Consider the following 72,089-nt stretch of genomic DNA (forward strand, 5'->3'; position numbering starts at 1 on the left):
ACATCGTTCTTTTAATAAGTCCGATATACTGTACGGTATGTACAAAAGTCCCTACTTGAGAGAGATATATATGCATATGTATATAGGTATGTGGAATGCATTCACTTTTCTGTGTTCACAAATATTTTAATGGTGAAATGGCGAAGTCTTTAATCTTTCTGGCACCAAAACGTCTTTGTTCCTCATCCACTTTCGTCACTCAAAATTTATCTGTGAAGAGCTAGCAGGGGAAAAAAGAAGAAGGTTTTTGCTTTCTTGTTGAATGGTTCCCTACTGGGATTCTCAGCCAGCAATACAAAGTTGCTAATGTGTTGGGCACAACTTTAAATCCTCGTTATAATCATGTGTTCCTCGGAGTAGGTAAGTCAATAACTATAGGTGGATTAAGTGGCTGGTAATTCACAGTGCACACAGATGCATTCACGTAGGTAGTAGTTCCATCAGCCATGACACCATAACCTACAAAGAAAGAAAAACCTGGTAACTCTCATTATTCATTATTATCTTTTTTTGGGTTTAATTATTCACCTTCATCACACAGCCATAAGTGCCCCATTTATTACTCAAGAGGAATGTAAAAACTCTCTTCATGTGAAACATAAAGGTCTCCTGAATTAATACCGCCCTTGTCCTGCAGCAGAACTTTTTGCCATCTTCTAAATCGTGTAAGAAAAGCAAAATGGACCCTCACCAGACAGTGAGGCAGTGGCAGCCAGCAAGCCAAACCTCCTCAGAAAGGCAGGTATTTTTCCCCGCAAAGCATTTTTTTAAAACCTTCCCAGTCTTGGAAGGGATGAGAAGATAGAGCTTAGCCAATTACAGCATCGAAGAAAACATACTTCACATCATTTAGGTTTGCAACCATCAGTGCAGCAAGCTTTGGGCAACTTTTGTCTTTTCACCTCTTTTTCTGTCCTGTGTTGTACATCTTTTAAGCAACTGCTGAAGAAAAAGCATGCCTGACTAAGGGGGGGTGTGTGTGTGTGCATGTACAACTGGGTGGGATTTGTCTAGTAGGAGCCTCTTCTTCCCACATGTTTGAATCTGTTGACCAATTTCAACTGATTTTGCTGGAAAGACACCAAAATCCCTGCCCAGGTAGAGAAAAAAGATGGCTTTACAAACACACCCTCTGACAGACAAAGTGAATTTGCACCCTAAGCCACCGTAACATTTCCACAGGGGAAACCACCCCCTTTATGTCTCATCAGCAGCAAAAAAACCCATAACTGTACCTCATGTCTGACTAGACACATGAGGCAAACAATTCTGGAGCTACATCTGCAGAAAATTTAACTTACAGCTCTACTGTCTCTAGAAGCGGGGTGAAATGCTGCTTCAGAAGGCGAAGCAGCAGCCCTTCAGCTGCCCCGGTGTTACAAGACAGCAGACCCGCTCTCCATTGTCAAAAAACCTTTCCGTGAATGACTAGGAAAAGACCAAAGCCCCATTCCATTAAACTTAAAAGCTCTTGTGTTGGAAACCTGCACTGAAATGCTAAGTATGAAGGAAAGCATTCGCAATCAACAGGATGTGACTGCGGGGAAATCGGCTGGCAGAAAGGATTTGTACTAAGACTCAACCTCACCATTAATGAAGTTAATGGTGAAACGCATTTGTACCTACACCGAGGTGTGGCTATTCAACTCCTAGGTACCCAGGATCCCACAGCTTTTCCGAGTGCCATTTTGTGTCTTACAGAAGCCTCGTTAGTCGCAGAATTTACAAACAAAGAAATGGTAACCAAATTCCTTTCTTTTTTGTTCCTTAAAATATCCTGAATAATGCAGGGCCTCCTGGACTCCCCACGGAAAAACCACACTGTAATTAGGAACTAGGGAGGGAAGAGAACTCTTGTCAGGTTCCTGTCACAGACGTTTCTTTAAATCATTTGCTGTTTGCCACAGAACAATTGTTCTGTGTAAATCGCAACCCCCACGGAGGACAGTCAGCGTCGCTGCTGGGACTTTCTGTCTCCTCGGCTACACGTGTGGAGAGAACAGAATCAGCTCGCTGATACGTTCCTTGGGCTGGAAGATTCCTAATGCTGTGGTTTTCGCTCCTACCCTACTGCCAACGGAGTTTCCTTGGCCACGGCTGGCTGTAATGGGCAAACCAGGATTTTAGCTGGTGTCCCTGCCATGCTGCCTGTTGCTTCCATGGGTCAAGGTATTTTTTGGGGTATTTTTTGGCAGAGACAGCAGTGCAGAGGGGGAATAAGGAAGAAACGCCTCTTCTAAGCATCTCTTCCTTGCGGATGTTCAGTAAATGAGTGCTGCAGATGTAGCTATGCTCAGTCAGGGGAGGAACTCATCTGTTCAAATCATGCATTCTCTCTACAAAGAGCAGCTTCGTTTGCACAGCCTGTCTGCAATGGGAATTCTCCTCTGCAGAGATTTAGCATCCCACTGCAAAACAGGCTATGCAGCTCCCCATTTGTTTTCTCTAAATCAGGATAGTTAACAAGAAGAGTACCTTGTTTCTGTGTTCTGATACCTACTGTGCCAACTGCATTAGTTCACAATTTGCCATTCTGTGGAGGTGCCATTCTGTTCCCCTAGGAGCCACAGTTGGGCTTGGTCTTAGCAGATGTGATTTTGTTTACCTGCCTGAAGCTTTGAGGCTTGCTAAGTGTGTGCCTACATCCCCCGCAACCTGCGCGGCTTACAGTTTCTGAAAAGACAGTGAGTTTGAACTGTATTCACCAGCTCGCTCTCATGGAACCTCAAAGGCTTTGCTGCAATAGCAAAGGGTTAGGAAAAAATACTGCCTGTGCTCGTTTGTTTGCTCTGACGTAACAGCACCCTGGACATGAACTAGGCATTAACAGGTTTAGGCCCATGAGACACACAGGGAGAATGGACTTAATCCCTGAGTTGCACAATAGCAATCTGAATGTCCTCACCACTCCTAACCTAGCATGGTAGAAGTGCCCAGCAGCAAGTCAGAGTGGGATTTCTTGGGAAGGGTAATGGTTCTTCACAGAAATGGAAGTATCCAAGTGCCAGCTACTCCAGTTTTCCCGTTTGTTCAATTCTGCACTGGTGAGACCCACAGATACCCACTGAAGGCTGGAGAAGTCCCAGAAACAGAAAACTGGCAGTTGTGGTGCACCTTTTCCTGCCAGTAAGTTAACACTGCCAAGAACTAAGCAGCTGATAATACAGGCTCACATGCCAGCGGTACACTTCTGCGCAGCCCAGTGCTTGCTTGTGGTTGGGCCTCCACTTGAAGTCTTGCTGCCTTGACGTGTGAACAGGACAGACTTCTCTGTAACATCCACCTTTCCCTTTGCCTGGAGATGAGCTCCTTCTGTTACCAACATATGGGGGTGTATTTGTCACCATTTACTGAGTTATGTGAAGGGAACTAGTTTTTGTTCCAGTTAAAAATCAAGTACTCCAGAGAACCACCTTGTTCTGGCTGGGTGCAAAATGTTTCCCCTGCCAAAGTGAACACATGCTTGAGTGAATATACTGGTACGCAAGTCAGTGGTGACACTCCTCTTGATCTTTACTTCATATATGCACTGATGCAGAGAGACAACTTTTATCGTACATCCCTGCAGATTAAGCCTTAGAAGGACCCCCCAAAGCTTTCTTACCCATTTTACAAACACAGAAACTGAGGCACAGAGAGCTTACATGAATTATCTTACGTCACAGAGATTCAGCTGAGGACAATACAATCCATCAATCCCATAATTTAGTCTCTTTCTGTAACTTGTGTTCTTATGTTAAAATTCACAGTAAACCTGGCTATGAAGGAGGCATCACCCTGGTTTTGGATGGAAGTTGAAGTACAAATATTGAAATGAGAGTAGCAGCCAACTTCATTTCTACAAACACAGCTAAATAAGTATCTGAATTCCAGAAGTGCTTTGCTTCAGATATGCAAGTTTGAAAATGCCAGTTAAACCAGACAGCTCCTGTGTTTGTGTTTTTTAAAATATATATAGAAATAAATTCATTCTGACCTTCATGGATATGTCCAAAAACATGAAGCCTTGGCTGTATTCGCCTCTGGACTGTGTTCAGCAGCTCAACACATCCTACCCGTTGCATCTTCTTAGGGACCCAGTCTAGAAAACCTTAGGAGAAGAAAGGAAAGCTTTAAAAGAAGACAGGTTATCTGAAAAGCTGTACTGCTCTACAGTATTTCTAAGATTTCATGTCTGGTGGCTTTTCATAAGCAGCCATCAGAGAACTGGCTTGGAAAAAACGTGTTTGCCGTGGTAGAGTTAAGAGAGGAAAGAAGGAAGAACACTCAAGGAAAACCATAAAAGCTCATCCAAAGGAAAAGGACTATGGTAACTCTTGCCAGTTGTTTTCCAAGGAAAAAAAACCTGACATTAAAGCCTTTTTGCACTGCTGTTAGTGGGAAAAGTCAATGGTTTATCCATTCTTTTATCATTCTGTGAGTGAGGTGCAAAGAGCAGTATGTCAATAAGAACCTCAAGCAGTATTTAAGTATTTGAATCTAGTCCCAGGGTCTAAATTTTTTTTAAATTAACATTTTAAACTGAGGTAATGGGATCTGTGTTGCTAATAATAAAACTACATTGTTATCACTATGAATCTTACAGCAGTGGGCCTCAGGTGAGGAACCCACAGCATGCCCAGACAGAACATCCTGAATTCAGGCAGGTTTAGGCACTTCATGACACAGCAAGCCCCGCCAGCCTAAATCGACGGACCTCAGGTAGGAAGAGAAGCTCAGCCCTTCTGCAGTAGATGTTTTTAAGTGCTGTATTTGCTAACACGGAGTTTGTATAAAGATGCATTTTTTTAACAAATACAGACAAAAATGTACCCCAACTTGCTTCTCTGTCTGAAAGCATACTGCAGGGGGGTGCTTAATGCCAACTGAAGTCTCATGTTTGCTACAAAGCAGTAGTACAAGAAGGATGTTGCTGTTTTAGAGGGCTTGCAGTAACCAATCTTTCTGTCTTTCAATTTTTTTTTTTCTTTTCTCATTTTCTATCAGCCATTTTCATCAGGCTCAAATTTGGAAACCTAAAAGATAGAATCATTCTGGGAGTTTAGTTGTTCTGGTACTTTCCTCATGTGCCTGTCATAGCTTTGTATTTCTTAGATTGCTACAATAGCGTGAATATATTGTCAGTCAGTCGGAGAGATACAGCGTCTGGACCTAGTTTTGATGTGTTTACTTTGACATCCAGTCAAGCATGGCTAAATAGCAGCTAGCCAACTGGCTCAAAAGACCAGAACTGTGGTATTCAAGCTCTTGGAAGAGCTCTCAGATTTGACAGAGCTTCGGGGTAGGTTCACACATCACGAAATGCCTCTTCAGATGCCAGTGCTTGAAAACTGGGCTCAGTGTACTGTTGGGTTTTATGAAAATGGTAAAACTTTGCCCTCGTACCATAGTTATTCAGAGACCTACAGCCAATTTTTGTAAATGACTTGGGAACGTGGCATCCTAAGTGTCAAAAAGAGGAAGTTCTGACAGTGGCCTCCTAATTCATTCAGATGCCTCTTGAAGATGCTATGCTGCTGGCTCCTGTTGAAGGGATGTCCAAAGAGAACGCCCCACTGCCTTACAGCCCCAGTGTGCCCAGTTCTGGTAACTGATTTTATCAGTCACTCCTGGTATCCAAATTTACCGTAGTAATTAGTAAGTCTTTAAGATGTCGAAGTGAGACCAGTAACTCCTCTGGAATCCAGTCATGCTTTTTTAAGAGCAGGCAGATAACCACAGGTTTTGTTACTTCGATGATTTGAAACAGTTAATTGTCAAAATGTCTGTGGTGAGCATAAAGCCAGAAGTATTTCCACTTCAAAAACTTCACAAACAAAAATCCATAAAATTAACTTCTCCATTAAATTAAGCATTATTTATGTTGAACATGTTTTTGTTTACATGCATTATCACCCTTCTGAAGCTTTCCCATATGTTTGTAGCTTATTATGTACACCTGACTACACAAACTAAGAATAATTGATTACACCTAGCTAACAATTAGAGTTCATCTTAGGGTTTTTTTAATGTTTGGTTACTTGAAACAGGTTTCTGCAGCTGTCAGGAAAGTATAAATCTTTGTCATAGACAATCAAGCAGACAGCTACAAGTGAAGACTTAAAGGTGAAATTAAATTAAAAACAAACAAAGAAAAGAACAGGGAACTTTCTGAAGAGAAATAAAAGAATCATAAATGCAGATCTTAAGAAATCAAGGAAAAGACTTTAAAAGTTATACTATATATAAAAGTAACAAATGTATGCTGATACGAAAATGAGCATTAGCACTGATCCCGTAATCATTAATACTACTGTTGTTTCATAAGCTATAAAATATGTGGCATATCTTTAACAGTAATAAACAGTTTATTAATTAAATGGTGGATAATAGCTGTTTTAACCTTTGTTTTCTCATCCTGTGTGAAACTCCTGTCGATCCCTGCCCTGGTTTGTCCCAAAGCACTACTTAAAAACAGGGGGAAAAAAGCCCCTCAGGTTTTTGTTCCGTGCCTAACTGACTTCGACACACAAACTCCATTAACTCTTAAAAGTGCTCCTGCATCGAAATCATGTAGGCAATTTTAAATCTATCTAATAACGTCGTATTAATTAGTTTAGGAGCATGCGTGCTCTTTTGAAGCAAGGGAGAGAGAAAGCAGCACAGAAAATGGATGATGGACAGAATTTAGGCAGCCATGCTGGAGGGAAAAAGAGGAATTTGCAAGAGCACTGATTGCCATTTATGATCATTAAGAACAGCTCTACTGATGCTGTCCAAGATCAGAACAACAGTAATCAGCTTTCTGGTTAAAATAATTGCCTGGGAGGGTCAAGGAGAATCCCATCTCCCAAAATGTCTGCGGAGGGAGCTACACAATAAGGAGGTTCTGTAAGTTAGGCAGAGCGCTAATTTCTTTTGAAGCGCCATGTAATTGTTGCCATGGGTGTCAGGGAGACCAACACCTGATGCCCTCAGGCAGAGGGTGCTGTGCCTGAGCCATCTATTAATGCATCACTACGAAAAAAGACAAAGAAAAGAAACACAATGGGAATTTTTAAAAAAAAAAAAAACCAACCCGAACAACAAGGGTTGAAACTTAAGGATTCAAAAACAAATACATGGAGACCAGGGAACTCTATGTTATCCCATTACAGTCAGTGGACATGGGCAGCTCTTCCTCAAGATTACTACAATTAGTAAATTACTTTTCAATTACTAAATTTATTATTAAATCTGTTATTAAAGCATGCCTGTTGAGTGCCAGCTCTGCAGTGCTCTCTAGAGGTTCTCCTTGCTCTGCTGATCCAAAGAGGCTGCCTGGAGAAGCCTGGTGGCTAAATCAGCAAGGTGGATGAAGCTGGCTAGTGCGAACCCCTCTCTCCATCTTCCAACACCTGATTTCAAGTGCTAGATACAGGGATATTCTTAGGATCAGCCGAAGGTTGGGTTTTTTTACAACTGGTTTTAAAAATGGCTTTGAAACTGCTGAAAAAGCTTCAGAAAAGTTTTAAATATGACTTAGAAATAAAACTGCATCACAGACTCAGTGTCTTGCCTGGGATTATCCCCAGCACTAACTGTTTGGGGCTGATATCTAAACAATTAATTTCTGCCATCCATTTTTACGCTACAGGTCCATGTTAAAATCAGACTGTGGCATGGCATGAGACTCCACTTAGGTGAAGTATCAAAACACACGCCCTTACTGTGAGAAACCCTGCTCACAAAGAAGCCCTTTTGCCCAGGATTAGTGAGCAGCGGAATGCAAACATGTCTTTCTAAAGAGAACAAGAAAACACAAACCCTTTAGATACTTTCTCCTCCAAGCTCTGAAAGAGGAGAAGAAAGGATGGAAGACAAGAGGGTTTTAGCTTCAGGAAATTGGGGAATCTAATGGTTTAAAGGAACCAACTGCCTTCATTTCACACAAAGCACTCCTCCGCACTAAGACTCAGCAGAACACTTAAGTACATCCTTCACATTCGTGTGCATTTGTTACAATAGTGAGAGTTAAACACACAGGTGCATTAAATATAGCTTGCTGTATGTTAAACACGTTGAAAAACATGTTAAAAACCGTAAGGTTTTACTGAATCTGGCCAAGTTTCTGTGATTATATTACTTCCGTAACACAGGCAATGTCGCTATTATCTAGGAATGCAAGAAATCTCTCCTGGCTTTTCTATCACCTATATTAATGTTTGTAAACCACAAATGTAAAGCTGTTTCTTGCTGGTCTGTTCACGTTGCCAGACTGTACTAAAAATAGGCAATTTACCCACGCCACTCAAAGAACAGGCAAACAATGGCAGCATTTGGGTTTGTGAGGCAGAAGATGCACCATGTCAGCACAATGAAGAAAAATACAGACTATGGGTACTTTGGAGGGGGGGGATGCTGCTGCAAACAAGACAGAAAGATAGTGCTAAAAAATTAGGATCCTAATCCTGCATTTCTCTTCATGCAGGCTCCATGCTTTAAATCTACTAATTTCACCAGTGGCAGAGTGGAGAGATGCATAGGAGAACTAGACCTTGCTTATTTATAAAGCTCATTACAGCTTTATACATTAAGACTTTATTTTTTAAGCCAGTATTTAATCCCCTACCACTGAGCGTGGGTAATTGTGAAATACAAAACTGACCTGATGTCCTGCTTCTGAAAGCAGTACAGACGTTGATTTTGACTTTTGTAAGTCAGGATTGCACTCCCTGTCTAAGGAGAGCCATCAGTTACTGTATAATCATCTGAAACACACAGCTAAGAGCACTCGTATTTTCTTACCGAGAGGTGGTCCATGTGTTATAAGAATATCTATTCCATCTGGAATAAGGTTCCATTTCTCTAATAGTGCTTGGCCTCGTGGAAGATTAAAGCCCCAGCCATAAAACCAAGGTTGCCTGCCAAGAGAGGAGGAGAATGTCTTCAGTGCCACTTCCATGTACTGGTTATCTAATTAAAATACGGAGATTGACTCTCTACTAGCATGGAATCTGGAGACACAAATAGCATTCATTTTCTTCTTTCTGCACAGAGTAAACCCCTCTTTCCATACACCCAGTGTTATCTCCCTTGTGCAGTCCTTATCACTTTCAGCAGGCAGCATACAGCAACATATTCATGGTATTCCTCTAACTAGGTGAAAAGTAACTCTTACAAGACCTGGATCCCAAGATCTCCTTGCGTGGATTAGCTCCCACAATGCCTAGAACACCTGTCTCAGATATCTAGATGTGTATATAAGTTTCACATGGGCTTCCCATCACGTTTGTCCCTTGGCCTATCATCAGCTAGGCAAGGATAGACCCTGCTAAAATGACAGACCTTGCTCCAAAGTTGGGGACATCATCTATGCTCTTTTGTTTCCCTAACTGGAAGTATCCCATCAGAGCAAGAACGCTGCTTTTTTTCTTACATACCTTTTTTTTTTTCCTGTCCTCTGGTGTGTTGGCTTACTTTTAAATAAGACTTTCCATATTTGGGATTACTTATCAGATGGGCATTTACATTTTTTAAAACACATCTACGGAGCAGCTTATCACAGAGCAGTGGGTCCCTACCATGTCCAGTCAGAACACAAATTATCCGTATCTTGCTATCCTGTTGATTAAAAACCTGTATTTCACAGCAATTATATCATAGTGGTAAATTATGTCTCGCTGACTGTGCTCTAATTCTAGGTCACAGAATTGAAGGGTTAATTTTAGGTTGGAATTTTTAAATAATTTTTTGACTGACGCGTTCTGGCCATATCCATATTTGGAGAACAACAAATAGGCTGCTGTGATTTAATAAGGTTTATCATAATTGCAGCCTTAGTGTTCATAAATATATACACATCAACCAGAGTCCCCTTTGCGATGTCACTCTGTCGAAGAAAGCTTTACACTCCCTCACCGCATCAAAAGACAGGAGGAATTCTTTCAAACAAATTCTCTGAACTCCACTTTACATCATGTATGGCAAAGACAAAAGAAAATGCCCATAAAGCTATTATTCATCCTCTTCCATTACGGATGCTTGGTTAACGTTTCAGAAATTAGCATGCCTGCAATCTTCATGATGATGTATTTTCTGCTTTTCTTTTCTGAATGCTGTAAAGCACATGTCTATTGAAAACAGCTTAGAAAAAATAGCTTGTTAAAATATAAAAGGGATGTGGCTTACATGAGGGAAGGAAAAAAAAAATTCTGCTACAAGGCAAGGAAGAAGGGGGCTTTGCAGAATGCTTCCCGCCTTTCTTCCACAGACAGAAAGGCCTCAGCTTTCCTAGAGAGATGACTGAAGGACTTTCTGAGCCCACAGCCAAGAGCTCATCTCCTAGCTCTTCATCACACAGTGCACTGAATAACCAGGGCTGGTTAAACAGGTGTCCCAGGGAAAAGAAAGAAAAAGGAAAAGAAATAAGAAAAGAAAAAGAAAAAGGTGAATTCTGTACATCTGCTGCTGGACCCAGAAATACATCCCAGCCTGCAGAAGCTGTGATGAGGGAGGTAGGGAGGTGAAGAAGAGTGCAAGCTGGAGCATAGGAGGCTCCATATGAATGTAAGGAAAAACTTTTTCACAGTGAGGGTGCCAGAGCACTGGTACAGGCTGTAGAGTCTCCTTCTCTGCTTGGACACGTTCTTGTCTGACCTAATCTAGGTGATCCTGCACTGTCGGGGGGGGGTGGACTAGATGATCTTTTGAGGTCCTTGCCAACCCCTAACATTCTGTGATTCTGTGGAGATGCTAATAGTGGTAGTGAAGCAGAAATTTTGTTCTGAGTCAGGGTGTGCAGACCAGGGCACCTGGCTGAGAAAAAGACATAACCCTACACCAGAGATATGGTATCTCCCTTCTGCAGAGACCCATACAATTCTAATTACACTTCTCTGGCTTCCTGCTCATCCCCTAGCAGGCTTTCCTCATAGGATGACCAGGACTTGGCTCACAGATACATGACTTCTCGCCTTTCTGCTGCTGGAGTCTCATGGTCTGGCCATCAGCTTATCCTGTGGTAAGCTACCGGTGACATTCCTATGCAAGACTGTCATGCAGACCCAAAGCCCAGTCTGTGGAGTTTGATCAGCGTGTCTTTCATTCAGCTCACCACTGACAGAATGGGAGTATTTTTATCTCACAGGCATGTCCTGAAAATAAACAAACTGGAGTCTGTGGGATGCTCGGATATTGGAGAAGTGGGAGGCTTTACAAAAACATACAGAGGTTAGGCTTTTTCTAACCTCTCCACCCATCCCTGCCTTGGGATTGCGTTCCAAACCTTATATGCCAAGTATCTTTCTTCACCAAGATGAAAATACTCCACTGTTTGGCAAATTGTCTTTAGGCCCAGGGCAAGTTTTCCAGGAGCAAAATCTACTGACAGAAAATATTTGCAAGGGTAAATAGAAGGCAAACAAGTGTCAGCATAGTAAATCATGCTTTTACAGCCACTGACAGACTCAGTGAATACAGGCCCCTGCTCTCAGCCATCGCTTGCTCTGGTGCTTTAGGGCAAGGACAGGACCATCCCCATGTCCCCAGTGGGAAGCGAGGTGAGGTACTGTCCTGCACCCTGTGGGTTTCCAGACCCAGGAGGACAGGCCACGGCCATTCTGTGCCCCAAGAGAGAAACCCTAGGGAAAGATCAACATTTGCCAAATCCCCAAAACGTATGGAATAATTATTTTAAGGATACAATGATGCATTTATAAAGAGACATAACAGTGCTTGCCCCGGGTCTCGCCAAAACTCAGCTTAATCCCGCTGAAATCCAAATGACCGCGGATGGCATATGCAGCTGTGAGAGTCTCTGCCTGCCTCTCCGAGCGCTAGCCTGGACACGGCTGCTTCTTAAAAAGCCTGTTTCCCCTTATGAATAGGCATGATCTGCTTATTAAGACAAGAAGCACTTTCCCCCATCCCTCCCTCCTTCCCTTTGTGGTGACTGCAGCGCGTAGCCGCCCGAGCGCAGGGCTGGTAAGTTATGCATGCTGGAGCTGTTCTTTTGTGAAGGGGAGATGTTACAACTTGTGTGATTTGCCATTATGCTGTCTTTTGTGACAATCCCGAGATCGAAAGAAATGTCTGGGATATTTCTGGCAAAAAAGAAAAAAAAAATTAAAAAAAAAATCTGAAGTTCAAGAAAGGATTCAATGGAAGATGTTGGTGTGCTTTACATCTGAGAGAAGAAAGACAAATGATACCTTTCAGTGTCCCCAACCCAAAGCAAAACCATCTTTAAATGTGCACGGGGATTTTACAAATCCCCACATCCCTTCCTCCAAAAATTTATTGCAAAACAGCCATCAAAGTTTCCAAGTAGGGGGAGAAAAAAAATCTTCTCCAATGACCGCAAACAAGACCTGGATGCTGTGAAAGACAACTTTATCTAAAATTTCCATTTACGATGGAAACTGAAAGCAAAGTTGAAATCTTTGTATTGAACACCGAATTTCAGAATCCCTGGCTGCTGCTTGCTCAGGAAAAGTGTAATTTTTTAATAAATGACTTTTCAATGATACTTTACATTTTACAAAGAAAATACTGTCATGTATGTTCTGTAAGAGAAAAATCTGCTGATCTCAAAAAAACCCAAGAAAAATGTATTTGGCAATTAAAGACACACATCATGAGTGTATTTCACCTCTGAAGTGAAGCGCTCATGTGTGGAAATGTACTTTGATTTAGGTCCTACCTTCTTAAAGCGAACCGTTTGAGTGTCTCCACATACTACTCAAATTCAGTGGCATTATTATTATGATAAGAATAATGATTGTCTACATATAAGACTCTAGGGGGGAAATATATTGGAAGTGAATTTGTTTACAGCACGATTAACCTTATGTTAAAAACACATGAACAAGTTTTGCAGGTCAAATAATCTACCATACAAAAAGGGCTGAATTATCAGAATTTGTGCTAGCAATCGGATGTTGCTTTATGTACTGAATTTCTATCTTTCTGTTCTAAAGTAACCATTGGAATAATTTTCTTACAGAATGATAGTTGCTATGACAACCATAGCAAATTTTCCTTTTCTGAAACAGATGTCTCATTTAGTTGAAAATTAGAATGTGAAAAACCCATGGGAAAAATTAATTCAAACTTTAACAGAACACTGACTACAATGTAATCTCTTATAGGTTAACCCCTTAACATCTTTCTGCACTCTTAGAGTAACCTTCTCATAAATTCTAATTAAACCAGTTTAACCTCCTAGGAATGACCTTCTTAGCTATCATTAGTGCTTTAGTTGTCTTTGAAAGGTGCATTTCTGTTACAACAGAAAAAAGTCGTGCTAAAAAAAAAAGTGGTCAAATGTATTACCGCCTTAATTATTTATTAGTTTTTCTTCTTTTATTCAGCTACTACTGGAAAGCGCTACCACGTAGTCCAGGAATTCCTTTGTCATTTAAATGAGGTATAACTTAGTTTTACATGTGATTTACTGTAAAGGGCGGTGATGCACTACCCAGACTTGACCTGTAATTTACTTGAAAATTGAAGGGTTTCAATTTTCAAACCGCTGGTACCCATCTCAGTCTGCCCAGAGGACATACAAAAAGGGGACACAAGAAAGGATACTTGGCTGGGGAAAACTATCAGCACGGATGGATTTTTCTATTACCAGCAACAAGAGAGTGAAATCTGATTCTTCGTTTACCTTGATTCAATTTAAACGTTTTAACTTTCTGCCTGCTTACCCGCTCAAGGGGACTCTCCACAATACGTGGTCATTGGCTACGGAAGAACACAGCAGGCGGCCAGCAGGCAGGCAAAGCCCTATTCCCACCGCAGCACCGCCCGTATTCAGCTACCACAAGAATTTTGGGGCTGCAGGATTTACCACATCAGCTGTGCCTAGGTCATCCAGTCGAGTAAGGTAAATCCTGACAGCAGCAGGCATGCAAGTACTCACCTTGGCTTTAAGGGGAAACTTTTGTGTGCCCACGGAGAGCTATGGAGAGTGACTGACTGAATAGCCGTTAAGTGCATCAAAGGGACGGGTGGGCAGCATCTTGCCAACACTTAGTAGCAAAACCCCACAGAACTAAAGCACACCACACAGATCATGGGTGCCTCCTCATTTCTAGAAAGTTTCCTACAGAAATCTTTTTTTTGCAGCTGAAAGGCAAGTTCTCTTGCCAGAATCCCTTTGCTTACTAAATAAACTTCAAAGGCTCACAATTGCATGTAATGTGTTCCAGTCTTTCCTCCACAACAGTTGTCATTTTTCTCCTCTTGGAAAATAGAAGAAAGAATCACAGAGGTTGGAAAAGACCTTTAAGATCAAGTCCAACCATTCCCATCCTATGCTAAACCATATCCCTAATTACCTGATCTACACCTCTTTTAAACGCATCCAGGGATGGTGACTCAAACACTTCCCTGGGCAGCCTGTTCCAGGCCCTGACAACTCTTTCAGTGAAGAATTTTTTCCTAACATCTAATATGAACCTGCCCTGGTGCAGCTTTGTGCCATTTCCCCTTATCCTATCTCTTGTCACCTGAAGAAGTTCAGTGGGAAAGGAATGGACCAAATCGCTCTTCCCATTCCTGCTCCCCTTCCTGACACTTGCAGCACTGCACATATTCAGCATTTGGAAGACTGGACTGTGCATACTTGAAGTCAAACTGTTAAAAGGGAACAGTCAAGGGCCACTGAGCACCAAAAAGCACTTGGGTTCAGCACTGGGACTCACAGGCGAACATTTAAGCCTACCTTTTCTTGGTCTTGACCGAATTTGACTATTCTAACTAGCTATATTCCTGCAAACACAAGTATACAGTGCTACGTATACACTGCACACCTGCCTTATCTGGGTGGACTTCACATCTTTCAGTGTTGATATTTTTACATTCCCCATCACTGCATTAGCTGAATTTACCCAATCTCCATAATTGCCTTTTTAGCCTTTCCTCAGTAAGTAACTAGCCAGTTTACTGAGCATTTCTAATGCTTTTTACTCAATTTTCTCTCCACATAAAAATTCATAAAAGTTCACCTTTTGGGGGGCAGGTGGGAGGGGGATTTTGGCTGTAAAGTAATTGTGGAGTAACACTCATCTTTCTGTCTCATCTTCCTTGCATTAGAGAGGACCATCCAAAGCAGGCAGGGCTGATACTAGCTATTCAGCTATTCATGCTCAGAAGGACTGGGTGGACACTGTTTGTTTACAGGCTCTGAAATACCATTCAACATCTTGGCACCTGAGTGTTTTAACAGCGTAACTGAGATTTACAGAAAAACAGGTTTCTGAAGTTTTGAGGAGCACGACTAACCTCCATGTGAGAAAGACAAAGGTAGTATGATTCTAGAGAAGAGGTATGAAAGCGGTGTACAAAAAGATATAAATTACGCCAAAAAAAGAAACTTGAGATTCGCTCATTCATAATGCTGGAACTGGGGCTTTTAAAATGAAAGCTAAGGCATTATACTTAAAACTAATAAATGCAAATGACGGTTAATCTCATATAAGATTATCCCCTGGAACACATGGCCATGCAGTACAGCTCAGCAGGTGGAAAGGAGAAAGCAGAAGGGAGGGGAACGTAGGTGCTAACGACACCACACACTTGCACAGCATTACTTTGGGAGGCTGTAGTGAGCACCAAATTCAACTCAGCCCGTCCATCAGCCCACTGACCCCAACAGACAGCACTACTTCTTCCAAGGGCAAGTTGCCGTGTTCTTGGTTTTTGGCTTCACGTGCTTCACATCCAAGGTTTTCATCCTTGAAAACTCTCAATCAAATTGTTTCCACAAAAGGAAAGGAGGGTAAAAATCAGAATACGACCTGCTGTCGGTAATTATTTCTTTTGCAATTTGAGTTACACATGAAATCATTCATCTTTTGTTTAGCAGAGGATTTCATACATCTCTGAATGGAAAGAAAGAAGAATGAGCTGTGACTAATAGGAACTGATCATTTCTAAACATTAATCTGTTATAAAACAATGAAAAATAAAATGAAATGGACTTTATCTTCATAGTAAGAAAACAGAAGATAACAGGTAAGGAGAAAAATTAATGAAAGACTGAATTTTAAACATGCCAATACCAAATGAAAATAGTTAATTTCATTCTGTCGGGAGCCAAATGATAATATCCCATCTGATATTTTTTTTTAAAGTAATAAATGCAACAAACAAACGTAAAAGCTAATTTGGAATAATTAGACAAGAGATTCAGTGCTGAGGGTGGAGATGTAGAACTGTACAGACTTTCAGTACGGTCTTACAGTTCTAACGCAGGGCTGAGGTGCCGAGCTCCTGATGTCCCAGGGTCGGTTCTCTCAGTCTCTCTGATTCTCAACATGTAAAAATAAAGGAACAGCCAGGCTATGCAGACTGTGCTTCAGATACTGACTGTCACAGGGAGAAGAAGGGTGCAGAGAGAGAAGGAGTTAACAGCCCCTCTACCCACAGTGCTGTCACCATCTCATTTTAAATGTAAAACTTTGCTGTGGATCAGTAAGGAAAGAAGAGTTTGAGGCCCATCTACGTGTGGTGTCTTTACAGTTTTTCACTATCAAATGACCAGACAGCTAAAGAAAAATAACGTTCTTCCACAAATCCGGCTAGTTAGTGTTTACTGTAGCCCTCAAAGACTTTGCAGAAGTTTGCTAACAGAGGAGATGGAATATCCCTTCAAATGGAGATGCGATACTTGCGGGCTTTTTTATGATGCAGCTCCTGGAGGGTCTCTCCTAGATGAAACACAACTGAAATACGTAGGATGTTTAATAGGTGCACAGAGGACTGATAAAAAAGGCCCTCACCGTAGCCACTTCTCAGTTTAGTAACTCACCAGGTTTACATTCTTTTCTCAAAATACCAGGAGTAATTAGGCCATATGGACTAACTGTCTGCCAGTTCTTTCCTTTTTTTCCTTCCTTTTTGTTTTTTAACCTTCTTTTCCTTGGAAAATTCAAAGCCATTTTGAATTAAACAAGCATGAAAATGCTTCCAAAACTAATAAATTAATACAGCACGTGTGCATGTATCCATAAATGTATTATTTTTAACATTTTCAATCTCGCAACAGATGAACTTACTTCTTGTTTAAAAAGCCACATACTGATACTTCATATGCCACAGTTTCACAGTTCTACCTGAAGTGAACAACATCCAAGCAATCCTAAATTTCAAAATCATGTTTTCCCGCAGTACAGTGGTAGGAAACTGACTGCTGCAATATTAATTCATCTCACAGTACAGTGGTGGAAACTGACTGCTGCAATATAAATTTCCATACCAAAAAATTAAAGCTCTAACACCTGGATGCTCATTCAGACAGCTAGAAATTCTTAAAAAAAAAAATCATGTATTTATCCAGTGTAAATTACGTAATTAGAAATATTTGACACACACAGGTGCAGCCCTCTGTTTTAATACTGGTTCCAATTTATTCTAATTTCTTACAGGGGAAGAAAATCCTCATATTAATTCATATTAAACAATGCTAATTTATTAAATAAAATTAATTTATGAACAACAAATCCAGAGGAAGTGTTCTGATGCTAAACAGCTTCACAACAAGTGGTAAATTACTCTTCCCCTTAAAATCTGATCAGGGAAAAGAGAAAGAACTCACTAAACTATGTTACAATGAGTTTCTGTGATGGTGGCTCTATTTACAGTTCTTCACGTAGGGAACAATGTAAAGTCACCGTCTAGTTCTTGATGTAGTAACGCACCTACTGCGTAAAAACCTAGGGGAAAACGCATACGTGCAAGCTACCATGAAGTAGGGAGGCTGATTCTCACCAGGTGTAAATGGCTCAAAAGCCGGTGGAGCTCTGCCAATTTACTCCAGCTGAGAATCCGCTCCGCAGAGATCCGCTCCAAACTAGTTCGCTATTTGTGTTTCTCTTGGAATATCGCCAAAGGGCTCATGGCAGTACCCAACTGTGTTTACATCTTTGAAACATCCTGAAATTGCTGCTGTCTGAGACTACAGCCCAGACTACAGATAGAGCTGGTGGTAGTCCTTTTGTTCAAGAAAAAATGGCGGGGGGTGGGGGGTGGGGGTGGGGTGGAGTGGGGATGAAAAGCACCAAAACAACAAAAAAAAAAGCCCACTTTAAACTTTAATATCAGCTCTGTCTCATAAAATCAAACTTTCAAGCAAATGTGAAAAATAAAGAGAAAACTGCTGTGGGGGATTGCAATTTCGCTCTTGTGGTTTATGAACTGCAGGAAAGTGAAGCCAATTCCCCGTAGTGAGATTACAGGTCTCCTCTTCTATAGGTCTTAAATTAAAAACCAGCTGAATCCAAAGTGAGCTGGTTTACTGGATCAGAAGATTCAATTATTTCGGCTAAGTAACTGAACGCGAACTGCTTCCTTTTAATAATATACAACTAATAATTACTGCCCAAGAAAGGACTTTCTTCTACCAAGCTAATTAAACCAAAGCAATATATTTTTTGACGGCTCCCAAATTTAACTAAAGCTAGTAACATTAGCAAAAAAACGAGCAAATGCATATCCCTGCTCACATGGAGAAATACAGAGCCACGATAACGTGTCCAGGCACTACAAGGAACAGGACTTGCCCCACCAAAAAAACTGCTGTGGGAAATCCATGTAACTGCTGGTCTGTATTCCGGATTCCCACACACACAGGCAGTGTGATGTCCCACACACGTGTACAGACACAGCCGAGGACCGCAACGGTGAAGAGGATGCAAAGCATCTTTGGCTTCAGTGGCTGACTAAGCTCAGTAGACAAGGGGTCACGCTGTGAAATGTGTTAGAGAACCCATCCCTATCCCTAACAGGCAGGCACATACCAGGAAGCAGCACGCAAAGGTGTTTGACTTACTGGTTTTCCTCTATTGTGACCATGCTAGGATTGAACTGTTCCAGACTCCCCGGCTGGGAAGAAATTTTAATCGAGGGAAAACATTTTCTGGAACGTTCGTTAACAAGAAAAGGGAAAAAAAAATAAAAAAGGGATATTCTCAACTGCTGTGACTTTAAAAAAATCTCGTGGGATAGCTAGAATTTATCACGTTGGTCTGACTTGAATGATATTTATAGGCCACAATAGATGTAGTTGAGTTTACATTCTCATTCACTCATGTATCAGTTTAATTAGTTAATAAATAACTATGTTCCTTTAATATGCTATAGAAAATTCGCTTGGAGTCTGAGAAACTTTCATTTTGCCCCATACAGTTTTCATTCCAGCAATGTTAATAATTCTTGCTAATTCATTTCAGTCACTTAATTTGTACTGCAGTGTTCATTAAAAAGACCTCTCCGGAATTCAGTATGATTGCTCACACGAGCAATAGCACCCGAATACCTACTGTCTACTGAATGAGACTCACACTTCCCGTATTTCCAAATCATGTAAAAAAAATGTTTTCTGAGACGTGTTTGTCACATGAAATGCACCGATTTTAGTAAAGTGCCATTAGCTAACAAAAAAAAAAAAAAAAGAGGAGAAAAATGATCCAGCGATCTGTTTCAGATGTTAAAGAGACAGAATGCACTCTTAAGTCTCACTTTCTGCCACTGGAAAAAAAAACTTTCACACTTCAGGAATTCAAAATCTTCTATTTCTCCCCACCACCTTGTCTGAACAGCTGAATTCAATAGATCAAGATTATTTTGCAGAGAAAAAAACATTGTTATGATCTTCCATATGCCACAAACTAAACTACAGTGTATTGTGATTTTAAGTGTTTTTAGAAGCAGCACTCTCCAAAATGGAAAACGGTTTCTGAGAAGTATGGAAGAGGAAATAAAAATATCATTCCAGCATTGTGCTAAAATACAATTAAACCTGTATCTATGTGCCTCAGACTGTTAATTAATATATTTTAACAGGATGATAAATGTTGCTTTCTCTCTTCTAAACGCGTTGCTATTTCTTACACATCTGTCACATCTTACCTGCCTCTTCCTGATTGCCTGAACTAAAACATTCTAACCATAGTAATGCAGCTACATCTGGAAGACTTAGACCTTCTGCACAGAATTTCTGAAACCTGAAATGCCTCTATGCTAAGTAATGAGTGGAGTCTATTATTCTCACTCATGATTTTAATTTTCTTCAAGAACCCTGTCAGTCTGCTTAAATTTCTCACTTAATAGTGCTCTCAAAGTCACTAATTGAAAAAAGCTCCAAATGGTTCCCAACTTTAAAAATCAGGGAACACCAACCATTTTAAAAAGATATTTCCAAGGAACCAAAACCCAGAACCCTGCAGTATGTCCACATCCAGCAATTCCACATCCACCTCTACACAACTGTAGCACTGATAGAGATAGATGTGCAAACAAGCCACTAGCTCAAAAATCTACTTAAATCTGTGGTTTGCTAGAATTTGAGAGTGGTATTTTATTGCTTTAGAAAACAGTACAGAAGCAATTGTGCTTTAGTTATTTGTATTTTTATCTTTTGACCAAGTGAGGGTGCAGAAAGAAGAGACCATAGGAGAATCAGCTGTTTTACTCAGAAAAACGTCTAGTACAGTTTTTCCCAGTAACACAAATTTTTGAGTCCCATGTATATTTAAGTCATGTGTAAAGGACTGGACCCTTTTTTTTCAGATTTGAAAGGGACCATAAAAATTATGAATCAGGGTGGTCACTTTGAGGCAGAAGTTGTTATTTTCCATGAATTTTACAGGGGATAAATCCTGCACTGCTGCTGCTCTATCCAGAAGCCACACTCCCAACCTGGGAGGTTTATTATGTTAAATGAAGTCAATATTTTATTTTAATACAGTTTCATTTTAATTGATGTTCACCTCAATGACTGTAAAGATTTGTACAAGGTCTGGGAAAGTAAACATTAGATGATTCATCACTGGCAAAATGAAAGCGTGTCCCTCTCATGAAATGAATCTATAAATCTTTGCTACGTTATTTTACTGATGGAAACTGAGTTCAGTGAGGAATGAAAGAGACTATTATAGCTGTTCTTGAAAAGATGGAGGAGGAAGGCAATGAAACGGAGACCTAGAGTATGGGTGGCCTGGATTCTGTGTGGAACAAAAATAGTCTGCCTCACTTTGCCCTCTGCATGCTCTTTGAAACTACCCCAATTACACATGGAAGTTACCTGTCTTTCTATCCAAAGCACCCACAAAGGAGAGAGAGAACATTGGATGAGGAGTGTAACAAAGTCACCTACTTTGGGATGAAAAACAAACGAGACAAGATAGTAACAAATCAGAGGCTTAGATGCCTATAGCTAAACACTACTGGTCCCACTGGCCCATACAGCTTGAGTAAGGACAAACTCAGCCAGATACTGGAACAGCACAGACAGCTGCGCTGCACCAAGAAAAGGGCCAACAGGTTGGAACAAATATACAGCCCTTCCACCAAAGTGGGAGGATGATTCAGACCACAAGCCCCCTGCCAACGTTGCTTTGGGTTGAGATGGGCTGATGCTCACTGATGCAGCAACCTACAGGTTGATGTCTTCTGCACTGGAAGGAATTAAGCCATCTTCTCTGACACAGCCAGAGCTCACTAAACAGCTCCGACAATACTTGGTCACAAATGTCTTTCCAGGCTGATATTAATCTCTGGTCTCCCATTTTCCCTGACTGGGAAATGAAAGTTTCTGAAGTTCCAGATGGCCTATAATGAAAGAATGAGGGAGGAAATGAGAATACATAGATACCAGAAAAAACCTGTAACTCTGCAAAAAGAAAAATGAAGTTCTGTTTCACAAGAATAGATCCCTCCAGATATCAAAGCCAAGGAAAAATCCACTCTCTGGATAATGAGTCTGGAGGCAATCACATCCTAAAGGGCTTCTTTAAGCTATCCAGACCAGTATGTCATTTAGAATAATGAAATTGTCATGTGTTCGGCAAGAGGGCTTTGATTGTCCCTTCCTTTCCCACATTGTGGAAAATTTTAAAAAGCACTGAAAGACATAAAATGCTCTCCTGCCACCTTGCATGCCTGTTTGAAAGCAGGAGGACCAGAATTTCTCCTTCAGTTGTGTACAGCTGAATTATGGAAATTCAGTGCTTAGGAAGACGTTTTCTTTACGCCACTTGCATTTCTCCGTCTACATCAAGTAAATTGCATACTCCTATCCTGCCATTATTGCATAATAATCCACCTCTTAATAGAAAATGCCACTGGACTTCCAGCCATTTTCCACAAGATCAGAGCACACACACAGAACACCCATTCTTCTGCAGATGTGTGCCTTTTCTATAAATTTGAGGCAGTGTTGCAGTATTAGACAGTGGGGGAACAGCCAGTATCACCTTTTCCAGACAGAAGCAGCTTCTGATTATTGATCGGGGTCAACTCATTAGTCATCAGGTCTTATCATTAGTTACTGCATGCAACAGGAGAACACAAAGCCAGGTTACTTACTCGTTGAGTTGTAAAAACTCAATGGGAAAAAAAATGTAGTAGGGCAGAGTCCTTTATTGCAACATCATGCAGCAGAGAAGCAGACGTAGCAACACTCATGGTCACACATGTAAGTATGAACCTCAGAGGCATGTTCTCACGCTGGTACCAAAATATATGTGCACTTTTATAGGCATTTATTTTTACATGGCAATTCTGAGTAATGACTATGAAAGGAATAATGCATAGTTGACTCATTCAGCAAGCATGGCAGATCTTCTTCACTGAATGCAAGAGGGGTTTTGTGCAAACACAGTGTTCCTAATTTGAATTTCCATTATTATCTCACCTTCCTGACTTCCAAACCACCTCGAAGGACCTGCTGCTTGTAGGGAGTTTGAAATCACCAGTAAAGCTCCCTATTATAAGAACACCTAGCTCTAGCTCCATAGCAGGGTAACATTGCTCAAAAGGGACTTCTGGATATCTTCAGTCCAACCTACCACTCCCTACAACTCACCACCACTAGATCTGGTCAGTCACAACTGCCTAGCCAAGCCTAGAAAACACTTATGGACACATTCTCTGCCAGCTCTCTGGTGTTCCTGCTGGCTGCATTTTTACTGCTATTTTATGATTTTGTGTGTTATTGAAAAACAAATTAAACCCCTCAGAAAATGGCTTCATATTTGAGAAGGCTTAGCAGTCAAAAATACATTATATAGAATCATTATATAGAATTATTTGCGTTATTCTGTCTGCCAGTTTGACTTTTCTCATAGCAGTCCAGAATAAATTATGGCATTTCAAAGTACTTTCCAACCAGAAGCTTTCCAATTAACAATAAATGCCATTGAGGTACCAAAGTTGTATGTTGATAGCAACTATGGCTATTGTCTGCACAACATTGCTTCCAGGCCTGCAAATCTGTTCTGGCCATGTCCTGGGATGAAACTAGAGTGCATCTTCCTGTGCCTACCTCTTTAGCAAAACAAACAAAACAAAACACCATGTCAAGGCCTTACATGGGGAAAAACCCCAACAATTCCCAGCATCTGGGCTACACTAGAAGGGAGCACACTGCATTCTTACTGATGCCCTGCTCATCCCGATCTGGCAACGAAAACTATATGGTGCATTGTCAAAAGCAGCAGGCCCCCTAGGCCAAACGTAGCCACACTTAAAATTCAAGATTGTTCTGGACAAATTTAACACCATGGCATTACCAAGTTTCCCATGAAGCATCTAATGATTTTATACTCCTCTCCCATATCATCTATATTGATACTCTGTGCTCCAAGACACTGGTGGTGTAAATACCAACTCCTAAGCAGCAGCTTTTGTGCTTTGCAGCTTGCACTTCAAAATGGCTGCTCCCTGCTTGATGAGAATACTAGCATAATTAACATTTAAGGCAGTTAAATTTTCGTTAGTGAGTAGAGGCTCAATCTGGCACTTGAAATCTTGCCCTTGGAGACCAGGAGAGTTAGAGCATTGGTTTCTGAGACAAAACAGTGTCTCATTTCTTCTATGCAATTAAAAATAACCACTCAGTTTTAGATAATAATAGAGGTCAAAATACCCAAGTGCTATTGAAAATCTTTAACCACACACAAATGGTACATATTTAAAAGGCCTTAGAGACTGGCATGTTACGCAAACCAATCAAGCTTTCATGGTTTACTTTGCAACTAAAACATCTCAAGCAGAAGTGCAATCTAATTGCATACAGGCTGTATACAAAACCGCAGATGGCTACAGGTAAATAAGTTAATGCTGGTTGACATTCACTCAGACCTTACTCTGGCACTGCCAAAGTACTATGCCATTATTGATTAACCTGTTTAACAAAGGAGGGGTATCTCCAGCTTGTACTTATTTTTTACAAAGGGTGAAGTAAGGCAGAAGATATGGGCTGTATCCAGAAATGGAAAGACAGGATCTGGGGTCCTAGTCTTTTCATTTCTAGATAGATCATCTTCTCATTAGTCACATACAGACAATAAACTTAAACTGTAATTGGGAGTTCTCCAATTAAACAAATCAATTCAAAAAGGTAGATGCATATTTTCAAGGCTGGAAAAGAAAAATATTTTAGGATACTAAGCGAACAACTGCATGAAATTCAGCTTTCTTAGTGAGTTCTGGAATCTTAAAGAACTCTACATTTTGAAGTCTTAACTATGCTCATAAGTATTTCCCAAAGGACTGGCTTCGTGATGGAAAGGCAAAAAAATACTGACCATGGAAAGTTCAGCAAAGTTCTGTAGTGTTTTACAGATTACAATGCTATGACATAGAAATAAACTGAGATTTCTTTCTCAGAAAGGCTATGATAAAACCTCTTGTTTCAGAGCAAATGAAGTGCAGAAACAAAAAGAAATGCTAAAGAACAGTAGTCACGAGGTGGCACAGACTTGTACTACAGCCTTCATCTAGCAGGCAGCTAGTTTAACCCACACAACATAGCTGTTTCTCTTCCTAAGTTTTCTGACTAGTGGGCTGGCTAATGTCACTATTATTTCTGCATCTAAACTCCTAATATACTAATGAAGAGCAACTTAGTATTGCTGTTGCTCTTACCTTTGGTCGTGACATCAATTAGCATGGAAACTTCATTCAGCATTGCATCATAACAAGTGAAAAACCCTGCTCTGGCTGCAAGTGTTGCATCAACACTTTCTCCCATATGGAGTAAGCAAGGATCTTCAAAGGACCTTACAACACTCATCTTCCAGGACTGTAAGGGGGCGGGAGATGACTTAGCAAAACTGTGAAACATGTAGTGTGGAAGTTTAGATATAACCTGAAGATGCATAAAAGATGTAACACAGTCTTCTCTTCATGAAGAATAGATCGTGCCAGATATCTTAGACAACTTGTGCAGAATGACAGGATTAGCGCCCAAAGGGAATGTGGCAGATCTGATTTTACAGAAACATTATTTATGGGTTAGTGGGTGGACAAAGGTTTTCTCGACAGATTTTTACAGACCTAATCACACACAGAAAGTTCAAACAGTTTCCTTTAGCCTCTACTTAGTGCTACTTTACAGATAGCGTTCTGCATTAATTTAATTTATCTAGACTTTAATGAGACTTTTGGTACTCCACTGCCTCGAAAATTATTACTGACACTGGAAATATGGTGCCTGGTTACGAATATTGCAATGAAGATATGAAGTTGCCAGACATATTGTAAACAGAACATAATTACAGTATTTACAGTTGAACATCAAAATGGGAAGAGATGCCAAGTGGCATTTCTCTGAAGTTAATATTGGGACTGATACCATCTAATATCTTCCCTAATAATTTGGAAAACGAAGTAAACTGTACATTGATTGAATACACAGTAGACACAAGAGGAAGATGAACTACAACACAGCAGGTGGGTAGGTTGAAAAAAACCCAGAAAGATCTGGAGATCAAAGAGGGAGAGAGAGAAGGGTGTATTTAAGAGGGAAGCTATTTAATGTAGACAAATGTAGAATAATAAGCCCAGAGAAAATTAACACCCATCTCAAGTAACCAAATGGGAAAATGCCAATTTTCATTAAAAAAAAAATCCAAGAGATTTCACAGTTTATTCACACTGAAAATTCACATTGGGGTATATGCATCAGGTTTGACAACTTGTTTGCTACATTCCAGCCTGATGTGATTTTAGAAGGAAGAATAACAGATTTCCTTAAAAACCTGCCTTTTAAAATATATTTCTTCTATTTTAAATGTATACTGAATGTTGATGAAAGACCCAACTTCCAGCCCTGTTAGCAGAAACACCACAGCAGCAACGTAACATTAAGTAAGAAACACAGAAGCAGCACGTAGGAGGTCCAAGGTGGAGGTCAGGAAGCCAAAGCCCATCTGTCTCTTGACACTGTCAAGGAGTTCTGACCATTTCACTCTATGCAGTAGAGCAAAATCCATGAAGTACTAGGTTGCCTCTGATTTGTTGACTTTAGTTTAGCAGCTCAACTATACCTTGAGGAAAGCCATTACTGTGGGAAAGCATTTAAGATTCTGAGGGATTTCTTTCTTTTACAAAAAAAAAAGCCTACACAAGTACAGAAACAAGCTTGCTGCCCTAAATGACTACTGTATACACTAATGAACCTTAAATATTATCTGTGGGGTGAAAATCGTCAAAAGAATGTAGTCTTGCAGTGAAATTTACCTGTAATCATATAAACTCACTAAGTATAGAAAACACATTTTATGACACAAAAACCCCCTACATGGACTGTGTTAGAGAACTGTTCCTTGCCTGAGTTTAAAGAGCATGCTATCGTTTTCCCATCGTTATTTGCTTAACAATACCCATACTAGAAGTACATTATTTTGTCACAGGAATGATTCATTGCAAGAAAATACAAGAACTTTATCAAACCGAGTATTTACTACTCTTCCTAACACAGCAATCCAAATATAGCTGATGCATACCAAATGGCTGATATGATAGCAATCAACAGCATTTTATTTTTTTAATGTATGCTTAAAAACCTGCTTACCAAGGGGAGCCATATATTCTGAATCCCCTCACCGTCACTTCAGAGTCTTGAAGATAGATGCAGTTTGTTAGAAGAGACTGTACATTTTCATAGCTCTCTGGCTTCAGCTTAGAAACAGAGGGGAAATAGTAAAAGTCCTGCTTGATTAAGTCAGCCATGAATTCCTGGTCAAAGGTCAATTCATGATTTCCTGCTATCACGATCTTGTATTCATAGGGCAGGCTACCTAAAACAGTGAAAAACAAACAAATTACTCGTTTTATGGAAAATCTGATGAAATAAAACAGACTCATAAACTGTTTTCAATTCCTATAATACACTCACATATTTGAGACCATGGAGCATTTCCCTACTACACGTTACTGTAGTTCCTGGTGATTTCAGGTAAATGACATTACTGTCTTTTTCAGGGCATGCTCTTGATTTAGCATGCTTGGCATTAATGTGCTGAAACTACTTTCAACTCATCAACCTTAAAAACCAGTGTGCAGACTTCCCCTCTACTATTTACTTCTAGTTAATTGCCATTTGTGCTGCAAGTATCACTTACTGTGACAGTGATGATAACTCTCTGACGGAAATTAGGGTTCAAGGAAGATCGGCCGTAACGCTTCATAAATAATGTCAGCTCTCTTCTCCCAGAGCTGTGGTCTTTACCGGCGTGTACTGAGGAGGTCTTACAGACTCAGAACTCCGATCTGCTGCCCTCCTTGCCCTGACATTAAGATCAAGCCCTCAAGCGAGACAGGAATTGGGTTTAGCTGTCAAAACTCCTCATCCCACAGAGAAGTCTCGCAGTTTGCCTCTATCCCATGTTTTTTCCTGCTCCATTTTCTCAGTGATTTCCTTAGATCCATGGACTATAATTTAAAGTGACTCATGTTCAAGAATATTTTACAACCCGTATTTAGTGAAAAACCTTTCAACAACCTCCTGCGGAAGGCAAGAATATATATGCCCACACACGTGGGTTCTTCCCGAGAGCAGCACTGCAACAGAAACTTTCTCCGAATACACATTTCGTTATCAACTGGATTCTGCCCTTGAGAGCAGACATCACCTGTCTCCAAAAGCTCAACAGAAACCTCCGAAGCATATCTGAGGGAAAACAAAGACGGAAACCGTGGAAAGCTGCATTCATTAGCTCTGCTTCTGCACTGTTAATTTGCATTTGGATGAAGACAGAGCAGGAGATTGGGAGCAGAAAGAAATATTTTATTGAGCATGAGACCCACCTTGCATAGCAGCAATCCTGTCATCTTTTAATTTAAAAACAGACTGTTGACAGCACTGAAACATTCACTGATGACCCCAAGCCTAACTTAGGGGTAGGATATTTAGAGAACGTAAAACACCAGTTGAGATGCCGTGGCAAAAGTTGGCATGAGTAGGACTTAAGAATAAAATGCAACAGTATGATTCAGTTATGGAAACAGAAGACAGAGAACAGTGCTACCCCAGAGGAGAGGCTGGACTCATTATTTGTCAAATGAAAAGATCTGTGTAATTCTGAAGCATAAGTTTCAGACACTTATAGCACCTTTTTTAGGAAAATTGATTATACAGGTTTGCCCTTTGCAGACCCAACACATACGTGCCTTTAGAATACTTAGTAACAGCTACTCTTTTCAGATATTTATAATTACATACTGAATGTCAGAGATTCAACTATTTATCTGAAAGACTACTCAAGATGTCAATGTTGTCATTGTTACTTCTGAAATGCTTAGCATTTTGCAGATGAGTATTCCATCTCTACCAGTTTTCCAGGTGTGTGCACATAACAACACGCGCAAGTTAAAAATGTTACTTACATGCTACAACACGATTGCACATCTACAGGCCTTAAAGCACCCTTGGGAAAGAATACCTGGCTCCAAGCCCAGTGTCACCAGCAGAATTTTGCATTTTATGATCAGGGGTTGCTCTACACAACACCAGGCCTGCTGGCAACAGCACACGCCTCTCTCAAAGGGGGAAAAGGATCCTTGCAGAAGGGTTAGCAGGCTGACTTGAAAGGGCTCTAAACCACATTTGAAGGGGGAAAAGAATAAAACCAGGTTCTCTAGAGGTAAGCCTGAGGGCAGCATGCCAATGCTGGAAGGCTGGTGTGCTAGCAAGGTCCTTCAGCCTGCCATCTCAGTAGAGGTAGGGGATGGAGATCCAGGTGGCGGCAAAGATGCAACAGTTACTGATGGGTTAGAAACCCCACAAACACTTGGAAACAGTCATGTAGGAATTAGGGCTTCTCCCACCAAAAAAGCGGTGGGTTCAATGGCCCAACTGAAGCACATTGACACCAATGCAACCAGAAAGGGAAGAAAACAGGAGGAGCTGGAAGCCATTGTGCAGTTTGAGAACTGTGATATAGTTGCCATCATAGAAACATGGGGGGATGATCACACAACTGGCTTGCTGCAAAGGGTGGCTACAAATATTTCCGAAGGGACTGGCAAGGAATGTTTCCTTAAATCCGTTAGCAACAAATGGAGGGCTAAGGAGAGTCTCCATCTTCTACTGGATGCAGGGGGAAACACAGTGACAAAGGGTGAGGAAACAGATGAGGTCCTTAATGCCTTCTCTGCCTCATTCTTTAACAGTAAGACCATTGTTCTCCAGGTACCCAAACTCCTGAGCCAGAAGATAGGGACAAGAAGCAGAATGAAGCCCCCATAATCCATGGAGAAATGGTCAATGACCTGCTACACCACTTAGACACACACAAGTTTATGGGACAGGACCGGATCCACCCCAAGGTATGGAAGGAGCTGGTGGAAGTGATCACCAAGACACTTTCCATCATTTACTACCAGTCCTGGCTGACCAAGGAGGTCCCAGCCAACTGGAGGTTAGCAAATGTGACACCCATCTACAAGAAAGGTTGGAAAGAGGATCTGAGGAACTACAGGCCCATCAGTCTGACCTCAGTACTGGGGAAGGTTATGGAGTAGATTACCTTGACTGTCATCAAGCGGCACATACAGGACAAACAGGCGATCAGTCCCAGTCAGCATGGGTATATGAAAGGCAGGTCCTGCTTGACTATCATCTTGATCATCTCCTATGACAAGGTGACCCACTCAGTGCGTGAGGAAAAGGCTGTGGATGTTGTCTACCAGGACTTTAGTAAAGCCTTTGACACTGTTTTCCCACAGCACTCTCCTGGACAAACTGGCTTGGGAAGGCGTATTCTTTGCTGGGTAAAAGACTGTCTGGATGGCTGGGCCCAAAGAGTTGTGGTGAATGGAGGTACATCCAGTTGGTGGCTGGTCACAAGTGATGTTCCCCAGGGCTCAGTACTGGCACCAGTGCTCTTTACTATTCTTATCAAAGATCTGGATGAAGGGATCCAGTGCAACCTCAGTCAGTTTGCAGATGACATCAAGTCAGGGGAGGAGTGTTGATCTGCTGGAGGGTAGGAAGGCTTCACAGAGGGATCTGATCAGGCTGAGCCAATAGGCTGAGGCCAATTGTATGAGGTTCAACAAGGCTCAGTGGCAGGTCCTGCACTTGGGTCACAACAACCCCAAGCAGTGCTACAGGCTGGGGAAGGAGTGGCTGGAAAGCCACCCAGCAGAAAAGGACCTGGGGATGTTGGTCTACAGCCAGCTGAATTCGAGCCAGCAGAGTGGCCAGGTGGCCAAGAAGGCCAACAGAATCCTGGCTTGTGTAAAAAATGGTGTGGCCAGCAGGACTAGACATCATCCCCCTGTACTCAGCACTGGTGAGGATGCACCTTGAATACCATGTTCGGTTTTCAGCTCCTTCTTTGAGGACACTGAGGTGCTGGAACATGTCCAAAGAAGGGCAAGAAAGCTGGGGAAGGGTCTAGAGCATAAGTCTTAATGAGGAGCAGCTGAGGGAACTGCAGTTGTTTAGCCTGAAGTAACGGATGTTAAGGAGGAAAGACCTTGTCACTCTCTACAACTGCCTCAAACGAGTTTGCAGTCAGGTGGATGTTGGTGTCTTCTCCCAGGTAACAAGCCACAGGACAAGAGGAAATGGCCTCAAGTTGTGCCAGGGGAGATCTAGATTAGATATTATGAAAAAATCGCTTACTGAGAGGGTGGTCTATCACTGAACAGGCTGCCCAGGGAAGTGGTTGAGTCACCATCCCTGGAGGTATTTAAAAGATACACAGATGTGGTGCCTAGGGACATGGTTTAGTGGTGGTCTTGGCAGTACTAGGTTCATGGCTGGACCTGATGATTTTAAAGGTCTTTTCCAATTTAAAATGTTCCATGAAATAATAAAATAAGGAAATCCTGTATACTGCAATATTGTTAACAATTCCATTTCTATTCTGTTTTATAAATCTTTTCCAGCTCATCTGATCCATCCATCTAACAGCCAAGAACCTGTACAAGCTGGTTATAGTTGTTGCTTCCACTAATGTATTTATGTCATGTTGCTGTCTGTGGGTGTTACTTAGGCAAATTAGCAAATTACTCTAAATGTACAGTTACATTTATTATAGTGGCGGCCAGAAGTGCTGCTGTAGTTACAGGTCTGTCAGCTTTTCAATTAACAACTGTGTTTTTGATGAGTTTGCAGCTCTGGATTTTTTCCTTTCATTCCATCCCAGGCAGCAACTTGCTAAGCCTATTTCCCTCTCTTTGTCTCCACAAGTCCTCTTTACCCTTTATATCTTTTTTTTTTTCTCTAATGGGTATTTTTTGCTGCTTTCACATAAATTTAACAGTCTTTTGTTTAACTTTCTTCCTTAGGAGACTTTAGGTTTTTTAGTGCTTTACTTCTTAGGCATAAAGCTTTGAAACCTTGTTCATGGCTGGGCACCGCTATCATGAACTGTGTACACAGTTATAACACCAGTTGAGTATCTCCAGATGAAGATCCTCAGCTATCAGACCACAGTATTGATTATACATTTCCCATCTTCCTTGGAAAGACAGGTGATCCATACTTACCAATGCTCGCTCCAGTCCACATGCAAAAATTGACACTGAATGCTAAACATCTCTTTGCAGTAAAGCATGGTCCTTCTACCACTGAACTCAGAGGAACCAGCACCTCCTTACTGCAGCAGGGCCACAGTCCAACATAGTGCGTCAGCAGAGTCTTGAAAAATGCTGAATGTTTCAAGTGCCTTTTATAGCATTAAGCTCCACCAAACACTAGTGATATCCTATCAATATTTATCTGAAAGCTACCTTAAAGCAGCAACTCTTTCCTACTTCTGACCCACAACTTCGTATTTTTCCTTTTTATATGTTATTTAAACTGATCTGGTTTATTCCATTATGTCCTTCCAAGACAAATACAAGGTTTTCCGTCCCTAGGCACAGACTAGTGCACTGTTTGTAGCCTTGGCTTCATCCTTGGCAGGGACAAAGACCTCCCAAGAGCACGTAGCTTGTTGTATGGCTCAGTTTCTACATGTCTCCATCTCTTTAGAACAACCCATTTTCCATCTATTATTCTGTGTGCCCACAGCTTGCTGCCAGATAATTCAAACAAATCCAGATTGACCAGTTCATTCCCACACCTGCTAGTAGACACTTGTGACAAACTGGGCAGAAGAGACACCAGGCCCATTTCCTGTCCCTTGTTAAACAAACTGAGACAAGAATGTTGAATTCCCACTCTGCAGGTTTTCATGGCTTCTTACAATAACTGCATTTTGCAAAGACGGATTCCTAACAAGGACAGCAGTGGCTACACCATAACCATTGCAGTCAGCTCCTTTTTTCCTTACAAAGGCCATGAAAACAAACCTTAGTAAAGGCACTGGATAACATTTTCATTTGCTAACCTGTTTTCCTGGGGCTTTTTTCCCCCTTATTTTCCAAAATAGCCATATGCTAAACATTAAGTTACCTGGCTGCTCATCCCTGTGGGCACCAATGGTACCACTAGAGCGACCTTGCGCATATCAACGGTGACTGACTGCCCCGTGGTAACAGTGAAGGAGATGTGACTCTGATGATACTTCATCAATCATCCCAGTGAGGTGGCTCCCTGCTCAAGTGGGATTGGACACATCTCACAGTCAACACAACACCACAGGACTCTGGCTTCTATGACCTTTTTGAAGAAAAAGGACTGCTGCACAAGGATGACATTCCACTGGCAAACTGGGGCAACAGTGTCCTTGCCAACAGGTTCACTAATATAGTGGGAAGAGTTTCCAGTTTGGTGTGTTGGGAAAAGGTTGTCGTGCTGTGAAGAGAAGTGGACACATTGAGACAGTGAGGAAGCAGCTGGGGGATGAGAGGATGGTGAAGGCTCTTATATTACCCTTGTAAAAGCAGCCTCACTGGGGCTCTTCTCAGGCACAGCATGGGGTCCAACCAGGAGGAAGGCGAAGTCTGCGCACCGTAGAGAGCTGTGAAATCTCTAGAGGTTATGGAGACATAGTGGGGTAATTCACCTGATTGGAGTGCTGCAATGGATGGACATGGGCCTATCACATGTCACCTTTGACAAGGATTGGAGATGTTCCCAATGGCTTGAAAAAGGTAAATGTCCCACCCATCCTCAAGAACGGTGAGAAGGGTAATCTAGGGGACTATAGAACCATCAAGCCTCACATCAGGACTGGGAAAATTATTGGACTTCTCTCCCACAAAGTAATTTTCCAAGCACAAGAAGTTCAGGAAAGTGATTTTGAACAGCCATCATTGATTTAACACAGGTAAATCACACCTGACTAATGCAATTGCCTTCTATGAGAAGATGAGTGGCTCTGTGGATAAGGGAGAGTATTGGATGTTGTTTGCTTTGATTTTAGTCTTTGACAAAATCTCCCATAGCCTCCTTATAGCCCCAATTGGGCTATAAGGATGACAAAGTGGATCAAGTACTTCCTGGAATACTGGGCTCAAAGGGCTAGAATCAGTGGTACAAAACCCATCTGGCAGTCGGTCACTAAAGGTATCCCTCAGGTAGTGAAGTTGGGGCCAGTCCTTCCCATCAGACTGACAGACCTGCTTCCCATCTTTACTAACAACCTGGATGATTTGATGGAGTGCACTTCCAGCAAGTTTGCAGGCAATGCTAAATTCAGGGCAGGGATCTGCTGAGCCACTCTGGAGGGCATGTATGCTATTTGGAGGAACCTGCAAAGGCTGGAAAAATGGGCTTTCAGGAACTTGATCAAAATGCTAACTCCTTCACCTAGGATAGTGTTATCTTCATTCAACCAGACTCAGTATTGTGTCTTTGTGGAAAAGACAGACAACCAAATCCTGTCCTGTATTAGTAACAGTGAAACCAGCTAAACAAGGGGAGTGATCTTTCTCCTCTATCTAGCACTTGTCAGAACACATCCGCAGTGTGGTGTCCAGTTCTGGGTTTCCCAGTAAGAGAAAAATACTGACAAACTGAGGCAAACACAGCAGAGGGTTCTCAAGATTGTTAGAGAACGTGGTATCTGTGTAGACACTGAGATCTGAATCTATTCAGTCTAGAGAAGATGAAGGGAAGATCTTACTGCTGTCTGCAACTACCTGAACTCAGGATAAAGAGCAGGCAGAGCTAAGGTTCTCCTCAGAGGTGCATACAGATATGACAAGAGTCAACAGATACAAGTGGGAACATGTACAAGGCAAGAATTTTACCATGAGGATGGTCAAAAAGTAAAATAGATGCTCAGAGCAGCTGTGAAATTTCAATCCTTGGAGATACTCAGAATTCAAGTGGACAATGTTCTGAGCAGCTTGCTCTAACTAGACCTACTCCTGCAAGGAGATTGGACTCGATGCCCCCAGGGATCCCCTGCATCCTGTGTGAAGTTTCTGTTAAGTCTACACTGAAAAACCCACAAGAATTTTAAAGAGCCTGCAATGCTGAAAGAAATTAAAATCTCATTTTGTGTTGTGATTCTAATGGAACAAATCTATGGTAGGCAAAGCAATTTAACAGGACTAGAGATTATGTTCCATTAACTTTGGTATAAGTTTCTTGTACTATCCATTTAGCAGATGAGTAGGACTAAATACCTAACTGATAGCCACTTAACATTTAATGCTAGCATATGGCTTTGCTAGTGGGCAGGTAGAAAATTTGGTATTAATACAGAATCTCTATGTATACAAAGATATTAAAGAAAATTTATGGCTGTCACAGGAATTCTGCACACATACCCAAGACAAAATTCATTCCCCAGTAAAATTAAGGCAGCAAGCATGTAAGAAATAGATCTGCCCTTCAGGAGTGCCAAGAAACACATTCAAGAACATATGCTATGGGAGTCAAAGATGCATTTTCATACCAAAAAAAAAAAAAAAAAAGGAAAAGTTATGAATTTGGGGGGAAGCTACATTTTTCTCCTGATTTCGTATTTCGACTAGCCAAAACAAGACAAGTGATCTTCCCAACCAGGGGATCCCCTGTGCCTGGCACCTGAAAAAGCTCCTGCTAAAATATCCCTATAACCTGGAGACGAACTAGAACTCAGACTGGTTGTAGAAGTTTTACCTGAACAGTTTTCTGTACTAAAATTATTAAATTACCACTTGAATGGAATGGGATATATTTGGAAATTCATGTCATGATTTGGACATTACCAAGGAAACAAAATGAAGCAAAATGTCCATTTAAAGTATTATGGAGTAAATAAAAACTTAATTTCTAAGAAAAATTTTGCTTCTTTTCTAAAATAAGCTTTTTTTTTTACCTCCCACAGTGTCTAACTTGCAAGAAATTAACGTTATTTTCCTCCATAATCAACCCCTTGCCACTTCATCCCATTTGGATTTGGAATCAACAGACATGTTTGCACATCAAAATTCTGTCAGAAACACACTGGTTCCAATTCTGTCCTGGGCTTCAGGGCTTTCTCTTTCAGAGTACATCCAACTTTTGCCTTCTGCCAAATTAAAATGGAGCTCCAAGCCACCATCCACTCTGTCAGCCTCTGTCTTAAAGCATGATGAGACTTTTCCCTTGCTTTTCCTTCTTCTCTGCTACATCTTTCCTGCCTCATTTTTCCATCTCCTTTCCTTTTTTTAACCTCCCTCTGTGTACAGAAACACACCTGAGAAACATTATCTTGCACTTAATTGAGCAGTTTTAGCAAACGCTACCTTTTTCTCACAGAAGCAAAACTTGCAGAAGTACAATGCTTTACACTTGTCTCCCAATATCCCTCTGAAAATGCCCAACAGATTCAAAAGCCATTTATTATATTCAGCAGGAGTAAAGGTCTCAAAGATAATTGTCTTCCCTTGAGTTTCCTGAAAGTTTCTTAGACCAACTCCCGGTCTAAAGGAGAATCTTCAAAGGAATGAGACACCCTGGGTGTCTCACAAGACACCTAAGCACCCACAGGAGGTCTGAGACACAATCCAAGAAGTTAGGTTCTGCTCCTAGAATGACCCACCACACATAAAAATTCTGCCCTCTATCTCCTAAATCAATGTAATTTATTATTATTTCAGATTATTTTACTATCAAAAAGCCTAGAATATCATATTTAGTTTATATATAACCAGATGGTATTATCACCTTACTAACTTCTTAACTAGATACATGGAGTTTTGGCAGCTGTGGCAAGCTCTCCTCAGAAAGTTTCTTAGCCTTTGTTTGTTTAGTATAAGAATCTGATAGTAGTTCTGGTAATATAAATTGTGTGAGAGTACATATACTACTTAGCTAGTAACATCTTTGTTTATTCCTTTCATTACTGTAGATTACTAATTAAGAAAATCAACTGAACATCTAATTTTTGCATGTTTATGCACCAATTACAAAATTATTACAGCAATTCTTAACTTCTAAACTACAGTAGGTCCTTTTTATGGTGAACATAATTTTGACAGAGTAACTTGAAATGCTGTGGAACCATTACTTGAGCTACAGGCAGCGTAAAGCAAAGCACTGAACAATGCGGCTTTGTTTGCAATTTCTCTGCATCTGAGTTTGTTCAAAGTGGGATTCTGTGTGCTTTAAGGTTCATCCCATTCCATCAGCAAGTCATCTTCTCCGTAAATTAGATCAACATTGCACATGATTCAAAAGCAAATGCACGATGTTTATACTCCAGGCTCCAGGTTAGGCATCTTTATCAACCCGCTGACCTCCTCTGCAGCTTACAATTGTTATCAACTTGCAACTTCACCAAGAGAAAGGTAAACTTGTACAGGCAGATGTGCTTCACTTCTCTCCTGGTATTGTACTGAGCAGAATTTTTAGTATTCATTAAAAGCGGTGACAATCACGTAAGTGCCCACTTAATGCTTTTTCCCCCTCATTTCAACCTTTTAGAATACAGCAGTGAGTGATACAGTAAAAAGACTGCATAACTGTCTCAGATTGCTTTTTTAGCATCTCTTTGACAGTTCTGTGTTTAAACACTGGGGCTGATGTCTGGGAAATTCACATTAACATACTTTTTGTATGGTGTGTAATCTGGAATAACATTGTAAATGAACACTCCCTCCTAAATCATCTGTAACCTGCTAGCTCTAGACATTCTTGCATTGTAAAAGCCAGTAATTATATCAAACACTAAAACAGCAAACACATACAATACTGCTCACATTTTCAAAACAGGATCTCTTAAAATAAATAGATAAAGGGAAATCAAACTAAAAAATATCTGATAATAGTCCAATTTAAGCTCTTTGATACACTGTGTTTTATATGCACCCGCACACATGTATAACATTTGGACCAAATCACTTCTAAAGAAAAAGTGGCTTCCGTTTACCTTGGTTTATTTAATTACCCTGTAATTATGCAGAACCAACCCAATGCATGCCATTAGAGTAGCTGTAGTGAGTTAAACCAAAAGACTTTGTACCTTCTGTCCACTAGCCATCAGTAACAGAAGCCTGGAGAATCGTATGACTGCAAGGTTTGCCTAGATTGCACCTTCCTGTGATATGTCCTCTTGGATGATGGCAATTAATGGCTTGAGAATCCCCAATTGCGTAAACCACAGCATGTATTTTCATAAACAGTTTTCCTTTTTTACTTCCTGGAATAGTTATAGTCTTAAATAAGACTTTCTCCTCAGAAAGAAGACTTTCTGAGGAGAGAAATTTCTACAACAGCTTTTCTGCCCTTTAGAATATTACAGTTTTGGTTTCCAGCATGTATCTGGGGACAATGAAAGCAAAGGAGATAGAGAACTGTGTTAAAAAGTAACAATTAAAAACACTTTAGACTTCCTACATGAATCTCTGCACACTGATAACAGATTCCTATTCAGAACTTCAGATCCCACAAAGGTGCTTTCAGTATCTCCCAGTTGTCACCTTCTGGAAGGGAAGACTACAAAGAGCTGTGTGTCATGTCACTGTACAAGATGCACAGCACTAATAACAATGTTTAATGTTTGCATATAGTGCTTTGCAATAGGTGTTCAAAGTGCTGTACTGAGAATAATTAATCCTCCAACACATTCATCTGGTAGGTGGATCAAGCATCATTTTCACAATTTTACAAGGGGGAATGATAAAGATGCTGTCAAATCTGAAGAGGACTAACTAGAATTTGGTTGCCCGTCTTCCTCAGGCTCTTTCAAGTTATCTCTGCCAGAGGCAATGACAGATCACAGAATCATTTTCCAGATCTTTCAGTTCCCTGGTTGCTCTCTGCACTTCTGGGCCTCATCACCTTCCCAAAGCTACAGTTGTCTGCCCATCTTGAAAAAGACTGGGTATTTTTACTTGCTTATTTTGAGGGTGAGGGATCTCAATATTTATGAAAAACACAGAATGTTTTTAGGCGAGTCATCCCAGAGACTCAGAACCTTGACATCTGGCTACTTTCTACTCCATCAGTGGAAAGAAGCAACTTTGATGTTAGTATGGAGTGCAAGAAGCATGTGTTTGGAAGGCAAGAGGGAAAAAACCTTTAGCATGTACTGTTCCTACAGCTTTTCCAGCTTCTTACCACTAGCATGGGAAGCAGCCCTGGGCAACACTTGTTCTGGGTCATCTTTCCAATATGGGGATGTACCTTAAATATTCCCTGAGACTCCCAGCAGCCAATACAACATTCAGAAGTCTTCAGGATGTATTAACTCCCCAGAACTGGGGAAATACTGTAAGAGTGTGTTGCAGTTGAAGCCTCAAAAAGCTGGAATCATTGAATCACAGTCCACTTTTCCGTGCTGTACTGCCTGAGCCTTAGATGTACAAACAGATCTGAGCCATCGTGCATTTAAGAAATGCAATAAAACCCACTTTTTTTTAGTATGCCCAGTCTTTTAAAAATGACATCTGTTCTAAATCCCTACACAGCTCAATGTTTTTCACTGCATTTCCAAAGCCATTCTTTTGTAAATAGATAATTAGTGCTTAAATACTTCTTTCAAGGGGTTTCTACATTAACATAAAAATAGTGTAATTACCGATGGTCAAAATGGCATGACTACAATTTATAAATTCTAATTTCTTTTGCTGCTCTGAAGCTGATTTTCTTTCTTCTTCAACACAATTTTAATCTGTTTTAAATGTGAGTATTATTGAACCTAAAAATATAAAATACCTGTTAACAGAGGAAGAAAAATAGCTACCATCATTTTGCAAGACTGAGCAGTGAAGCAAAGGTAAGGCAAAGCCTAGTGTTTCACGCTTTTCTGAAGATCTTTTATTTTTTAGCAAGAACTTACAAGTTGGGATGGTGCTTATTGATGAAAATTAGCTGATTTTGTTCTACAAACTACTAGAAACCGGTGATTCTAGTAGCACTAGTTACAATTCTAGTAGTTACTAGTTACCTCAGAAGGCATCTTCACTCTAAAATATTTTTAGTCCTAAATAAAAATGTTATCTTTTGAGCTGAATTTGCCCCAGTCAATTCCTGAAGTTTATGTCAAATAATTGAATCCATTTTGTGTGTGTGTGTGTTTGTGAATGATATGCAAGTAGAATTAACATTTTCAGGAAAATGCTCTGAAGAGCTAATTATTGTTTTCCACTACAATGCAAAGCCACCTTCTATTTTTTCCCTTCAACTTCCGCTTAAACTTGAATTTCAAATAGGAATCCTGTCTTTGGCATTGGAAAATCTCAAGCAAACACATAGAAACAAGGGATATTACAAGATGTGTTAGTTTAAGTAATCTTTCCAATCCTTGTACAGAAGATAAGTCTCAGAGAGAATATGGAAGTATGTGCTGCAGCTTATAATACGGATTGTCTATTCAGTTAAATTTCCAGGAAAGTAACCCACAGGCTCAAAGTGACAGTGGGTCCTGGAGCATACACAATTTGGAAATGATATTACAGACTTGAGCAAAGAGAATTAGAAGAGCAACTGAGCCAAGCAGGCAATTTCCAGTGCCAACAATATGTGAGATAAAAAATAGAGATGGTTTTGGAGTCACTATTTGATGAGTCCATTAAAGCAGGACATGTGTCTTTGTATTTGTCCTACAGCACACTTGATTTATATGCAGGTACCGAATGAGTAACAAAAACAAAAATAATGAAAAACCTGAGGACAAGGATAGCTACAGTGCATAGTGAGCTTGATATATCTTATGATGTATAATCTACCTTATCTAGCCCTGATTACATTGAACCAAAGAATGGCTTGGGTTGGAAGTGACCTTTAAAGGTAGCCCAACCCTCTGCCGTGAGCAGGGGCATTTCTCACTAAAGCCCCATCCAACCAGACTTCAAGGATTTTCAATGATGGAACATCCACAACCTCTCTGGGCAACCTGTTCTAGTGTCTGACCACCTTAATTATAAAAAATTATTTCCTTATATCTAACCTGTATCTACTCTCTTTCTGTCTAAAACTGCTGCCTCTTGTCCTGTCGCTTCAGGCCCTTATAAAAAGTGTTTCTTATAGGCTCTCTTTAAGTCCTGAAAGGCCAGAATAAGGTCTCCTGGAAGCCTTCTGTTCTCTAGGCTGAACAAGCCCCACTCTCTCAGCCTGCCTTCATGGGAGAGGTGGTCCAGCCCCTTGATCAACTTTGTGGCCCTCCTCTGGACCCGCCCCAACAGATCCAGTTATTTAGAAACAATTCCCCTGAATTCTTTTCAGCTGTTTCAAGTGATTTCATTAAAACCTCGTGGACATACTGGAAAGGTAGCATCTGTTCAAAACCCTCATACTCCATGTCCTTATAATGACATGAGAAAGTTTCACTGATCTCCTGGCCTCCCATTTAGCACTACCACAGTATGTATTTTGTACTTCATTTTTTCTGTTTCTCCAAAATCAGTCAGAGAAGAAACTAGGGGGGGAAAAAAGTGATTAAATAGAAAAACAGGAGAAAGGTCAATACAAGAAAAGAAGGGAGGGAAATAACCAGGTTGGCATCACTGGCAAGCTTTTTACCCTTCTTTTTCTAAGCTACCCTGAATAAGGGTAGCAAAATAGAGGTCTGACTTGCAAGTACACCACGATGCTGCATGACTGCGCAATAAGAGGACAGATGAAACAGAATATAAATTTATGCAGAATAATTCCAGTGCTGGGAAAAATACACCAACTATAGATACACACTGATGCATTCTGAACTAGATATTACCATTCAGGAAAGAGTTTATCGACTTATAATAGACAATTTTATGAAAATGCCATCTCACTGTTCAGTCAGAGTCAAAAATAAAACGAGAATAATCAAAAACAGAAAAAAGAAAAAGAGAATAAAGTAGGAAATTTAGTTATGCCAGGGGATAAATCTGTGGTGTACTAAGATCATGTGCAGTTCTGGTCTCACCTTTTTTAAAAGGATATGGAATAAAAAGGTACAAAGAGTGACATGGATGATCAAAGGCATTTAAGGACTTCTAGACAGTCTTCAGCCTGAAAAATATCTTAAGGGCAGATATGGGAAGAACCTATAAATTCTTAAGCAGAATAAGAAATGAAATTGTTCACTTGCCTCTTCCGGTATTAGGAAATACCAAATGAAACTAGCAGGTGACAAGTTCAAAATAGGCAAAGCTCTCCACACAATCCATATCACATTGTGGAACTGACACAAGATCATGTCGACACTCAAAATTTGCATAGATCCAAAATGCAATTAAAAAAGACAGAGAAGAAAAATCTAGATAATAAATACCGACCAGTGCTGTGGCTCAAGAAGTCCCCAGGCTGCCTACCAGAGACAACTGAGAAAATAAGCACATCCAGTTATCACCACCATTTAATCTCCTCCATAGCATTATGCATCAACCCAGCCCTAGTAAAACTTCAAATGCCTCCCTGGGAAGGAGGAAGGGGGCTTTGACAAAAAGAAAAGTGAAAGAAAACAACTAATTAGCAAAAAGAACGAAGTGAAGGGAAATGAAATGAAGTGGAAGGCTTTAGGGGCCAGAGGATAATAAGGATAAAACTAGGTGACTAAGGGGCAGACAAAGCAGAGCACCTTGGCTGCTAGCCACATTCAAAGACAATACTGGGCTAGAGAGACATAATTATCTGAGCTGGTACAGGCCTTCCTGTGTACCCACATACAGTTAGCCGAAAAAAGAGAGAACATATTTTAGGGTATGACTCAGAAAGCCAACGTGCCTCTATTAGCACAACACTTGAGCATGTGCTCGATATAACCAGAAGGTCCACGGAAGTTAATGATGTTAATGTAAAATATACTTTGCATCCGACAGGCATGGAAATTTTATGTAGAACAGAAAGATAAAATCTGAACTTGCTGAAGGGCCTCTTGAAAAGATGAAATGGGCCCACAGACCTGAGTGGCACAGACCCAAGAGGATACAATGGAAAGGAAATTTAAAAGGTAGGAATCAATGCTACACATAAAGACACAACGAAAAAGCGGGAGCAGGATACGTATCGAGTGCCTAAGAGGAAGCTGAGATCAGCGGAGGGTGTAACAAATACTCTGGCATTTATTCCAAGGCATAAAGTCCTAGTCTAATGATGGCAGAAGACACAGATTTGACACCAAGCAAAATGACTAAGAGGGAATATAAACCCCGTGGTATGGGATGAAGGAAGAGACAGGGAAATTTGGTGGCAGCAGGTAAGAGGACAGTGGAGGCAAAAGTTCAAGCCAGGATCTGTTAATTACTTTCTCAAGAAATCAGTAAAAAATTAAGCCAAAGAAGGAGGAGAAGGTTGCATACGATCTGGGAGTTGCAAGATCAGGGCAGGTACTGGAATGTAGCTATATAGAAAAATCAAAATTTGGAGAATAGTGCCTTGCTCAACAAAATGGACAACCAGCAAAAACTTCCGAAATTTTGTCTTCTCAGAGATAATATTTTTAACCATTCTATCATTCAGATTTTACCAACACTCAAGGTGTTCAGGATAATTTATTCATTTAAAACAGAAAATTATTTTTTTTTAAAAAATCTGGTTTCCATTTTGAAATTTCATGGACAGTAATTTTTAAACCAAAAAGTTCACAATTTTGAACTGGAACAGAACTTTACATTCTAGCTGAATGAAGCCTATGCACTGACCCCAAGTTATTTTTCTATTGGATTTTCCAGAATTAATTATTTTTTTTTTCTAATTGTGAAGAAACAAACAAAAAAAATTCTTTAACTTGCTAAATTTGCATCTCTCAAAAGATATTCTCACAAAAATACAACTCAAACCACCAAGATCACCTTTTCCCAAACTGCACGTTACCATGAAATTGGAAGCGTGCCTGAAAAGTCAGAAAATTAAGCCTTCTTTTGGAATAAAAATGATGAAGAGAGCATCACAGAAATGCCTTGGGAAATCTCCCTACCATACTGAGAGAATTTCAGCTTAAGGACTTCTTCAGAACACTGTACAGCTGTGACCGGCAGGGAGGCAGATGGAGAACCAGGGAGACAAAAACTGTGCAGCGAGTAATGTGTGTAGCCCCCGTCCTTGCTCGCTAGCAATATCCCAAAGCACTTTTCTTCCCACACTAGCAGATAAATAAAATGAGTATTATTTAGGAGGGGTAACCATATGGTTTATATAATCTTTATATGCTGTTTTCAGTTCACTGTTATAATAGGTGGTAAAGACCTACAAAATAGGATTAAAATTTGCTTTGTGTCTTACAACCAACCTGTGCACATTTGGATAGAGAGGCAGAGGTGAGGTGATAACTGTAACAGAGTATGCTACTTCCACACGCTGTCCCTACCTTAATACTCACAGAACAATGCAATTGTTCCATGTGGGACATATTATTGGGTTCCCAAGCTCAAATAAATATTTATCAGCCTTGCTGACAGTTATTTGCTAGTAAATATTTGTTTAAATTGTGAAGTCCTGACTTTTTTTTTTGTATTCCATTTCAGCCTACATGCATCTGTCTGCTTTGTGCCTTCCTAAAGTGGAATGCTGTAGTATCTAGCAAAAAAGACGGGAAAAATGCAAAAATATAAACTACAGGAACGAAAATCAACCTAAAAACCGAAATCCATTACCCTTAAGCCCCGTCTCCAGCTCCCACATTTCCTCTCACCCTTTTTTTGATAATGAACTCTCAGAATTAAGAATTTATTTCTGTTCCAAATTAAGGTATCCACGCTGCTGCAGGAACAATACCGACCAGGGTTTTTGTCTGACTACAGTGTATGCTTTCCAATTTTCACTGTCGGTTTTTTTTTAGCATATACAAAACATTGCAGAAGCACATGTAAATCACCACTCTCTTGCCCAGTGGAACAGAATTTCAGTTACCAATGCCAACAGTTGCCTACAGAAGGCATCTACATCTGGTCTGCTACATCCAAGACAGCAACCACAGGCACACGTTTTGCTTTGTTTGGAATTCATCACTGTGGTGCAGCTGAGCCTCAGATAAAAAAACTATGAGCCTCCGGGGTTAAACAGACAAATGTTTTCAGTCACAACAACTTTTTTTTTGCAGGGAAGCAAAGCCATAACAATGTATGTAAGAGGTTTTATGTAAATCATCGAAGGCCTACTGACTTAAATTGTTGCTAACACCAAGAAGTTGCTTAATGTACACTTGAGAGTGTGAAGGCAGAACAGATGAATAGTCTCACAAATCTTATTTGCTCAGTTGGAAAAATGCAAAAATATTTGTGCAAAAAAAAAAAAAAATCTGATTCCTGCTCATTGCCATTCAAATTTAAAAAACAAATTAATATTCATCGTTTCTGAGTGCATGATGGTTTTTACTGGGAGGCAGAAGGGGCAGATACAATCAGTAAACAAATTTACTTTCAAATCCACACAGAATTCAATACCTACCTAGCCACTCGTTGAATTTTTTTACTTCACTAGGAAGTCCCAGCTCAGTAAAATCACCAGCATGTATTAACACATCTCCATATGGCATTTGGATGGGATCAGTTCTTGAGTGAGTATCAGAAATACAGACAAATCGTGTATATCCTGGAGGTTTGGGAGCATCATGGGGCACCGGATCAACCCTGTAGGAAATGCATCATAACAAGGTTATAAAGTACTTACACACTTCTTACCCTCTACTTTGCAACTCTGAAACTATCTTTTACCTTTACAAAAGTTTACACGGACTTCCAGTTCTGTCTGACGAAAGGGATTTATTAAAACAAACCTAACACTAATGGGAGGTGTAAACATTATTGATGTTCACATCACAACATTCTCAGTGTTTGTTGGGTAGATGGATTAATTTAAAGAGATTAAAGAAAAGAGATTGAACTATGGAAGTAACTCTGAAACAAATACTTACAAATAAATCAAAGCATTGCCAGTTTCAAAGGAACAGTACTATCCCATTTCATTCATTGTTTAAATATGATTACATGGTACACAGAGAAAAGATTTATTTTAGATACATAAATACATTTTTTTTTCTAATTATAACTTTTTTCTGCAAGTTATATAATTCCAGGAAATTTAATTAACACATTTTGGAGATATGTTTCACTGTGTTAATGCAAAGCAAGATAAGAACTCTCCTGACAACAGCTGTAAATGTATGTTCAAGCCTGACTATTGTAAGGACAAATGTGGCAACTTTCTGGGCTTAATTATACTAAATGAAATCAGATGCTGTGAGGGGTGAGGCTGCATTGTTCAGAGCCCAATCTCCATATTCAAAACTGAGGGAACGAAAAGATCTGACCCAGTTTGATGAGACTTATGATTTAGAAGAGGAAGACAGACAACACCTCTCTGCTATATGAGGAATACTTATTTTCAACTCAACCTTTTTCCCCTCAATCCATATTTTGTTAGAATATATAGAAGCAAATGTAGAAATATACCAAATCTGCTATTCCAGTTAGGGAATTCTGGTGGAATAAAATAAAAAAGCCAGTGATGCAAGAGTTATATTTATGTCACTAGAAACCAGAGAGATATAGAGAATTGTCATGAATTATTTTATTTTTGCAACATTTATTTTGAAAGGACAAATAAAATTAGTTTTGTTCACTGTTGCAGTGTGTAATACATATCCCTATCCCTTGCTGGCTGTGCTACAATGAAGGAGCTTACTTTTCTATAAATAAAGTCAGAAGAAAAAATAGAGATCTTTGCTAGTACTGAGTAAATTTTCAGAGGTCATTTTATTGCTTGACGACATATGATAATAATCTTCAATAATACAATCTTTTCCCTCAGTGAAAGCGGAATTCTGTGAAGTTTGTAAGTGGGTAAGGTGTGGTGTTTCTGACAACTTCACCAGATTGGTGAGAGTGAGGAATATGTCTAAAGCCTTCAAATATTGTTAAATACAGAAAAAGTTCTTAGCATTTTCTACAGTGTAACTACAAACCTAGAGTATGAACAAATTATTTTGTACCTGTCTTTCCATTATCTTTTAAGGATGAAGGCATGCTGGGGGTTTTACATCAGTGCTGGAGAAACAGCCTTCCAGCACAAGTACCTTGTAGCCACCTTTCTGGAGCTCCAGTTTTTGTGCAGAAAGTAACCAAACAAGAGGTAAGGAGCAAAACCAGCTGTGATCAAGTCGTACCAAATGAACACCCAGGAGTATGTACATGCTGGTGGGATATGTAAGCAAACACATACTGGAAAGAAACTTGGCCGACAAAGAAGGCTCGGACCTTGAGAGAGAGCAGCTGCAACCACTGGGTGTAGGGCTGAGGAGAGCCAACCCTGGCTATCATTGCAGCTGTTTAAGCTAAAAAGATTAAACACCAGTTAAGTAAAGGAATTTCTGGTTATTGCTCTCCCTGCCCAGCACTTCACAAAATTAATTACAGGTCATATTAGTAAGCCAGGTTTATATTATGCATAGTACCATGGCACAACACAAGGATATGGACTGGTCTAAAATGCCACTTTTTGACTTTTCTTGGCAGACTAGCCTTTAAAGCAGGTACTTCTCCCTAAAGCTCAGCACAGCAGTACGTTGGATGTTGGAGAGCAGCATGCCTTTCACATGTTGCTCCTCTGAAGCTGAATGGGAAGAACAACAGACCTACCATGGCAACCCATGCAGCACATAATACACGTGCTTTTTCTTACAGTTTGGATGGGGAAGGGGAAGATGTGAGCAGCATTTTCGTGGTTCCTGAGGTATGTGTAAGTTTTAAATCCTGTGCAATTGGCCAGAGAATTTTAATGGGAGAAAGGCATCAATGCAAAAAACCAAATAAATGAGATGCAGATTTTCACAGTGAAGTGATAGGCACACACTGAGGCTGGCTACAGGTAAAAACATACGTCAAATTTCACAAAGGCATCGAAGTTGTGTTACTGGAAATAATTTCTGAAGGCTTGATCCCCATATTCTTGAGTAACGCATTCCCACAGCAGCTGTCACACTGACACCCAATGCACTACTTGCAGCTTGAAGAGAGGAATAAAGATCTGCTAGTTATTTTTGCACAAATTCTTTTGTTTTTTCTTTAAAGCAGTATGAAAACTTGCAGAGAAACTGAAAAGCAAAGTTTAAAAATTTCAGAGCAAAAGCCAATGCCAGAGGTTCATTCATACACTAGATTTCAGTGGTCTCACAAAGAAGCATGACAGGAACTTCCCAGAAATGACTGATGGACTTGAAAACACACTTTACCACCCTTCTTGTCAGTGGCAACTCAGTCATCCCACAAGCACCGGAATGCCAGACTGAAATGGGGCTAGGAAGGGCTTGTCTGCATGTTACAGCTGCTAGAAAGTAAACCAAGAAATATCAAAGTGCACAAAGGACCAATGAAGAGCTGCGAGATTGAATTCAGGAGAAAAGGAACACAAACGCCCCATCACGCTTAAAGTCATTTACTACGAGTTCAGATGTTAACAGGTCTATGTGAAGTCTGTTCATGATTGCTGGCAACATCACAAATCTATGGATGTCAAACTACACACAAAGACAGGGCAAAGCCCTCACCTCCCCAAAGTTCATGTAAAACTCACATGGGTTAAAGCAGGGACGATTTCCCCTGTAACAACCATGTGAATAAAAGGTGCTTTTGTTACACTTTTTATGTCTACTTTCCCCTTCTTTGTTATTATTCTATTAATTGGTAGGAGGCAAAAGCAATCCCACTGGTAGTCAGAAACATTACTTACAATTTCTGTACCAAAAGAAGAGTGGTGGTAAATGTTTCAATTGATTTAGCCTGGTTTTCTGTTCACACAAGCTTCTTCATTCATGAGAGACTGCTAAAATCTTCTGAAGAACAATTTTCTAAGGATAGCTTATCTTCAACAACCTGCTTAGGTGTTGAACTTCTATCACGCAGTTAATTGTCTAAGCCCTCCAGTAATATTATGTGCTACTGGTTAGAAGTTTAAACAGCTTACAGTTGTGTTCCAACTTGATATTAATAAATAAATGGCTTTTTAGCCCCAATAAAATGCATTCAGGTTTTAAGACCAGTGAACAAATTCATGAGTGCTGAGGAACTCTGAATATTCAGTAAGAATGGCTAAGCCTCAACAAATAAAGCAATCTGCATTTGGTATTTTAATTTGTAAAAGTATTTCTGAACCCACACTTGTTTGTTTGTACTTTTGCTGCCATTTGCCAGCTCCATAAACAAAAGATGTTTCCTAGTGCTAACACTCAACTCATTTTACTGTTTGCATTCCAGTACTACCTAAAAAACCCCAACAGAGACCGTAAGTTAATACACTGCCCCCAAAACCTTGGTGTTTACTCATCACCCCAGTATAGCTGCTAGTCTTCAAGTTTTGAATCTAATACCTAAATTATGCCAAAGAATGTACGTAAGCATGCACTAAATATACACATAGCATTCCAGCAGTCATAACGGCTGCATTTTTTCACTGCAGAAATCATGGCCTGTGTTTGTAAATTACCAAATCATATTAAACACGAAAAATGTGAATGAGGAGATTATTTATTCAGTCTTCGTAAAGGGAAAGAAGTTTCCTTTAAAAAAATTAAACTCAGCCTTCTGATCTAAAGTTAAGGCTGCTTCTCTCTTTAATAAACACAATAAAATGGTGCAGACATTTTTATTCCCTATAAAAATATTTTACAGTAGAATTTTATACTTAATTTATTTGTAATAGCTTTACTGTTTTGCTCTTCCTTCTGGCTTTAAACTTTATGGCAGGTTTCATTTTGTAATTATAATTCTCCACTTTACATTACAAGTAAATCATTTAGAGCAGTTAATTTTACTGATGTTGTCATTATATAAGAAGTCAGAAACAAACACATTATTTTAATTACTCTTTAAGCACTTGGCATCTTCGGCACATTGGTATGAAAGTAAGTTATCGGATGGGTGCCCACACTATTTTATTTATTGATGTGAATTTTCCTTGTATGTAGCTGCAATATAACTAACAGAACAGTGTGCGTTGTACGGATACAGGCTTGGTATTTTCAACAGCTATTTACATCAATAAGCAAGTGCACAATGCAAACAAACATTATTAAGATTGCAGAAAGTACCATCCTTGTAGCAGCTCTTCTTTTATTACCAGTGCTTGTTGTTTATTTTTCTTTTTAATACGTGAGCATTATGCATTAAAGTTATGCTAGAGGAGTGATCTTTCTCCCATCCTTTAACAAAGTACTTATACTTTCCAAATGGACTGATTTTGTATCATTATAGTAATTATTATTAGAAAGGCAGCAAAACAGCGTTCTTTGAATTCTTTTTGACTGGTCCATCAAATACCACATCGACAAGGCAATAACAATTCAGAAGGCTGTGCTAGAGCAATAACAAAACTATAATACTTACATTTGCACATGTGGGGGCTGAAAACGTCCCTGGTTAATGTTGTAGAACGTGAAAGCCTGTGTGGGGTTGGAGCTGTACTCATCCACTTCAATTATGAGTCTACTGTGCTGATGCCTTCTAGCTGCCATAATGTGCGACTGGGCGAAAGCCATGCTTGCGGTGTAGTTCGGCTTTTTCAGGCAATCATATCTGCTATCTTCCTACGTCGGTGGAAGAAGACCATGACATCTCCTTACCTAATCGGCACGCTCCCCTTCGAGAAACCTGAAAGCAGATTGAAGAGATGGAGCATAACTGTGTGACAGCTAATCTGTTTGGAATTTGCTTTATTTAATATGAGATTAAGATGAAGGGGAGATATGGAGGCTAGAAGACACACAGCTCAAAGAACTCATCACAAACCTTTCCAACTCAGCAATTTGATGAATGTACTTTAGTTGGGGGTGGGGAGCAAGGAGTGGAAATAAACTTGCTAAAGAACACAGGGGCAACTTGCTCAAGTATTTCAGACATCTAATACAAATCCAAAATACGGGGCAGTCATTCTTCAGAATGGCACATCAAATAATAATATTTCTTCACAACAGTCATTTACTTCCTTTTTTTTTATTGCATTTGCTGAATGTTTAGTCCCCATTCTCCTTCAAAAAAACCCCCACCAAACCTGAAAATTAATACAAGGCTCTGCACGACTTAAATGCGAGCTAATTAAACAAGAAGCACTTTAACCAATTCTTCAGAAAGTCTGTGACATTTGTTATGGTAAAGCATTGCAAAGGGTTGTTCTTTACATCCTAAGGAACAGAGTGAACAGCCTCGGTCCTGGTTCTACAGTATCACTGAAGGAACTCCTCAGACAGATCTGGAGGACTCCCCCCTTCAACACATTCTCTTCTTTGTCAGCACTAGCCCAACATTCTGGATTCACTGGAAAAGAAAGTGATTCAAAGGCTAACACACAGTTAAATGTTATTAAATATTAAAAAAGTAAAATCCATACAGGTTTTATGTTTGGGAATAAATTTTTCCCTGAAGGTTATGCACGTCTAGAGCAGCAGCACTGAAAATCGGTAGAGGAACAGCAAAGCGAAACCAACTGGAATGCAAAGAGTATCCCCTAGAAACTGCAGGAAGTAATTTAAATGTGAATTTTACTTTTATTTCCCAGTTTTAATAAAAAATGGATTATAAGCCATAAAGGTGGGTATTTTTACAGTATAATTCTGCATCCTTTTAAAAAGTTGTCTGTCTTAAATATTTGCTTTCATGCAAGCGAGGGCTCTTTTCTTCTAGGGAATATAAGTAATCTGCTTCAGAAGATATATTTCATGAAAAGCCATGCTAGAATGCAGCAATTCACTTAATACGTGCAGTTTCTGGAAAGCAGGACTATGAGTATTTTATGTGACCCTTACTTCCATTCTGAAGGGATCACTGCCAAGAGTGATGGATGAGGGAGGTCTTCATAGTCACTCAGATTTTTAAAGCTATTTACAGATACTTTGATCTAATTCGGTTCTAGTGGCAGTCAAGCACCTAAGTATCTTTAAAAATCTGGGTTTCAGTCCTCTGCTTAACTACTACAGATGTTAAGTGCTCCAAGAAGTGGCAGTGTATTTTTGTTTTGGGAAATCTTGTCCTTAGAAAACTGGAATGAGAGATTCAGCTCAGTTTCGTTACTTGCTGAATGGCTGCAAAATGATGACAACTTGCTGTCACTAACAACCCGCAGGAAAACAGTCTGAGAATAAAAGAGCGGATTCCTTCATGCCCTCCCTTAGAACTGAGTGGTAAGGAAATGGTAGAAAAACACCACAGAAAAATTTGGATTTTAAACACACTCAGATGCTGTGTTCAAGCTACGGAACAAGCAGCAGCACAAAGGAATGTGCCAGAGCAGGGGGAGGGAAGGGAGGCACGATCCCTCTAAGAATAATCAAGTACAAATTGCTGCATTTAGGAAATAAGAAATTATGATGGCAGATGTGAAGAACCCTCCCTGAGGAGCTTCCTGTATTAAATGATGCATTTGTAAAGAAGTTTGAATAGGCAAGGTCAGAGATTTTATAGGGGGCAAACTGTTCTAAGTGAACTTACTTCTGTTTGAAAGAAACTATTAGAACTAGTGACCTCTAGAAATATTCTCCAGTAAGATTAATAATTTATGATTCCACAGCTCTACATAAGGATTTCAAACCACCTGAAAAACAGAGCCTTTCCTTTCTAATTCAGGGATTATGCCCACACGACTCAATTGCGGTTACAAAGGCATTAAGGCACTGCCTTAGAGACCTAGAATCTCCCTTCGGGCTTCCTAAGTTCTCAAGAGCTCACAGGAGCTGAGGAAAAGCCTTGTGTCAGCCTCCTCTTTGGGTCCTGTCTTCTACGACTTCTCTCAAGTTACATGTCAGATCTGCTGCAGAAACAGAAGATGTAGCACCTACCCCAGTATCTACTCTTACGCTCTGCTTCCTCTCTCTGGGTAAGTGGAAAATATCACTTACCAACACAAACTAACCCAAAAGAACAAATTTGTTTGCAAACAGAAACAAACCACAGCCAGCACACCGCTGATATGCCCTTTAGTGCTGAAGAGTTCTTTTAAGCGGGGAATCAATCCTTGCACATGGGAGAGTGTGTGAATCACACCATTAGGCCAGCCTGAGTGGATGCTAGCCACAGACATTCAGCAAAAACTTCACCATATAAATGTGTAGCAAACAGGAAGGCAACATATTTTATTTGAGGTAAGGGAATAAAAAAGGAGGGGGGGGAAAAGATGCCACAGCACTGCTAAGCCTCTGCCAAATGACAGTCACCCCACGTCAACCCTGGACACATAACAAACATCCAAGACTGGAGAAGACAGAGCCAGATCTTGCAATAAAATTAAAATAACTAGCAATCACATGAATAGTCTGTGCAAAACAAAAATTAGATATGTAACACACATAATCAGTAAGCATAATTCAATAGCAAGCTTAATTCAAGCTCATTTCAGAAACATACACAGATGTCTTTGAACCTTACCTTTCAGTCTAGGGTTTTCTTCCTGCATAAGTGGTTGGCTGACTACAAACATTCTTGGTGTTCGACAGAACAAGCTGTCTCTTTCCAGCTTGACTGATAACCAGACTGACACCCATTACTCCCCTCTTTCTGTTTCCATTTTCAATAGTCCCCCAAATCGAAACTTTTCCTTCCTTTTAGTATTCTGAAATGTCTTCCTTTCCCAAACCAAAGTATCAAATACAGCAGGGAAATAATTATCTGCTTCTATAACATGCAAGTTTTAAAATTATATGCCCAGCATTAACAACAGAGAGCATTAAGACTCAAATCCCCACAGCAACAACATGCTAACCATCCTCTTCCCCCAGACTTATGGAGCTGCGGGATGTCTGCCAGGGAAAAGCAGAGAAATGTAAAAAGGACTGCAAGAACATGAATACTAAAATAAATATCACAAACCTGGCTGTTAGAATCACAGACTGAGAAAAAGCTATTAAATCAGCTAAGCCATCTTCTTACTGGTGGCAGGAATGCTCTCCATACATTATTTTTCTCCTTTCTTCAGCTTGTGTTCCAATGTTCACAGAGCTCCAACCACTGTGTACAATGGACACCGCCCCACCATCTTCAGAAGGCTTTGCATCTGGCCATAAACTATGAGGACTGCAACACCTCTCCTGAGGAATTACTGGACTAGGCAGGTACTTAAACCCAGATCTATATCTAAGTTCTTTGATGAGGTCCTCAAATACATCTCCGTAGTAAGACTATTTTTTTTTTACTTTTTCATGCTGAAATTTCTGGTATTTTCATCTCACAGCCTTCTTGTATAGCTGGCATAATCATTCCCCTCTTTTACATGAATTTTCCAGCCTATTTATGCATTGTATTTCTCTTTTTTTTTCCCATTTCAAGCCAGCATTTTATTTTAATCTCACTTCATCACTCACAGATTCTGCTTTATTCTACGTTCATCCTTCAGTTCACTCTTCTGTCCACTGTCTCTCACCATATATCATTCCATCCTCCCCACTGTTCCCTCCATCACCTGCCTTTTGACTCAAGCCTAAAAACAACGCTGACACTTCTGGAGAACTATTCCAGCAAAACAAAATGTGAATCTGGAGTTGAAAACAACATGTCTCAAGCAGATGTCACTGAAACAATAACTAGAAACCAAGATAAAAATACTGATTATGATAATGATGATAATAAAAATGATGGTATAAGTTAAGAGAAAAAACTGTGAAGGGATTATCTGTTGAGCAATGAACTTTGATAGGTTAACAAAAGTCTGGAAGTCAAGAAACATGATATGGCTACAGCATACCCCAGCAAGAGTTGAAGAGCGGCAGTTGTCAGATTTTGCACTAATAACAGTGAGGTAACATAAAGAAAGGAGAAGATGCTGGGACTTCAGGCAGTATCAAGATCAGGTGCAAAGAGGTAGCTACAGAAAACATGGTATTTTGTTCAGGGAGTCTAACAAGCTGGGGTTTGGGGAGGCAATGAAGAAACAAAATGTAGTATCAAAAAAAAGGCATTTTCATGCAGCTATAAAACATCAAAGTCATATTTTTTCAGGGAAAGCCAGTAAGACAACAACAGTAAAATGCCTTAAAGAAGTGCATGAGAATTTGTGATAGACCACATACTGACATGCTTCTTGTGCAATTCTTGGATACTGCTAAAAAGAAACCCCTCCAAGAGCTTCATCAAGCATTCAGGTCTTCCCCTCTATTGCACTACAATGCTTTTCATAAACTGTCAGGTCATCCTTGACACAGGCAAGCACACCCTTTATTTACACACAAAAAAAGCACTATTCTGCAGCAATGGTCCCAATTGTCATAGTAACATCCCTACAACCACTAGTGATTGGCTTCATTATCATAAATTACTATTTTTGTTTTAATCGCCCCCCAAATTGGTATAGACTGACCAGCAATAAGTGAACACACTGGAATCAGTACAGCAATCACCACAAAAAATAGGCTGAAAATGGTAAAGGATTTTTGCTGTCTAAAATACCCGTTTCAGATGAGTCCAGATAGAAGCAAATCAATGGAATTAGTCTGCTATCTTCAGTTCTGCCATCAGGAAATGAATACTGAAATAAGCCTAAAAAGGCTTTATTCTGTAAGAAAGGATGAGCCAGGCAAATCACCCTGAAGATCAAAGCTTTTTCCAAAGGAATATACTCTCCTCTTCCTCCTCTTCATTTTCTGAAACAGAATGCAAGTCCTGGCAAGCCGAAACCACCAAGTCTCCCCTTAGCAGACTGCTTTGGGCTCACTTAACAAATGAGGACTTTAAAGTGAAGGCAGCATAATCAAACGTCATTGAGACACTGCAGATTTTGAGGTCAATCATGCACATTTCTGGTGATGGAATCATCAGGCTTTCTAAATGAATATTGTTTGTCATAGACAGAAATATTTCCCGTTGCATTTTAAAAATAAACAAACCCAAAATCTTATGTGAAATACGCACTTATAAGCCCCCTTTTCCCAAAGCTTTATGTACCTGCAAATTGTGTCAAGGAGAACTAAACAATAGAATTAAAAACCCAACAGACTACTCAAGGGTAACTGAATTAGAATCTCATAACCTGCGGTGGTATTTAAGGTGTTTACCACCCTTACAAACTACCTAGAGTTCTTCATGAGGAACATTAGAGAACTAGAAATCCTGTTGGGAAACCTAACCCTACTTCAGCTGCAGAAGCAGCATGGCATTTGAGAGCCTCAGTTTATCTAAATCCATTTTGGAGGTGGTGAAACGTGCCAGGGTGACAGCCTTCAAGCCTCCATCAGCCCTGCATCCTCAGCACAGAGAGCGTGAGGAGAGGGCCTGGCACCCACATGGCTTCCCTGGCCCACCTGTGGGCCTCAGGGCTCCACTGCTGAAGGGCAGCTCTATCTCTTGCCTCCACATGGAAGAAGAAATCCCTGCTTTTGAGCGGCAAGTAAGTGTACACATGAGGGTGAGTTTTTTAACACAGATTCATCTTGATGAAAAAAACCAAAAGTAAAATGGAACTCACCAACCAACCCACTCCCCGAGCACCGCGAGATGGCAACATGTGCTGCTGTGTCTGCTCCTCGGGGCATAACACCTGGGTATACTGCCAGGCACGTTTCTAAAGCGGTTGTAAGGTCAAAAATTGGAATAAAGACCTTAAAAATGCCTCAGTACCATGGCTGTGACCACAGATTTCACAATCCTCATCTGGTAACTAGAGCATATAAACCCCACTAGTGTAATTTCAAAAAACTTTGCCTATGGTGTATCTTTAAGTGAAAGAGATCTTAAGCATCCCGTTTTTCAGTCTCTTCTGAGGCTTCTGCTGAAAGAGGTTATGCCATCTCCATAATTTATTAAGGGGACTCTTTGGGTGGTCTTCTAAAGCACATCTGAAATGGTATTCTGAAAATGGCTTACCTATATTTGCTAACTGTTATCAGTCAAATAATACACAGTTATGTGACCATGCCCTTCCCTGGAAGTCAGAGCTATTCCCACCCATCTAACCAAAACCAGAAGGCATAATTCTGAATTACTCATATGCCTCAAAATCCTACTGACTTCAGTGAGAAGAAATGCTAGATCTACCCTCTTCTGTTTAGACTCTCCTATTTCACCTATCAATGAACACTTCGATGCCTCATCATATGTATCATGTATTTGTTAACTGCAGATCTACAGGGCACGGAGCAATCTGTTTTGGAACGCGAAAAAAAAATCAGTGACTTAAATAAGACCTCTTCTTTCTCTGTAATTACAATTACCTTAACCTGCATTAGCAAAAAAAAAAACTAACAAAATCCCCCAAGATATTGCTCACTACGCTAAAACACACATCATTGTTCTGCTTCCCTGATTATAATAACCTGTCAAACATGATATGACAAAATTCTTCACTGAAATTTATTTTTTCTTCAAATTAGCTTTCTTCCATTGCTCTCGAACACAAATATGTTTCTCTCATTACTTTATTTATAAAGAACTTGTTAGCTTTAAGATTATATAGACACAGCAAGTAAGAAATGAGATATATTATTTGCCTTTTGGAACTATGCCCTAGCATCCACTTCTGCGGGGCTCCCTCCAAAAATACACCATACCTTCTATATGCCAAAGTTCTGACCTGGCATCCAGAAAAAGATAGATGAATGAGTTCAGAAAACACAAAAATTGCACGTTTGCCTATGAAAACGAATTCTGTATTTATTTAAAGTAGTTACCCACTTAGAACCTTCTTAGCTAGTCTTATTTTGAATGATGACTGAATGATTTTAAATTACTTTTCCTCATTTCCCTACCTAGGTTCCCAAAACTACAGTAACTGAATATTCTATTTATGAAGATTTAATTTTATTTTGGCTCATCAGCAGTATCATTTTCTAAATCAAATGCTCATCCATAAAAATAACTGTTCATTTATTCAATTTAAAAAATAAACACTACCTAATAACACCGCTTTGTTTTCACCTTAAACTTCCATTTTACAATATATCCAATATATTTTAGATTTTAAAACTGCAGTACTCCAAGATTTACAAATAGACTGAACATTTCTCAGGGCTAAATGCATTACTGTAATCCCACATACGATCTTGCCTGAATGTATAAAACATTATTATATTTGGATAAAATATTTAAATAGATACATTTTTCTTAAGTAAAACCAAATCTTTTCCCTTAAAAATGCACTTTTTTGGCTCAATAGTATGTGTATTTATCCAAAAATACCTGCAGAGGTAGCTAATCTATTGAAGTAATTACTTCTAGAGAAGGAAATTCTAAATAAATATCTAAAAGCCACAAAACTGATTCCTCACTCTAAAAAATTTGCCTTTGTCTCTGGCAGTGCTTCAAAATCTACATTACTGAAAACCATGGGTATACATTCATAGAAGACAAATTACAAGTCCCAAAATTATAATAATAATTCTAAGGGGAAATAGCTAAAAAAGTCAAAGATGGACATTCCACCAGGAGTAAATTAGGGTTATGGGGATTTGATTCTGCATTTCAGTCTGCAATCTGGGCATGTCATCTGATTAAGCTCCTGAATCTCCTGAAATATCATTTACTCAGAAGATGACTACCTAAATACTGAAAACACTATATATTTAAGAAACAGTTTGGTTAAAATTTTTAACTGAAGAGTGTTCTTCTTCCCCCTTTTGCGACAAGTGGTCTCATACTTATTTCCTAGTCTTCATCTGTCCATGTATCACTGGGTCAAGTCCCACTTGCCTTCAACACATACTTTATTCAAACTGATTTCAATGGAAATTGTGTATAAAGCCACAGGATTTGACCGATTTGATCATTCATGCATATCTGAGGGCAGAATACATCCCATCTGGCTGAGCGTGTTTGCTCTGATCCCAAAATTACATCAGAATATGTCAAAGCCTAATACTGAGCAGAGGATTATTTTAGTAGATAGTTCAAGTAGTTTTCATGCAAGCATTTGAAATCAGCGCTGATCACCAGCAGTGTTAGCCCGTGGGTCAGCAAAGTACAGTTGAGGTGAACAGTGCACGGCACCCCGGGGAACAGCCAGCAGCAGAGGCAGCAACTCCCTAGCTCCAAGTTTAGTGGGAGCCAGGAGCTGCTGCTTCACACCCAGGTCAGGTAATACTGGTAAGACAGTTAACAGTTCTTCCCTTCTTGTGCAGCAGCACCTCTCGGCTGCGGATGAATTTCTATAGCTGGTATTCTTGTCCGGTTTCAGAAAGAAATCAAACACTAACAACTCTTGGATGGTTGCTGATCTCAACTATGTCAATACAAAAGAATGGAAAATAGAAGTGGCCAATCTGTTCCTCTAGTTCAAGATGACTGAAATGCCTAAGTACCAGCACATGAATGTATATATGTAAGGTGGAATGTATAACATAGCTTACGTGTAAATATATGTATTCTGATACTACTATGATCGGTACATCTGCTTCTATTAAGGTCTGGATTAATCAGGCTAATTCTTAACAGCTACACCTTTTTCTCTTAGACACAAAACTTTGAAAATTAAGTATACTGTCTGATTTTATTGTTTCCATTTTTCACTCATTTAGCTGCATCCATCCCACCGAAATCCTTCATGTGATTTGATGAATGTTCAGGGAGGGAGTTCACTGGGTTCACTGTTTTTCCAGGTATCTTCCCCAGGACTGGAGAATACCTGGGAAAAAATACTCAACAGTTGTTTGGGCCACTCACTCCTACCCATCAAGTCATGCCCACAAAAAGCCCCCCTACATGGTCCATAGCAAAAGGAGAAAAAAAATCATCTAAACTTCTTCCTGCAAAGAGAGAGAGAGGAAAGGGAGAAGTCCCAGACACATAACCTGGAGGGAGAGTGTTTCAGGTCAAACACCTTTGGATATTCTTTAGACCTCAAATGGATCCTACTGATCAGCACAGAATCCAATCCTACAGTGCCTTTTTCCCACAGGGATGCTTCCAGCCACTGCTCTCCCTGAAGCTGACGAAGTTGCTCATAAACAAAGCAAGATTCAGGACAAGAGCTACACTGAGACTGCACTCAGTACTCCATGGCAGCAGGGCTAGCTCAGGTGGAAGCTACCCTGCTGCAGAACATAGCGGTGCGGGCTGTGCCAAGTGACAGGAATGATTTTATGAGCTGGTCAGTGGCTGGGCTGCCTGCCTCCGAACCGTGACTCCCGAGCTGCATGTGCTGTACACCAGCTGATTCGCTGGCTGCTTGAAGATCTCTTTTGAAAATTATATTTGGACTGACTACAAATTTTCATGTGATGCAAAAGATGCGAAGCCAGAGCCAAACAGTTCAGGGGTAAAAAGTAAATGGAAATCAAAAATGAAAAATTACTAAGCATAAAATTATAGGTGTGAAACAAACCCACTGTATATTTTTGGGTTTACTTTTTTTCTTCCATCCAAATCAGCCTGGTGAAACCAGAACATTTTTTTGGTGTTGTCAAATCTAGTTTCCACCAAAAAGTGTTGGAAGCTGAAATTATTTTGGTTTGGTTCTTGTTCAAGGTTAAGTACTGGCAGAAGTTGAGTTTTAATTCATCTCACTGCTGCTGCAATAGGCAAGAGATCTTGAACTTTACCAAAACATACTCAGGCTAGGAACAGCATTGAGGAACAAAATGGAAATACACCTCAAAACAAAAACACAGTGAAGATAAGCTCTGAGTAAGAAATTTTGGGTTTTACTACCAAAGAACAAGAAGAAAGGCTGTCCCAGTAATAATCCTAGCATTATAATTTAGTATTATATGGGTGTCCACAAACCAAATTAAATCCAACAGCAAACTATGCTAGGCACTATGTACAACCGTGCAGTAACAATCTCTGCCCCAAACGGCTTATAGTCTCCAGAAGCTCAACAAAAGATATAGGAGGAAAAATAATACAGCAACTCACAGAAGTGATCAGTGCAATGGCAGAGCACTGTCTTCCTTCCATTTTCTTTTACAGAGAAGGAAAACGGTACGTGGGATAAGCATCACAAAAGACAAAGCAGAGAGAAGACGGGATATGATAAGAGTTGGTGAGAAGGGAAAAAGGTGGTAAGAAATTAAGTGGCATGCAGGATGTTTGAGCTATACAGCATGTTAAGCTAAGTGATGCAATTGCAAGAGCTGGCAAAGAGGGAGCTTGAGCAAAACAGCCAATTAGGAAAAGGCAGAGAAGAAACAGTCAAAAATATCAGTAACCATCGGTCTCCTTCGTATGCTGTTTCTACAGCTGCTCTGCTGGCTTCAGTCATTGGTGGAACGGCAAGACCCTCACCCATTGTAAGTGAAGCTGGGCTGGCTGTATGGCAGAGGGACGGAATTTAAAAGGTCGAGAGGGCATGCCAATAAAAACTGGCATTCCAAAAAGTGGTATGTGCTAAATATAGTAATCCTGGTTTTAGCAGAAATGTACGAATTAAAAAATATATAACAAGAGCAAATACATGGAATGGAAATGTATTATATATAATGTATCACACCTCTGAATCTATGCAAAAAAACCCAAGACAAGTCCTTATTAAACTCATACTTAGTAGGGCTCTCCACAGTCACACGCAGTACAGCACATTTAAATGACATTATGAACACAACCTTACCCCCATGGTAAATAATGGCAGTCTAAAGAGCGACCGAATGAAAACCACTAAGCATTTTGTATTTAGGTTTGCGTAATGAATCCCCAATCAGTTATGACTGCAAGTTACTACATATATGCCACCATGGTTATTTGTTAATTCTAATACAATTTCCACTGTCGTATCAAATCACAGCAAAACTGTCACACTTGTTGACAGTTTCAACAATGAGGTCAAGCAGTGAGCAGTCACAAAGCATGAACTGCTTTACCCTCCGGAGGTGGCCGCTGCAGAAGCAGGTGAATAGCCATTACCATAACAGCTCTGTTCCCTTCTGCAATAGATCTTATACCGGACTGTCAACCTGCAACCTTGCCCAAGCATCACACTCACATCTTATTTTATTTGTAATAACACTGGCCTGTAAAGATGACTTGCTAATAAGAAGCCAAAGGAAAACAGTCCAGTGACCTTAAAGGACCCTATGAAATGACTACCCTTGCTTATAGTTGAAACATAAGCTAGAATATCCAAAATCAAAACAAAGCATGTATTTAAGGTAAAAATAACACTTAGAGACCACCCTGCTCACAGACACTCTCACACAGACACAATTTACTTATGGACAACCATCACAGAATCCACACTAGTGTACAATCCAGAACATCCAAATTAAAGTTTCCAGCACTACACTTCGCCTCATTCTGAGCGCTCAAACTGTACATTGTAACACTCTAATGTATCTTAATGTAACAGGAACATGTCAAAAGCCTTTTCCCTCAGATTACCTTCCACAACCTCTCTAAATTCTTCAAAACAAGGTTCTGCAAGAATCAGATGGACTGCATTGATTTATTTTTACTGTGTTTATTAATCATTTGAGATGACAACTGTTTTCATGGACAAAAATATTAAATAACTCAATTAAAAATGCATTTTTTAATTTACTGTTTGATACTGTTTCCATATGTCTGAAAAAAGAAACTGCCTGGATAATCAACTAAGCATTTACCTGGTTTCAGGGGATTTGAGTCTCCTTCCTTGTAATTCCGTGGCAGAACTCTAGATGAGTTAAAAAACAGTAGCCTTTTAATACAGCTCTACATGTTCTGCTATATAGAAGAGTCCACTGCTCAATAAACTCTTCAGGTGAGGAGGACTGCACCTGAGGCAGCAGATCCAATCACATTTGGTTCCAAGAGGACATAATTTGGACATTTTTTTCTAACTCCATATAATAAATTCAATTAAACAAATATGATCACAAACACCACTATATTCTATGAACCATTAACTCAAGGAGCAGAAACATCAATGTCAGAAATGGCTATGTATGCCAAATTAGAACTCCAGTCTGCTTTACATTCCTGCTGACAGTTCCTGTAATGAGCACACAGCATTAAATAAAAACCATGACCTGTTTAAACAAAGATCAGAGCACCAGCTTTATCTTTGCATTCTCTCAGGTTTGTTGTTTGGCATCACAAACTAATACCCAAACAAGTATCTTATTAATACCAGCTCAGTATGTTTTCATACAGGGCATGAAGGGTTTGCTCTTGTCTACCAAGAAGATTTGTATACCCTTAAAATGGACGTTTTTCTTTATATTAACATGTACAGGTACTCTCAGCGGTTACTCTGCTTTAAATTAGACCGAAGGAGAGCAGGGAGACAAGACATAGAGGGAATAATGTACAAGCAAGAAATTTTAGGATTCTTCTGTCTCAGCTAGCTTGAGACAATGAAATAAACCAGAAGAACCAAGGTAAAACTGTTTAAACATGTCATTACGATTTCATGGATAATAATCAACTCATGTATGTATCACACCTGGGACAGCCACCAACTTTAATAATTTTTTTTAATCCGTATGTAAAATACAAAATTAACATACACACAGGTTTTGTGTAGTGCACTAACAGAAAATTCACAGCGCCTGGCATCATGGAACTGTTTATTAGGTATGGGTGCAACACATTACCATCCTATAACGACTCCTTAATTGGTCTTCTCAAAACATGGACTCTTTTTTTGGTAGTCAAGTTTCAGACATGCACATTTAAAATGCAGTCCTGTATTTTAAATATCTACTGATATTATTTTAAAAAACTGAGAGATCACTTCATCAGGAGCCAATCACAAAGTTTAATAATCTCGCCTAGTTACCGGCTTATCCAGAATATCCAAAGCACCTTTATATTAGCCTAAATTACCCACTAAATTTATTAAGCCTTAACTGAAGTTGAAATGGCTATCAATACCATATATTATCAGCAGATCTCTTCATTATGATATTGTCAAGGTATAGATTGTGTAAGCAGAAATCTTCAACTATTGATCTCCCGCCAGAGAGAATGGAATGTTTAAAATCTGTCTAGTTTCTGCATGTTCCCATCTTGATCCTCTGTGTTATCCACAGGCAAGTATATGCACTAACATTAATGTATACATCTGAAAGTGCAAAATATAAAACGCAGGTATGAAAAGCAGTGAAATCCCTACCTAAACGTCCCTAACCTTTTTTCTTTCTTCCCCCCCCCCCCCCCGCTCCACTGCTGTAAGTGTGCAGGTTACCAAATAACAGCGCGATAAAATACACGAAAATTTGCATGAATCCTGAAAAAAAAAAACAAAAAAAAAAACAAAAAACAACTTATGGAAAGGTTTCTTCCCGAGCAAAACTTTGCGGGTCACTAAATCCTCTCCTACGACAAAGGGAAGTTCTTCCACTTCCATCACCCCTTCCCCCGGCTAGGCGAGGGGAAGCTACCGGGGAAGGCGCACACGGACTTTCCTGGGGGCTTCCCTCCCGGGGAGTCTCCGGTGGCGGCTGGTGACACCTGAATGCGGTGTGGGGGGGAGAAGGAGAGCGACGCGCCGGGGCGCCCCGAGAGCGGGCGGGCTGGCGGCGGTGCCGGGCTTACGGGGGTCGCCGCCTCCCGCCCGCCCGCCCGCGGCAGCCGGGGCTCCGCGGCAACTCTGCGAACAAAGTAACTTGCCGTCTGGCGGGCGGGAGGCGGCCGGACACGCGTGGGGCAGGCAGGCAGGGGGCTGCTCGCCCCTTCCCCAAGCAGGCACTCGCACGGCCGGCGCGGGCAGGGCAGCGGCAGCCCTTCCCCGAGAGCGCGGTGACAGCCCTTACCTTCGCACACCCCCTTCCTCACGCCCGGCGGCAGGCAAGCGCCGACAGAGCGGCACTGAGGCAGACCAAGGGGAGCTGCCAGGCTCTCGGCGACTCCCCCTCCGCCTCTCTCCCGCTCCTCAGAGAAGCCCTTCCCCGTCCCCCCCACCCCCCCGAACGCCTCACTCTCTTTAGCTTTGGAGCACATACACATATATATATATATGTATATTATTTTTTTAAGGCGCAAAGAGAAGCCACGAGAAAGCTTGGTTGGGGGAAGCAAAGCCCTGACGCGCTTGGGGGTGGGGGGCGAGGGGGGGGAAGCTGGGGGGGTTTCAGACCCTCGCACGGCAACACAGCAGACCCATCCCCCCGTCTCCTCAGTCCCCAGCCGGGAAAGGCTGCGCCGAGGCTTGAACCTCGCTGCCTTGAACTGATCCCGCACCAGGGAACGGGCCCTGCGCACAATCCCCCCGCCCCGAGCCGGCGGGGAGACCCCGCCCGGGGCGGCCGCACGCATCCCTCCCCCGGCTCCCCATCCCTGCAGGGGCAGTGGAGGAGTCAGGGAGGGGGCTCCCCCAAAACACTTACCCTGCCCGCCGGGGCTGCTTTGAAGACGCAGGATTTTGTGCGAGCGATCGTCTCCTTCTCCGGGAGCCCAGCCTCCCCTCCCCCTCGCCTCCCTTCCCCCGCCTCCCCCACCTCCTTTGGGGGGCCAGGAATCCCCCACTGCCGGCCCTCCCCTCCTCCCCGCCGGGCCGGGAAGCCCTGCCGGCCGGCGGTGCCCTGCGCCGCCGGAGCGATGAGCTGCCGGGGTTGCGGCCGGGCCGCGGCCGGAGCGGCCCGGCCGGGTACGGGTGCCCGCGCCGCTCCATGGCCCCCGGCCGAGGCCGGGACGCGCAGCCGGCCCGCGCTGCGGCGGAGGCGCGGGTTGGCGCCCTCCCGCCTCGGGTGGGGGTCAGCGGGGGGGGGCGGCGCGGGGCCGCCTCCGGCGGGAGGGGGATGCTGCGCCCCCCGGCCCTTCGCCTAAAGAGCTCTCCGGAGCCCGCTGGCGGGGCTGCCCGCCCTGGGGTTACACTTCAAGCAGCACCCTGGGGAGCGTGTGTGTGTGTGTGTAGGGAGGGAGGCAGGAACTGCGCACTGGCCTGACATGGAGGCGGAGGGGTCCCGGCCTCCCGTGCCCTGTCACCTCCTTTCTCTCCTCAGAGATGGGGTGAAGTTTGGCTGCGGGGCTCCCGGGGGTGCCTGCCTGCAGCCAGGCCGCGCAGCGCCGGCCGTTAGGCGGGTTGGCGTCCGTTAGGCGGATGGGCGGCCCGTTGGGGTCAGGGCCAGCTGTCCCCACCGCGGCCGAAATTATCCTCTCCGGCCAGCGCCTGGGGCCAGGGGAGCCGCTACCCGCGGCTCCAGCTGTGCAGGTGGTGGTGGTGGGCGAGGAGGGCTCGGGGAGTGACGGGGGGGGGGGGGGGTTCCTGATGGGGGGCTCTGGAGGTCTGGTCTAGCGTGAGGCATTGGTACAGCACTGGGGAACTTCGGGGCCAGCGCCTGGTGTGTTTCTCGGAGGCACTGAGCATGCACAGCTCCCCTTCCCTTCAAAATCAGGCCATGATAGAATCATAAATATATAATATTACACTCCTATGATATTATGAGTAGAGAGCAGGAGAGTTAAATGCGTACATCGAGGAAAGGCAAATTACATATAAAGGGCTTTACTGCGCAGTTGTTGAGTGATTCGAAAATGAAATATTTTCAAATCCTTCCAAGAATAAATTTGATTCCCGCGCACTTGTTCCCGTGTTGCCTACTAGGGCAGGAAGCACGGCGGGCATCTAGCAACAATTAGCGGAGTTACGTCTGCTTTTGTGCACATGGTGGCTTTACCGCTGATCACACGGCCTTCTTGAAAGTCCTGAGCTGGAAAACATCCGTTCTGTGAAAGAAAATTGGGATTTCGGCATTTGTTCTGTGCCAGAATGAAACAGACAGCCTTAGGAAATCTTCTGGAGAGGAGAAAGGAAAGCGCCTCAGCCTAGCCCCAGAGTCAGTGCGTTACCGAAGGGGAGGCCAAACTGGAACACAGGCCTCTGCACAGGGAGGGGAATACCTCTGCTACCCACTGAGCTATTATCTGTGCTGCCTGCGGATGGAGATGGGGCTGGGCTCTGTATCAGCAGCTGAAAATTGGATCTGAGAACCCTCCCCGCACAGTTTCCGTTGGTGGCAAAACATGTATTTATCTTGAAAGTTTGCATTTTGACGTGTCAGCGTTTTTACAACAATATGAATGTGCTTGAAAATTTTTTGATCAGCCTAATGGTTAGGACCTATTAGAAGCTGCAGAACATATTCACAATCAATTCACTTATTCAGCTGCATGAATACAAGCTTAGCAAAGTAATTACAGGCACCTTTTTTTGGAAATCTTGAGGCTGTGTAGTTTCCCCATGGGAAATATGAGTAATAAATTCCTACCCAAAAAAAAAAAAAAAGAGGCAAACGTGCTAGGCATTGTTCTTATTTATTTTTGTATTTAATATTAAAAATTGTTGATGAGATGTTCCTGGTAGGGTAAGGGTGCTTGGATGTAAATCCCTCATTTTAATCATTGTTTAAAAGAAAAGAAGAAAAAAATTATCTTGGAAATTTTATGGTTTGGGGTTTTTTACTTTTTTAATTTTAATTGTCTGTTTTAAGATAAATTTATTTACCTTTCTTTGGTGAACATGTAAACATAAATTTGCAACTGATCAGTATTACCAAATCTGGCTATTTTGATTCTTCAACTCAGAGATTACATTATACCTATACACATTGAATTAATCTATTTTAGCTTTAAGATTTTTTATTCAGCATACTGATTTCACAGTCTTCTTTTTTTTTGTTACAAAATAGCAAATGGTACTTTACATTTTTATTCATTTGGTTGTGATTTGAGTTGTTTGGATGAAAACTGATAATTAAAATGTACATGAAGTAATTTTAAATTGTTCATTATACTGCCTTAAATCTGCTCTATGTATTTCAAAAGCATGTTTGCATTTTAAAGTATTTTATGAAACAACTGAAATAATGACTGGTAGAATGGGAATTCCATTGGAAGGTTCTAGTAGCCGTGTCCTTCACAATCTTAGGGAAGGTGGATCTTATTCTTGCTTGCTTAGGTTTAGCTGTAGATCTACAGAAGAAAACAGGCATTCTTACTTCTTCTACTCTTATGTTAATTTTTCAGCTTTGAGTTAAATAGTTCTTAACTGAACTACTTCAATGGATTGAAACAAAGATACTCACCCTGTCTGCAGAAGAAACTGCAGCTCTCAAAAACTGCTTTCCTGCATGGGTTACGTCCTGTTCCATGTGGTTAGCCAGTGACTTCAGTCAGTTCAGTGATGTCACTTTCAAAAGTTAAGCAGCAAACAGCTTTCTTCATTGACTACCGTAACTCACATCAGAACGCAACAGCAAGTATAAAAGCTGAGTTAGCTGCAATATCAACTATAATTTGAAGAGATGGAGACAAAATATCAACAAAAAAAATTGATTTTTTTAAAATAATGGCTTTTGGAGGAAAATCTTATGGAATAACGTTGACCGGTTAGGACGGTACTTATAATGGAATTTTGGTCAAATACATGGAATAATGAAGCAAGGAACCTCTAAATAGTTACCCTTGGTTGTACAAAGAGATGGTTACTTTAAGGTGGAAGAGCTTATATATGTTATTTTTTGAGTGATTAGTTTTGGTGACAGAAAGTGCTCTATGTAAACCTTGACTTACATAGCAATGGACAAAAAATAATTTCAAGTGATAGGGGAGGAAATGATCCCCTTATCTAAAGCGAAAAGTAGTTGTGCAAATGAAGTTCAGGAGATCACTGGGGAAGGCAGGAATGAATAATAAATGTAATCCTGTGTAACAGTGTGTCACTTTATTTCTGCTGAATTTTTGTACTTAATTTGGCTTTTCAGTGGATGACAACTATTTGTGTGTAGTTTAATTTAAATCTGTTCTTCAAAACCGCCCATGAAGTGATTGAGTCTACTTTAGGACTTTTTTGTGATTCTGGAGCAGTTTGGTTTTTACAGATCAGCATTTGTGCAGACAGCACAGTGTCACTGCAAAAGAGGAACCATATCCCACTGCTGAGTGACAGCCTATAGCTCTGAAATCTGCAACCCACCCTCTCTTACATTGCCCATTTCCCATCCCCTGTGCTGCTTTGACATGTCAGACTTCCTGCACATGCACTGCAGAGCTAGTTTGCACTAAATTCAGTTCTTCCTAAATTTGTCTGACTCAAGCTCCTGTGATGCTTTCCTGAAGGATCAGATTTAATGCAGGGGTGCAAATAACGGTTGATCTATACATTCAGTGTAGACTGTGCCAGGACACCTGAATATATAGCATGCAAGTCTGAGTTAGTGTATGTGAGCTCTGATGAACCGCTGCTGTATGTCCATAAACTCTGGGCAAATACAGAGGAACGTTGGGTTGTGCCTGGGCACAATTACCACACAGAAAGAATGACATGTTTAGGAAGCCTTGTCTGTGAGGCAGCCTTACCTCTTCATTGTCCAGAATGGAGAGACCTGTTACTTGAGCTGTAGCACTTCACTGTTAACACACCAAATGCATTATATGGTTTTTACCCTACATTTTATTTTATTTCCCCTCAGGAATTTGAAACCGAGTCTGATGCACACCATTCTTCAGTGGGGAGGAGGTTCTAACACGCATTGTATTTTTAGTCTAATAAAAATATAGCTAGTCCTTAGCACTGAACATACCAATCAAATCAGTCTCATGTAGTTTTCCAGTAAACCTCAGTGATCATCTTTCAGCTCCGGTGAGGTGTTCCCTCCACCTCCTCATAAGATGTGGAACGGCAGCACTCTGCCTGTGGGGAAAAAGCCTGAAGCCACGTAGTGATGCATCTGTTCAATAGTATGAAAGAGAAATCCCCTATTCACAATCCTGCACAAACTTGAAATCGCCTGAGTCGCTTAACATCATGATTAAAAGCCATTTGTTTCTTTCTCCTATGATGTTGTGCTTGACAAGATGGAAGAGACAAAAGTCTCACAGTTGCTTGCATACCGAGCCAACAATTGTGCACTCTCCAATCGCACAGTTTTTTCGTATTCTTAAAGCTGTGGTCTGGTAATGCTATGGATACCATAGGGCCTGTTAATTTGCTCATCACAAGCGAAATGAAAAGCCGAAGTCTGGAATCCCAAAGCACAATTATGTGAATTGTGAAACTGAGTAGGTGTATCCAGCAGCTACAGAAAAATGACAGGACAAAACCTCAGACAAGCCAGCATTGTTTCATCCCAAAGATGCCAAAAATGGCTTTGGAATTATATTCAGTTTTTAATTAAGACAAATGAGAAATGTCACAAATCATCCATTGTACAGGTCACAGCATAACGATGTAGCTACTGTAGCATTTCTCCTCCTTAAACACTGATGTAGCTCCCAGTTTTATTTAACCAGAGTTTTTCTTGAAGGGAAAATTAAGTAGAATGAATAAAAAATAAAACAGTATTTGTATTTTAAAAGATCTGGAGTTACATATTTGGAAGAGCTCTGAAGATGAGCTTCTTTCAGTGCTATAAATTTAAAAATATAACTGAGATGCCATCTATAGCAATGAAATAGGGGGGGTACCACTGATAAGTATCCTTCAGCTCAGGGGAAAAAGTCCATTTCAACAATCAAGTGGACATATTTGTGCTCCTATTTTAGGAACACAGATCCTTTTACAGACGTTAAACACAGTTTACTGGTGGAAAATTTTCATTTGTTGCAACTGCTTCGTGTAGTGTCTTTCATGTAAACATTATAAAAAGGATTTAGTGTTGGATTTAGAAGTTGGGGTTTGGGTTTTTTTGCCCTTTGTTCTTGTTTTGTATTTTATTTCTTTGGAGAACTCTTCCCCCCCCCCCCCTTCAGGAAATTTCACATAATCTTTTCCATTCGTCATCAGCCAGGTTGCTGATTACCAGAGTAACTGCCAAGCTTTCAACTCCTTGTCATCAATGGGCTGTGAATGACAGACAGCATTAATGTTGGCAAGCTCCCACTCTCCTTTTCGCCTTTCCCAAATGTAATTAAACTGCACTAATACAGCAAAAGAAAAGCTGCAGCTTTTATTTTACTCGCCCTAATAACATAACAATTAAATCACAGAAGCACACAATACAGTCAAATAAACCCATCATGACAAGGAAATTCAGAGGTAAGGGAAGTGTGTATCTACCATTTAGGGAAAAACATGAGTGAAAAAGCCTTCCTTTCCTTTCCTAGCACTACAGCGACAGCACTGTGTGACCTTTGGCAAGATGATAGGGCCAACATCTGAGTAACCACTCTGTTGCAGCCTGGTGAAAGACCCCAAGTGTTTCCTCTTCCGTTACACGTTTGGTTTCAGCATAAAGGGAATAATTAGCTTCTCCTTCAAATGATCTGCTGTCTCCCTAGTTGTGGACAGCTGGATAAAGAACAAAAAGGATGTGAGTCATAGCAGACAGTTTGAACAGCATTGCGCACCTTACCAGCAGGAAAGAGGTGGCATTATGCTGATCTTTGAGGAAGTTCTGGACCTTTAGCTTAAAGTCTGTAGGAGTTAGAGGACGGCCAGGAGTCAGAAAGAAGGATTAACCAGAGTCCTCACCTCAATTGCAGAGGAATGTGGAGGTCTGTAGAATGCACAGATACCACTGTACACGTCTGAGGGAGATAAATTGCCAGTAGGTTAATTTATGTATGCTTCTCTGGACTGAGGAGAGTGAAGATGCTGGCCCACAGGAAGGCAATGGAATTTGTCCCTAAGCCTGCCATTCCTTGCAGCAGTGCCTGTAGGATGGGAAATAAGTGCTCCTAAGGAGGCCTAGAGCTGAACTGACTGCCATGACAGAGCCGTAAGCAGATCTCTCAGGCTAGCGTACTTGCCAGCATGATAGCCTGTCTCACTTTCCAAGCTATCAATAAAAATAGCACAGTTGGCTTGTAAGACAAAGTACATTTAGAGTAATGCAAAGAAATAGACTAATAAATGCATACAGGAAAATAAAGATTATTACACAGTTAACCAGAAACAAGGGACACCCTAACTCAACAGGAAAAGCATGGAAGACCCAGGACCCTCCCCAGCGTATGCTCTAGCAAGCAGGAAGGGAGCTTGGTTACTGACCAAAGTAGACACAGCTTCAAACATGACAATTATTAGGCCAGCCTGGCTAAACAGACTCTAAATGAGTCTGTCTGCTTGTGCAATTTTGGTGACTAATAGTGACTGTTAGCTGACAGGTGGTACCTTATAAATCCAGCCTGTGCCAAGTTCTCTGAAGATCTGTTAGTGTGGAGTTAAGTAATTTACCACTGTGAACAAACTGTCCTGCAACACTGAATGCAGTTCAGTATGATGATGATGCTCTTCCAGGGGAAGGAACCTTTGGCTGAAACCATCTTTTAGACAAAGTTTACAGCGGGATCTTATGCATTACACTTTTAGTAGACTTGGAGCAGGGGTGCATTCTTATACACTTGAAAATATGCTTGATAACATGGAGTGAACAGCAAAAAGGGAATAAAAGGATGCATTCGAAATATAAAAATGCAAACCCACTGGAGTAAATGAATAGTGGGTGGGAGAAATACTAAAGAGAGGGAGTTGAAGGTTTCTGTTAGATTTGTTCTGATACGGTACTGTCACTTTAAACTGTTGCAAAATGGGCCAAAATCTTAATCTTTTGGTTAAGATTTTCTCTTTGATTCAGCAAAGATTGAGGCCATCAGAGGGAGAAGCAGCGCATCAAACTCCCACCTCATCTGTTTTTGCCATCAAGCAAAGAAAGAAGGGGCCACAAAGTACATGGAAGAAACATACCAGAAGAGCGTAACTGACCCTTCAGCTGTTCTTTGGTGTCAACCAGAATTCTTGTTAGAAAAAGAACTGAGGGCAGATTTGCTTCCTGTGTAGGATC

At 40.8% G+C, this 72,089-nt stretch overlaps 1 protein-coding gene across 2 annotated transcripts; it reads right to left on the reverse strand.

Moving 5' to 3' along the window:
* Positions 1–340: 340 nt before the first annotated feature.
* On the reverse strand, positions 341–50,018 carry MPPED1 (metallophosphoesterase domain containing 1; the record flags this gene model as incomplete). Of its 2 annotated transcripts, none has more annotated exons than XM_084269081.1 (6): positions 341–459; positions 3,977–4,090; positions 8,767–8,882; positions 26,825–27,046; positions 44,932–45,117; positions 49,867–50,018. In XM_084269081.1, 6 exons carry the CDS (start codon positions 50,016–50,018, stop codon positions 341–343), a joined length of 909 nt encoding a protein of 302 aa, XP_084125207.1. The 2 variants fall into 2 exon arrangements, with proteins under 2 accessions (XP_084125207.1, XP_084125206.1); XM_084269080.1 differs by having other exon boundaries at positions 341–484; positions 3,924–4,090.
* Positions 50,019–72,089: the final 22,071 nt, after the last annotated feature.

Source organism: Gallinula chloropus (assembly GCF_964237585.1).
Source record: "Gallinula chloropus genome assembly, chromosome: 1".
Taxonomy (NCBI): Eukaryota; Metazoa; Chordata; class Aves; order Gruiformes; family Rallidae; genus Gallinula; species Gallinula chloropus.